Genomic DNA, 66,259 nt, shown 5'->3' with positions numbered 1-66,259 from the left:
TGGTGTTGGGGCCCCGAGGGGTTTGGCTCCTGGAGCTGGTGTTGGAGCAACCAGGGGTTAGGCCCCTGGAGCTATGGTTAGGGTGCTCAGGGGTTGGGCCCCTGGAGCTGGTGTAGAGTCTCCCAGGGATTCGGCCCCTGGAGCTATGTTTCGAGCGCTCTGGGGTTGGGCCCCTGAAGCTGGTGTTGGGGTCCCCATGGGTTGGTCCCCTGGAGCTGGTGTTGGGGACCCCACGGGTTGGGCCCCTGGAGCTGGGGTTGGAGCCCCCGGGGGTTAGGCCCCTGGAGCTATGGTTCGGGCGCTCAGGGTTTGGTCCCCTGGAGCTGGTGTTGGGTCCCCCAGGGGTTGGGCCCCTGGAGCTGAGGTTGGGGCCCCCAGGGGTTAGGCCCCTGCAGCTATGGTTTGCGCGCTCAGGGGTTGGGCCCCTGGAGCTGGTGTTGGGGCCCCAAGGGGTTGGGTCCCTGGAGTTGGTGAGGGCCCCCAGGGGTTAGGCCCCTGGAGCTATGGTTCGAGCGCTCAGGGGTTGGGACCCTGGATCTATGGTTCGGGTGCTCAGGGGTTGGGCCCCTGGAGCTGGGGTCGAGGGCCTCCGGGGTTGGGACCCTGGAGCTGGGGTTGGGGCCCCCGGGGGTTACGCCCCTGGAGCTGGGGTTGGGGCCCCCAGGGGTTAGGCCCCTGCAGCAATGGTTCGGGCGCTCAGGGGTTGGGCTCCTGGAGTTGGTTTCGGGGCCTCCATGGGTTAGGCCCCTCGAGGTGTTGTTCGGGCGCTCAGGGGTTGGGCCCTTGGAGCTGGTGTTGGGGCCCCCAGGGGTTAGGCCCCTGGAGCTATGGTTCGGACGCTCTGTGGTTGGGACCCTGGAGCTTGTATTGGGGCCCCCAGGGGTTGGGCCCCTAGAGCTATTTTTCGGGAGCTCTGGGGTTGGGCCCCTGGAGCTGGTGTTGGGGCCCCCAGGGGTTGGGCACCTGGAACTGGGGTTCGCTCCCCGAGGGGTTAGGACCCTGGAGCTATGGTTCGGGTGCTCAGGGGTTGGGCCCCTGGAGGTGGTGTTGGGGCCCCGAGGGGTTGGGGCTCTGCAGCTGGTGTTGGGGCCCGAGGAGTTAGGCCCCTGGCGCTATGGTTCGGGCGCTCAGGGGTTGGGCCCCTGGAGCTGGTGTTGGGACCCCAGGGGTCGGGCCGCTGCAGCTGGTGTTCGGGCCCGAGGGTTTAGGCCCTTGGCGCTATGGTTCTGGCGCTCAGGATTTGGGCCCCAGGAGCTGGTGTTGGGGACCCCATGGGTTGGGCACCTGGAGCTGGGGTTGGGACCCCCGGCGGTTAGGCCCCTGGAGCTATAGTTCAGGCGTTCAGGGGTTCGGCCCCTGGAGCTGGGGTTGGGGCCCCCAGGGGATTGGCCCCTGGAGCTATGGTTCGGGCGCTCAGGGGTTGGGCCCCTGGAGTTGGTGTTGGGGCTCGAAGGGGTTGGGTTCCTGCAGTTTGTTAGGACCCCAGGGTTTAGGCCCCTGGAGCTATGGTTCGGGTGCTCAGGGGTTGGGCAACTGGAGCTGGGGTCGAGGGCCCCCGGGGTTAGGCCCCTGGAGCTGGGGTTGGGGCCCCTGGGGGTTACGCCCCTGGAGCTGGGTTTGGGGCCCCCAGGGGTTAGGCCGCTGCAGCTATGTTTCGGGCGCTTAGGGATTGGGCCCCTGGAGCTTGTGTTAGGGCCCCCAGGGGTTAGGCCCCTGGAGGTATTGTTCGGGCGCTCAGGGGTTGGGCCCCTGGAGCTGGTGTTGGGGCCCCCAGGAGTTGGGCCCCTGCAGCTATGGTTCGGGCGCTCTGGGGTTGGACCCCTGGAGCTGGTGCTGGGGCCCTCAGGGGTTGGGCTCCTGGAGCTGGTGTTGGGGCCCCCAGGGGTTGGGCCTCTGTAGCTGGAGTTGGGACCCCCGGGGGTTAGGCCCCTGGAGCTATGGTTCGGGCGCTCAGGGGTTGGGCCATTGGAGCTGGTGTTGGGTCCCCCAGGGTTTGGGCCCCTGGAGCTGGGGTTCGGGCCCCCGGGGGTTAGGCCCCTGTAGCTATGGTTCGGGCACTCAGGGGTTGCGCCCCTGGAGCTGGTGTTGGGGCCCCTAGGGGTTGGGCCCCTGGAGCTGAGGTTCGCTCCCCCAGGGGTTAGCCCCCTGGAGCTATGGTTCGGGCGCTCAGGGTTTGGGCCCCTGGAGCTGGTGTTCGGGCCCCGAGGGGTTGGGGCCCTGGAGCTGATGTTGGGGCGCGAGGGGTTAGGACCCTGGCGCTATGGTTCTAACGCTCAGCGGTTGGGCCCCTGCAGCTATGGTTCGGGCGCACAGGGGATGGGCCCCTGGAGCTGGGGTCAAGGGCCCCAGGGGTTGGGCCCCTGGAGCTGGGGTTGGGGCCCCCGAGGGTTAGGCCCCTGGAGCTATGGTTCGGGCGCTCAGGGGTTGGGCCCCTGAAGCTGGGGTTCGCTCCCCAGGGTTAAGGCCCCTGGAGCTATGTTTCGGGCGCTCAGGGGTTCGGCCCCTGGAGCTGGTGTTCTGGCTACCAAGGGTTGGGCCCCTGGAGCTGGGGTTTGGGCCCCTAGGGGTTAGGCCCCTGGAGCTATGTTTCGGGCGCTCAGGGTTTGGCCCCTAGAGCTGGTGTTGGGGCCCCTAATGGTTGGGCCCCTGGAGCTGGTGTTGGGGCCCCAGGGATTAGTCCCCTGGAGCTATGGTTCGGGCGTTCAGGGTTTGGGCCCCTGGAGCTATGGTTCGGGCGCTCAGGGGTTGGGCCCCTGGAACTGGGGTTGAGGGCCCCAGGGTTTGGGCCCCTGGAGCTGTGGTTTGTGCCTCCGGGGGTTAGGCCCCTGGAGCTAGTGTTGGGGCACCCAGGGGTTGGGCCCCTGGAGCTGGGTTTTGGACCCCTAGGGGTTAGGCCCCTGGAGCTATGGTTCGGACGCTCAGGGGTTGGGCCCCTGGAGCTGGTGTTGGGGCCCCCAGGGATTGGGCCCCTGGAGCTGGTGTTGGGGCCCCCAGGGGTTAGGCCCCTGGAGCTATGGTTCGGGCGCTCAGGGGTTGGGCCCCTGGAGCTATGGTTCGGGCGCTCAGGGGTTGGGCCCCTGGAGCTGTTGGTGGGGCCCCCAGGGTTTGGGCCCCTGGAGCTGGGCTTGGGGCCCCCAGGGGTTAGGCCCCTGGAGCTATGGTTCGGGCGCTCAGGGTTTGGGCCACTGGAGCTGGTGTTGGGACCCCCAGGGGCTGGACCCCTGGAGCTGGTGTTGGGGTCCAAGGGGTTAGGCCCCTGGAGCTATGGTTCGGGCGCTCAGGGGGTGGGCCCCTAGAGCTATAGTTCGGGCGCTCAGGGGTTGGGCCCCTGGAACTGGGGTTGAGGGCCCCAGGGGTTGGGCCCCTAGACCTGGGGTTGGGCCCCCAGGGGTTAGGCCCCTGGAGCTATGGTTCGGGCGCCCAGGGGTTGGGCCCTTGGAGCTGGTGTGGGGCCCCCAGGGGATAGGCCCCTGAAGCTATGGTTCGAGTGCTCTGGGATTGGGCCCCTGGAGCTGTTGTTGGGGCCCCCAGGGGTTGGGCTCCTGGAGCTGGTGTTGGGGCCCCCAGGGGTTGGGCCCCTGGACCTGGTGTTGGGGGCCCAGGGGTTAGGCCCCTGGAGCTATGGTTCGGGCGCTCAGGGGTTGGGCCCCTGGAGCTATGGATAGGGTGCTCAGGGGTTGGGCCCCTGGAGCTATGGTTCGGGCGCTCAAGGGTTCGGCCCCTGTAGCTCGGGTCGAGGGCCCCAGGGGTTGGGCCCCTAGAGCTGGGGTAGGGGCCCCCGGGGGTTAGGAACCTGGAGCTCTGGTTCGGGCGCTCAGGGGTTGGACCCCTGGAGCTGCTGTTGGGGCCCCCAGGGGTTGGGGCCCTGGAGCTGGGGTTGGGGCCCCCGGGGTTAGGCCACTGGAGCTATGGTACGGGAGCTCAGGGGTTGGGCCCCTGGATCTGGTGTTGGGGCCCGAGGGGTTGGTCCCCTGGAGCTATGGTTCGGGCGCTCAGGGGTTTGGCCCCTGGAGCTGGTTTTCTGGCCCCGAGGGGTTGGGGCCCTGGAGCCGGTGTTGGGGCCCGAAGGGTTAGGCCCCTGGCGCTATGTTTCTGGCGCTCAGGGGTTGGCCCCCTGGAGCTGGGGTTGGGGCCCCCAGGGGTTAGGCCCCTTGAGCTATGGTTCGGGCGCTCAGGGGTTGGGCCCCTGGAGTTGGTGTCGGGGCCCGAAGTGGTTGGGTCCCTGGAGTTTGTGAGGGCCCCCAGGGTTTAGGCCCCTAGAGCTATGGTTCGGGTGCTCAGGGGTTGGGCAACTGGAGCTGGGGTCGAGGGCCCCCGGGGTTAGGCCCCTGGAGCTGGGTTTGTGGCCCCTGGGGGTTACTCCCCTGGAGCTGGGTTTGCGGCCCCCAGGGGTTAGGCCGCTGCAGCTATGGTTCGGGAGCTCAGGGATTGGACCCCTGGACCTGGAGTTAGGGCCCCCAGGGGTTAGGCCCCTGGAGGTATTGTTCGGGCGCTCAGGGGTTGGGCCCCTGGAGCTCGTGTTGGGGCCCCCAGGAGTTGGGCCCCTACAGCTATGGTTCGGGCGCTCTGGGGTTGGGCCCCTGGAGCTGGTCCTGGGGCCCTCAGGGATTGGGCTCCTGGATCTGGTGTTGGGGCCCCCAGGGGTTGGGCCTCTGTAGCTGGAGTTGGGACCCCCGGGGGTTAGGCCCCTGGAGCTATGGATCGGGCGCTCAGGGGTTGGGCCCCTGGAGGTGGTTTTGTGTCCCCCAGGGTTTGGGCCCCTGGAGCTGGGGTTCGGGTCCCCGGGGGTTAGGCCCCTGGAGCTATGGTTCGGGCACTCAGGGGTTGCGCCCCTGGAGCTGGTGTTGGGGCCCCCAGGGGTTATGCCCCTGGAGCTGAGGTTCGCTCCCCCAGAGGTTATTCCCCTGGAGCTATGGTTCGGGCGCTCAGGGGTTGGGCCCCTGGAGCTGGTGTTGGGGCCCCGAGGGGTTGGGGCCCTGGAGCTGATGTTGGGGCGCGAGGGGTTAGGCCCCTGGCGCTATGGTTCTAACGCTCAGGGGTTGGGCCCCTGCAGCTATGGTTCGGGCGCACAGGGGTTGGGCCCCTGGAGCTGGGGTCAAGGGCCCCAGGGGTTGGGCCCCTGGAGCTGGGGTTGGGGCCCCCGAGGGTTAGGCCCCTGGAGCTAAGGTTCGGGCGCTCAGGGGTTGGGCCCCTGGAGCTGGTGTTGTGGCCCCCAGGGGTTGGGCCCCTGGAGCTCGGGTTGGGGCTCCTAGGCGTTAGGCCCGTGGAGCTATGTTTCGGGCACTCAGGGGTTGGGCCCCTGGAGCTGGTGTTGGGGCCCCAGGGGTTGGGCCCCTGGAGCTATGGTTCGCGCGATCAGGGGTTGGGCCACTGGAGCTGGTGTTGGGGCCCCCAGGGGCTGGGCCCCTGGAGCTGGTGTGGGGGTCCAAGGGGTTAGGCCCCTGGAGCTATGGTTCGGGCGCTCAGGGGGTGGGCCCGTAGAGCTATGGTTCGGGCGCTCAGGGGTTGGGCCCCTGGAGCTGGGGTCGAGGGCCCCAGGGGTTGGGCCTCTAGAGCTGGGGTTGGGCCCCCAGGGGTTAGGCCCCTGGAGCTATGGTTCGGGCGCCCAGGGGTTGGGCCCTTGGAGCTGGGGTGCGGGCCCCCAGGGGTTAGGCCCCTGAAGCTATGGTTCGAGTGCTCTGGGGTTGGGCCCCTGGAGCTGGTGTTGGGGCCCCCAGGGGTTGGGCTCCTGGAGCTGGTGTTGGGGCCCCCAGGGGTTGGGTCCCTGGAGCTGGGGTTGGGGTCCCTAGGGGTTAGGCCCCTGGAGCTATGTTTCGAGCGCTCAGGGGTTGGACGCCTGGAGCTGGTGCTGGGGCCCCCAGGGGTTGGGCACCTGGACCTGGTGTTGGGGGCCCAGGGGTTAGGCCCCTGGAGCTATGGTTCAATCGCTCAGGGGTTGGGCCCCTGGAGCTATGGATCGGGTGCTCAGGGGTTGAGCCCCTGGAACTGGTGTTGGGGCCTCCAGGGGTTGGGCCCCTGGATCTGGGGTTGGGGCCCCCAGGGGTTAGACCCCTGGAGCTATGGTTTGGGCGCTTAGGGGTTGGGCCCCTGGAGCTGGGGTTGGGGCCCCCAGGGGCTGGGCCCCTGCAGCTGGTGTTGGGGCCATAGGGATTAGGCCTCTAGAGCTATGGTTCGGGCGCTCAGGGGTTGGGCCCCTGGAGCTATGGTTCGGGCGCTCAAGGGTTGGGCCCCTGTAGCTGGGGTCGAGGGCCCCAGGGGTTGGGCCCCTGGAGCTATGGTTCGGGCTCTCAGGGGTTGGGCCCCTGGAGCTATGGTTCGGGCGCTCAGGGGTTGGGCCACTGGAGCTGGGGTTGGGGCCCCCAGGGGCTAGGCCCCTGGAGCTATTGTTCGGGCGCTCAGGGTTTGGGCCACTGGAGCTGGTGTTGGGGCCCCAGGGGTTAGGCCCCTAGAGCTATGGTTCGGGCGCTCAGGGTTTTGGCCAATGTAGCTATGGTTCGGGCGCTCAAGGGTTGGACCCCTGTAGCTGGGCTCGAGGGCCCCAGGGGTTGGCCCCTAGAGCTGGGGTTGGGGCCCCCGGGGGTTAGGCCCCTGGAACTCTGGTTCGGGCGCTCAGGAGTTGGACCCCTGGAGCTGGTGTTGGGGACCCCAGGGGTTGGGCCCTTGGATCTGGGGTTGGGGCACCGGGGGTTAGGCCACTGGAGCTATGGTTCGGGCGCTCAGGGGTTGGGCCCCTGGAGCTGGTGTTCGGGCTCCCAGGGGTTGGGCCCCTGAAGCTGGGGTTCTGGCCTCCGGGGGTTAGGCCCCTGGAGATATGGTTCGGGCGATCAGGGGTTTGGCCCCTGGAGCTGGTGTTCGGGCCCAGAGGGGTTGGGTCCCTGGAGCTGGTGTTGGGGCCCGAGGGATTAGGCCCCTGGCGCTATGATTCAGGCGCTCTGGGGTTGGGCCCCTGGAGCTATGATTCGGGCGCTCAGGGGTTGAGCCCCTGGAGCTAGGGTCAAGGGCCTCAGGGGTTCGGCCCCTGGAGTTGGGGTTGGGGCCCCCGGGGGTTAGGCCCCTGGAGCTATGGTTCGGGCGCTCAGGGGTTGGACCCCTGGAGCTAGTGTTGGGGCCCCCAGGGGTTGGGCCTCTGGAGCTGGGGTTGGGGCCCCTAGGGGTTAGACCTCTGGAGCTATGGTTCGGGCGCTCAGGGGTTGGGCCCCTGGAGCTGGTTTTAGGGCCCCCAGGGGTTGGGCCCCTGGAGCTGGTGTTGGAGCCCCAGGGGTTGGGCCCCTGGAGCTATGGTTCGCGCGATCAGGGGTTGGGCCACTGGAGCTGGTGTTGGGGCCCCCATGGGCTGGGCCCCTGGAGCTGGTGTGGGGGTCCAAGGGGTTAGGCCCCTGGAGCTATGGTTCGGGCGCTCAGGGGGTGGGCCCGTAGAGCTATGGTTCGGGCGCTCAGGGGTTGGGCCCCTGGAGCTGGGGTCGAGGGCCCCAGGGGTTGGGCCTCTAGAGCTGGGGTTGGGCCCCCAGGGGTTAGGCCCCTGGAGCTATGGTTCGGGCGCCCAGGGGTTGGGCCCTTGGAGCTGGGGTGCGGGCCCCTAGGGGTTAGGCCCCTGAAGCTATGGTTCGAGTGCTCTGGGGTTGGGCCCCTGGAGCTGGTGTTGGGGCCCCCAGGGGTTGGGCTCCTGGAGCTGGTGTTGGGGCCCCCAGGGGTTGGGTCCCTGGAGCTGGGGTTGGGGTCCCTAGGGGTTAGGCCCCTGGAGCTATGTTTCGAGCGCTCAGGGGTTGGACGCCTGGAGCTGGTGTTGGGGCCCCCAGGGGTTGGGCCCCTGGACCTGGTGTTGGGGGCCCAGGGGTTAGGCCCCTGGAGCTATGGTTCAATCGCTCAGGGGTTGGGCCCCTGGAGCTATGGATCGGGTGCTCAGGGGTTGGGCCCCTGGAACTGGTGTTGGGGCCTCCAGGGGTTGGGCCCCTGGATCTGGGGTTGGGGCCCCCAGGGGTTAGGCCCCTGGAGCTATGGTTTGGGCGCTTAGGGGTTGGGCCCCTGGAGCTGGGGTTGGGGCCCCCAGGGGCTGGGCCCCTGGAGCTGGTGTTGGGGCCCTAGGGATTAGGCCTCTAGAGCTATGGTTCGGGCGCTCAGGGGTTGGGCCCCTGGAGCTATGGTTCGGGCGCTCAGGGGTTGGGCCCCTGTAGCTGGGGTCGAGGGCCCCAGGGGTTGGGCGCCTGGAGCTATGGTTCGGGCTCTCAGGGGTTGGGCCCCTGGAGCTATGGTTCGGGCGCTCAGGGGTTGGGCCCCTGGAGCTGGTGGTGGGGCCCCAGGGTTTGGGCCCCTGGAGCTGGGGTTGGGGCCCCCAGGGGCTAGGCCCCTGGAGCTATGGTTCGGGCGCTCAGGGTTTGGGCCACTGGAGCTGGTGTTGGGGCCCCCAGGCCCTGGGCCCCTGGAGCTGGTGTTGGGGTCCAAGGGGTTAGGCCCCTGGAGCTATGGTTCGGGTGCTCAGGGGTTGGGCCCCTGGAGCTATGGTTCGGGCGCTCAAGGGTTGGGCCCCTGTAGCTGGGGTCGAGGGCCCCAGGGGTTGGGCCCCTAGAGATGGGGTAGGGGCCCCGGGGGTTAGGCCCCTGGAGCTCTGGTTCGGGCGCTCAGGGGTTGGGCCCCTGGAGCTGGTGTTCGGGCCCCGAGGGGTTGGGTCCCTGGAGCTGGTGTTGGGGCCCGAGGGATTAGGCCCCTGGCGCTATGATTCAGGCGCTCTGGGGTTGGGCCCCTGGAGCTATGATTCGGGCGCTCAGGGGTTGAGCCCCTGGAGCTAGGGTCAAGGGCCTCAGGGGTTCGGCCCCTGGAGTTGGGGTTGGGGCCCCCGGGGGTTAGGCCCCTGGAGCTATGGTTCGGGCGCTCAGGGGTTGGACCCCTGGAGCTAGTGTTGGGGCCCCCAGGGGTTGGGCCTCTGGAGCTGGGGTTGGGGCCCCTAGGGGTTAGACCTCTGGAGCTATGGTTCGGGCGCTCAGGGGTTGGGCCCCTGGAGCTGGTTTTAGGGCCCCCAGGGGTTGGGCCCCTGGAGCTGGTGTTGGAGCCCCAGGGGTTGGGCCCCTGGAGCTATGGTTCGCGCGATCAGGGGTTGGGCCACTGGAGCTGGTGTTGGGGCCCCCATGGGCTGGGCCCCTGGAGCTGGTGTGGGGGTCCAAGGGGTTAGGCCCCTGGAGCTATGGTTCGGGCGCTCAGGGGGTGGGCCCGTAGAGCTATGGTTCGGGCGCTCAGGGGTTGGGCCCCTGGAGCTGGGGTCGAGGGCCCCAGGGGTTGGGCCTCTAGAGCTGGGGTTGGGCCCCCAGGGGTTAGGCCCCTGGAGCTATGGTTCGGGCGCCCAGGTGTTGGGCCCTTGGAGCTGGGGTGCGGGCCCCTAGGGGTTAGGCCCCTGAAGCTATGGTTCGAGTGCTCTGGGGTTGGGCCCCTGGAGCTGGTGTTGGGGCCCCCAGGGGTTGGGCTCCTGGAGCTGGTGTTGGGGCCCCCAGGGGTTGGGTCCCTGGAGCTGGGGTTGGGGTCCCTAGGGGTTAGGCCCCTGGAGCTATGTTTCGAGCGCTCAGGGGTTGGACGCCTGGAGCTGGTGTTGGGGCCCCCAGGGGTTGGGCCCCTGGACCTGGTGTTGGGGGCCCAGGGGTTAGGCCCCTGGAGCTATGGTTCAATCGCTCAGGGGTTGGGCCCCTGGAGCTATGGATCGGGTGCTCAGGGGTTGGGCCCCTGGAACTGGTGTTGGGGCCTCCAGGGGTTGGGCCCCTGGATCTGGGGTTGGGGCCCCCAGGGGTTAGGCCCCTGGAGCTATGGTTTGGGCGCTTAGGGGTTGGGCCCCTGGAGCTGGGGTTGGGGCCCCCAGGGGCTGGGCCCCTGGAGCTGGTGTTGGGGCCCTAGGGATTAGGCCTCTAGAGCTATGGTTCGGGCGCTCAGGGGTTGGGCCCCTGGAGCTATGGTTCGGGCGCTCAAGGGTTGGGCCCCTGTAGCTGGGGTCGAGGGCCCCAGGGGTTGGGCGCCTGGAGCTATGGTTCGGGCTCTCAGGGGTTGGGCCCCTGGAGCTATGGTTCGGGCGCTCAGGGGTTGGGCCCCTGGAGCTGGTGGTGGGGCCCCCAGGGTTTGGGCCCCTGGAGCTGGGGTTGGGGCCCCCAGGGGCTAGGCCCCTGGAGCTATGGTTCGGGCGCTCAGGGTTTGGGCCACTGGAGCTGGTGTTGGGGCCCCCAGGCCCTGGGCCCCTGGAGCTGGTGTTGGGGTCCAAGGGGTTAGGCCCCTGGAGCTATGGTTCGGGTGCTCAGGGGTTGGGCCCCTGGAGCTATGGTTCGGGCGCTCAAGGGTTGGGCCCCTGTAGCTGGGGTCGAGGGCCCCAGGGGTTGGGCCCCTAGAGATGGGGTAGGGGCCCCGGGGGTTAGGCCCCTGGAGCTCTGGTTCGGGCGCTCAGGGGTTGGGCCCCTGGAGCTGGTGTTCGGGCCCCGAGGGGTTGGGGCCCTGGAGCTGGTGTTGGGGCCCGAAGGGTTAGGCCCCTGGCGCTATGTTTCTGGCGCTCAGGGGTTGGACCCCTGGAGCTATGATTCGGGCGCTCAGGGGTTGGGCACCTGGAGCTGGGGTCAAGGGCCTCAGGGGTTCGGCCCCTGGAGCTGGGGTTGGGGCCCCCGGGGGTTAGGTCCCTGGAGCTATGGTTCGGGCGCTCAGGGGTTGGACTCCTGGAGCTGGTGTTGGGGCCCCCAGGGGTTGAGCCCCTGGAGCTGGTGTTGGAGCCCCAGGGGTTGGGACCCTGGAGCTATGGTTCGCGCGATCAGGGGTTGGGCCCCTGGAACTCTGGTTCGGGCGCTCAGGGTTTGGGCCCCTGGAGCTGGTGTTGGGGCCCCGAGGGGTTGGGCCCCTGGAGCTGATGTTGGGGCCCGAGGGGTTAGGCCCCTGGAGCTATGGTTCGGGCGCTCAGGGGTTGGGCCCGTGGAGCTGGTGTTGGGGCCCCCAGGGGTTGGGCCCCTGGATCTGGGGTTGGGGCCCCCAGGGGTTAGGCCCCTGGAGCTATGGTTCGGGCGCTTAGGGGTTGGGCCCCTGGAGCTGGTGTTGGGGCCCCCAGGGGCTGGACCCCTGGAGCTGGTGTTGGGGCCCCAGGGGTTAGGCCCCTAGAGCTATGGTTCGGGCGCTCAGGGTTTTGGCCCCTGTAGCTAAGGTTCGGGCGCTCAAGGGTTGGACCCCTGTAGCTGGGCTCGAGGGCCCCAGGGGTTGGCCCCTAGAGCTGGGGTTCGGGCCCCCGGGTGTTAGGCCCCTGGAACTCTGGTTCGGGCGCTCAGGAGTTGGACCCCTGGAGCTGGTGTTGGGGCCCCCAGGGGTTGGGCCCCTGGATCTGGGGTTGGGGCACCGGGGGTTAGGCCACTGGAGCTATGGTTCGGGCGCTCAGGGGTTGGGCCCCTGGAGCTGGTGTTCGGGCTCCCAGGGGTTGGGCCCCTGAAGCTGGGGTTCTGGCCTCCGGGGGTTAGGCCCCTGGAGATATGGTTCGGGCGCTCAGGGGTTTGGCCCCTGGAGCTGGTGTTGGGGCCCGAGGGATTAGGCCCCTGGCGCTATGATTCTGGCGCTCTGGGGTTGGGCCCCTGGAGCTATGATTCGGGCGCTCAGGGGTTGAGCCCCTGGAGCTAGGGTCAAGGGCCTCAGGGTTTCGGCCCCTGGAGCTGGGGTTGGGGCCCCCGGGGGTTAGGCCCCTGGAGCTATGGTTCGGGCGCTCAGGGGTTGGACCCCTGGAGCTGGTGTTGGGGCCCCCAGGGGTTGGGCCTCTGGAGCTGGGGTTGGGGCCCCTAGGGGTTAGACCCCTGGAGCTATGGTTCGGGCGCTCAGGGGTTGGGCCCCTGGAGCTGGTTTTAGGGCCCCCAAGGGTTGGGCCCCTGGAGCTGGGGTCGAGGGCCCCAGGGGTTGGGCCTCTAGAGCTGGGGTTGGGCCCCCAGGGGTTAGGCCCCTGCAGCTATGGTTCGGGCGCCCAGGGGTTGGGCCCTTGGAGCTGGGGTGCGGGCCCCCAGGGGTTAGGCCCCTGAAGCTATGGTTCGAGTGCTCTGGGGTTGGGCCCCTGGAGCTGGTGTTGGGGCCCCCAGGGGTTGGGCTCCTGGAGCTGGTGTTGGGGCCCCCAGGGATTGGGTCCCTGGAGCTGGGGTTGGGGTCCCTAGGGGTTAGGCCCCTGGAGCTATGTTTCGAGCGCTCAGGGGTTGGACGCCTGGAGCTGGTGTTGGGGCCCCCAGGGGTTGGGCCCCTGGACCTGGTGTTGGGGGCCCAGGGGTTAGGCCCCTGGAGCTATGGTTCAATCGCTCAGGGGTTGGGCCCCTGGAGCTATGGATCGGGTGCTCAGGGGTTGGGCCCCTGGAACTGGTGTTGGGGCCTCCAGGGGTTGGGCCCCTGGATCTGGGGTTGGGGCCCCCAGGGGTTAGGCCCCTGGAGCTATGGTTTGGGCGCTTAGGGGTTGGGCCCCTGGAGCTGGGGTTGGGGCCCCCAGGGGCTGGGCCCCTGGAGCTGGTGTTGGGGCCCTAGGGATTAGGCCTCTAGAGCTATGGTTCGGGCGCTCAGGGGTTGGGCCCCTGGAGCTATGGTTCGGGCGCTCAAGGGTTGGGCCCCTGTAGCTGGGGTCGAGGGCCCCAGGGGTTGGGCCCCTGGAGCTATGGTTCGGGCTCTCAGGGGTTGGGCCCCTGGAGCTATGGTTCGGGCGCTCAGGGGTTGGGCCCCTGGAGCTGGTTTTTAGGCCCCCAGGGGTTGGGTCCCTGGAGCTGGGGTTGGGGTCCCTAGGGGTTAGGCCCCTGGAGCTATGTTTTGAGCGCTCAGGGGTTGGACGCCTGGAGCTGGTGTTGGGGCCCCCAGGGGTTGGGCCCCTGGACCTGGTGTTGGGGGCCCAGGGGTTAGGCCCCTGGAGCTATGGTTCAATCGCTCAGGGGTTGGGCCCCTGGAGCTATGGATCGGGTGCTCAGGGGTTGGGCCCCTGGAACTGGTGTTGGGGCCTCCAGGGGTTGGGCCCCTGGATCTGGGGTTGGGGCCCCCAGGGGTTAGGCCCCTGGAGCTATGGTTTGGGCGCTTAGGGGTTGGGCCCCTGGAGCTGGGGTTGGGGCCCCCAGGGGCTGGGCCCCTGGAGCTGGTGTTGGGGCCCTAGGGATTAGGCCTCTAGAGCTATGGTTCGGGCGCTCAGGGGTTGGGCCCCTGGAGCTATGGTTCGGGCGCTCAAGGGTTGGGCCCCTGTAGCTGGGGTCGAGGGCCCCAGGGGTTGGCCCCTGGAGCTATGGTTCGGGCTCTCAGGGGTTGGGCCCCTGGAGCTATGGTTCGGGCGCTCAGGGGTTGGGCCCCTGGAGCTGGTTTTTAGGCCCCCAGGGTTTGGGCCCCTGGAGCTGGGGTTGGGGCCCCCAGGATCTAGGCCCCTGGAGCTATGGTTCGGGCTCTCAGGGTTTGGGCCACTGGAGCTGGTGTTGTGGCCCCCAGGCCCTGGGCCCCTGGAGCTGGTGTTGGGGTCCAAGGGGTTAGGCCCCTGGAGCTATGGTTCGGGGGCTCAGGGGTTGGGCCCCTGGAGCTATGGTTCGGGCGCTCAAGGGTTGGGCCCCTGTAGCTGGGGTCGAGGGCCCCAGGGGTTGGGCCCCTAGAGCTGGGGTAGGGGCCCCGGGGGTTAGGCCCCTGGAGCTCTGGTTCGGGCGCTCAGGGGTTGGGCCCCTGGAGCTGGTGTTGGGGCCCCCAGGGTTTGGGCCCCTGGAGCTGGGCTTGGGGCCCCGGGGGTTAGGCCACTGGAGCTATGGTTCGGGCGCTCAGGGGTTGGGCCCCTGGAGCTGGTGTTCGAGCTCCCAGGGGTTGGGCCTCTGGAGCTGGGGTTGGGGCCCCTAGGGGTGAGACCCCTGGAGCTATGGTTCGGGCCCCGAGGGGTTGGGGCCCTGGAGCTGGTGTTGGGGCCCGAAAGGTTAGGCCCCTGGCGCTATGTTTCTGGCGCTCAGGGGTTGGAACCCTGGAGCTATGATTCGGGCGCTCAGGGGTTGGGCCCCTGGAGCTGGGGTCAAGGGCCTCAGGGGTTCGGCCCCTGGAGCTGGGGTTGGGGCCCCCGGGGGTTAGGCCCCTGGAGCTATGGTTCGGGCGCTCAGGGGTTGGACCCCTGGAGCTGGTGTTGCGGCCCCCAGGGGTTGGGCCTCTGGAGCTGGGGTTGGGGCCCCTAGGGGTGAGACCCCTGGAGCTATGGTTCGGGCGCTCAGGGGTTGGACCCCTGGAGCTGGTGTTGGGGCCCCCAGGGGTTGGGCCCCTGGATCTGGTGTTGGAGCCCCAGGGGTTGGGACCCTGGAGCTATGGTTCGCGCGATCAGGGGTTGGGCTCCTGGAACTATGGTTCGGGCGCTCAGGGGTTGGGCCCGTGGAGCTGGTGTTGGGGCCCCCAGGGGTTGGGCCCCTGGATCTGTGGTTGGGGCCCCCAGGGGTTAGGCCCCTGGAGCTATGGTTCGGGCGCTTAGGGGTTGGGCCCCTGGAGCTGGTGTTGGGGCCCCCAGGTTCTGGACCCCTGGAGCTGGTGTTGGGGCCCCAGGGGTTAGGCCCCTAGAGCTATGGTTCGGGCGCTCAGGGTTTTGGCCCCTGTAGCTATGGTTCGGGCGCTCAAGGGTTCGACCCCTGTAGCTGGGCTCGAGGGCCCCAGGGGTTGGCCCCTAGAGCTGGGGTTGGGGCCCCCGGGGGTTAGGGCCCTGGAACTCTGGTTCGGGCGCTCAGGAGTTGGACCCCTGAAGCTGGTGTTGGGGCCCCCAGGGGTTGGGCTCCTGGATCTGGGGTTGGGGCACCGGGGGTTAGGCCACTGGAGCTATGGTTCGGGCGCTCAGGGGTTGGGCCCCTGGAGCTGGTGTTCGGGCTCCCAGGGGTTGGGCCCCTGAAGCTGGGGTTCTGGCCTCCGGGGGTTAGGCCCCTGGAGATATGGTTCGGGCGCTCAGGGGTTTGGCCCCTGGAGCTGGTGTTCGGGCCCCGAGGGGTTGGGTCCCTGGAGCTGGTGTTGGGGCCCGAGGGATTAGGCCCCTGGCGCTATGATTCTGGCGCTCTGGGGTTGGGCCCCTGGAGCTATGATTCGGGCGCTCAGGGGTTGAGCCCCTGGAGCTAGGGTCAAGGGCCTCAGGGGTTCGGCCCCTGGAGCTGGGGTTGGGGCCCCCGGGGGTTAGGCCCCTGGAGCTATGGTTCGGGCGCTCAGGGGTTGGACCCCTGGAGCTGGTGTTGGGGCCCCCAGGGGTTGGGCCTCTGGAGCTGGGGTTGGGGCCCCTAGGGGTTAGACGCCTGGAGCTATGGTTCGCGCGATCAGGGGTTGGGCCCCTGGAGCTATGGTTCGGGTGCTCAGGGTTTGGGCCCCTGGAGCTAGTGTTGGGGCCCGAGGGGTTAGGCCCCTGGAGCTATGGTTCAGGCGCTCAGTGGTTTGGCCCGTGGAGCTGGTGTTTGGGCCCCCAGGGGTTGGCCCCTGGAGCTGGGGTTGGGGCCCCTAGGGGTTAGGCCCCTGGAGCTATGGTTCGGGCGTTCAGGGGTTGGGCCCCTGGAGCTGGTGTTGGGGCCCCCAGGGGTTGGGCCCCTGGAGCTGGTGTTCGGGTGTTGGCCAAATAGGGCCCGTTCCCCCTGGAGCTTACCTAATTACACCAAGGAGGCACTGAGGACAAGAAGACGGATACCATACCTTTATTTTCGTTCAGCTGAGCGGGTGTTTCTTCTCGACTAATGCCAGAGAAGAACACACCTTACATGGGCGACATGAGCCCCTTTTATAATCAGTAACAAACAACTTTAGTTTACGTCATTATACTGACCTATAGATAACAGGTTACACAGAATACATGGATTGTTTTTGGGGAGGGGGATACAGGAGACATCTGTTGCGGATACATTTATCATTTTGAAGGGAGTGCAAGGTACATACCTTGACCCCTGGTATTAAATATCTTTGAGGATACATGAGAAAACAGCTGCATATACTTTTGTGCCAAGCGGACTAATTAGTAAATAGCTGTCATGGTTAAATGTGAGACTAGATACATGTCCTGTCCTTGATTCCCAGGTTCCGTTTGTTATTCAAATCCCTAGGCCGATTTTTGAGCTAATCTTTGAGCTAAAGGCAGAAAGAGAGAGAAGAAATTACAGGCCTGTTTAGGCCTTTTCTATCAAGTTTCCCCCCCTTAAAAACATTTTAAGAGCTTACGGGCTTTGCGCCTCAGTTCCTTCAGGCTTGTACAATATCATCATTTGCTGATATGTAACTTGACCAGCCAGCTTGCGAACCGTTGCAATTAAGCATGGGGCAAAGCAAGCAATTGTTAATAGAACGGTAATAAAGAGTATAAAAAGGAGGAAACCTTTCCGTAACCATCCCCATTGTGGTAGCCAGGAGGTAAACCAATCCGTGTCCCAACCGCTCCAGGTTTGTACTGGGACATGGGTTATTTTTCTCATTTCCTTGGTTAACTGTTTAACTGCCTGGCCATTGTCGTCTATTTGTAAGCAGCAGTTAGATTCATTTAGTTTTGCACAGAGTCCCCCTTCCTCTGCTAACAAATAGTCAAGAGCTATATGGTGTTGGAGAATTGCGTGCCTCATTTGAGTTGATTGATCGGCCAAGAGATCTAGTGCTGCAGCTGTTTGATTAGTTATTATTTCCAAGATAGCCTGTAGCCTAATAATCCGATTTAGATTGTAAATTGGTTCCCTGGCCCCGGTTACCAGTTCACTGGGATTCCAGGTGGCTGGTCCATAATGTTTGATAATTCTTTCAGGGGGCCATTCTTGAGCTCCCCAATTTTGGGAACTTCCGGCAGTTAAAGTGGAGTCTAGAGATCGTTTTTCCCTAACTAAATCATCATAAACTTTAACTCCCAATTTATTTCCTTGGGCTTGAGGTAAAAGAAAGAATAAAGGTCTAATATATCCTATGTAACATATTCCCGACCAGTTTGGAGGCAATCTACGATAAGCATAAGATCCACAGATCCAATAGTGGCCTTTTAGTGCCCAGATTCCATTAGCAAAGGGGCCATGCCAGGTCTCAGGAGAATCGGCGGGGCCCGGCTCCTTATAATATAAAGCGTTACCTGATTCTATTGGTCCCCCCAAGAAATTGTCTACATTTGGGTTACAGTAGTCGCATTTCCATGCTCCAGCCCCTGCCTTCCATACACAGTTACAACCAAATTTTGGATTATTGGTACTAGCCCAAAATTGTCGAAAATGGGTAACTCCGGTTCCATTAAGGTGTTGCCATGCCCATTGATACCACCGTACCACATGGTGTTTGTCAGTGGTATTGTCTCGCTGGCAGCTTAGGAAGAGGGCATCAAAGTACCCATCCAATCCTACTGCTTTACAACCATCGCCCCTGTGATTCCAGTAGGAACATCTTACCCAGCTATTGTTAGTTAGCTTTACATGGGTCAAGTTCCATCGTCCTTGGTACTTAAAACAGTCATACGGGCGACAATGGGGATCCCAGCAGTCAAAGCCCAGAGATAAGGTCCACTCACACTTGCTTTCCCCCATATATCTTCCCTCATGTCTTGTTCGATTAAGGCAAAAGACGCCTACTCCAGCAGAATAGAGTCGCCAAGGGCCCTGGTTTTCAGTCCACCTTCCCGTTCCCTTATGTACTATGCTCAAGCTACTTAGCCACCACTTAGGCTGTACTGGCTGAGCTACCCAGGGCCACTCATTTAATTCTCCTGGACCGCCACATACCCAGCAATTAGTAAGGTTAAAAGAATCTGCTATTATTTCCCCTAGTTGCAGAAACTTATTTTCCCAACCATATGAATAATTGAACATACAGACCAGAAATACAAAGGATAGTTTCATTGTTTTTGTCTTTTAAACAGTCCTTTTAGTCCTTTCAATCCTTGGTACTTCCAGGTAGAGTCTTCGCCTGTGTTACTCCGGGCTTCCGGAGCTGGAGAGGACAGAGGGCTGATGTCCTCTTCAGCTAGGCTGTCCTCCGAGTCAGGGCTCAGGAACCGCTTTACTCGGGAATGATGCGTCCATTTGTCGCTCCCAAGGACCTTAACAGCGGCCTGGCTGATGAGCGATACAGTATGCGGACCGTCCCACCGTGGTGTGAGTGGATCACGCTTCCACTTTTTAACAAGGACCCGATCACCGATCTGGAAGGAATGCACCGGTTGTTCCAAGGGAAGGGTCTGGAAAGGTGCTGCATATCGATGTAACTAACAAAACAGATTGCAGCGCAGAAACCTGTTTCCATAAAGAGTCATTCCCCACTTCCCAGTTTATGTCCTCTCGGTACCCCGGGATGAGTACTCGGGGAGGGAACCCAAAGACCAGTTCGAAGGGTGAAAGTTTCAGACCCTTACGTGGGGCCCTCCGAATGCGAGTAAGGTCAAGTGGTAGGGCGTCAGGCCACTTTAACCCAGATTCTATACACAGTTTTGTGAGAGTGTCTTTAAGAGTCCTATTCATTCTTTCCACTTGGCCCGAGCTTTGTGGTCTTCAGGGCGTGTGCAATTTCCATTGGATCCCAAGGGCTTGTGACACCTGCTGAACCACTTGGGAGATAAAATGACTTCCCCGGTCCGACTCAATCACCTCCGGGAGGTGGAAGCGGGGAAGTATTTCATGTAACAGAGCTTTGGTAACGGCTCGTGCCTGACAATGTCGTGTAGGGTAGCACTCCACCCATCCAGTCAATTGATCAACAAAGACAAGCAAGTATTTATAACCCCTACAAAGGGGGACTTCAGCAAAGTCCACCTGCCATTTTTGAAAAGGGTAGGCAGCCCAGGGCCGACCTCCCATTGGGGCAGGCGGACCGCACCCCTTTTGGTTTGTTCGCTGACAAACGGAACAGTTATTTACAATTCTTTGGGCTTTCATATGTGCACCTAATCCCCGAATGGATCGGGTGATTAAATCGACCATAGCTCCGGATCCCAAATGTCCCTCCTTATGTAGGGATCGGAGAATCTCCTGAAGTACTGGTCTAGGCACAAAAATCTCCCCTCCTGGCAACTTCCACCACCCAGTGGGAGTTGGTTGGGCCCCTGCAGCCTGGGCATAGGACATTTCCTCTGCTGTATAGTGGGGAGCAGGGGTTTTGGCTTTCGTGTCTTGGACCCAGAGGAGCCATATGGCCCCTTCTTGTGCGGCTTCTTTCGCGGCTTGATCAGCCAATCGATTATATTTTCGCTGCTCAGTCTCAGGGGCCCTCCCATGTGCACGCACGTGCATCACTGCGACCCGGAGGGGAAGCATCAGGGCCTCAAGTAATGACTTAATAAGGGCCCCATGGGCTATTTTTTGGCCTGAGGCTGTAATGAAACCCCTTTCTTTCCATAGAGTTCCGTGGGCATGCACCACCATGTACGCATAACTACTGTCAGTATATACATTAATAGTCTTTCCAGTTCCCATTCGGAGAGCCTCAATAAGAGCCACCAGTTCCGCCGCCTGGGCAGATAGGTTGGGGCTAAGCTTAAACTTGTACACTTTTCCCTCTTTAACTATGACGGCTGCTCCTGTAAATCGCTTCCCTTCTTCTACATAACTGGATCCATCTACGTACATTTCGATATCGGGGTTGGGCCAGGGTAAATCTGAAAGATCAGGGCGGGGTTTAGTTTCTTGTTGTAAAGTTTCAATACAATCATGGGTGGGACTAGTCCCATAAGGGACTTGGGGATCTGGCAGTAAGGTAGCTGGATTGAGGGAACTAACTGTCTTAAAAGTTAGGTTAGGAGCCAACAAAAGTCCCACCTCATATCTAGTATGCCTACTGGGGTTTAAATGCTTCTCCCCGGCTCCTGTTCCCAGTACCTGGGGTATTCCATGGGGTACCACAACCTCAGTATCCCCACCCAGGGTTAGTTTCTCAGCCTCCTGTACAAGGAGAGCGGTTGCAGCCACGGCTCGTAAACAAGCCGGCCAGCCTTTGGCGACCGGGTCCAGCACCTTGGAGTAATAACCTACAGGTCGCCAGGCTGGTCCCGATCTCTGGCACAGAACCCCGGATGCCACCCCTCTCCTCTCATGAACGTATAGAGTGAACGGCTTCCGGGGATCCGGGAGAGCCAGCGCGGGAGGCTGAACCAAGGCTTCTTTAAGCTCTTGAAATGCTTTTTCTTTCTCCTTAGTCCATTCCCAGTTAAGCAGACCCTCTTTAGTGAGGGACTCGTATAGTGGTTTAGCCTTTCCTCCATAGTCGGGGATCCAAAGCCGGCAAAAACCGGTCAGTCCCAAGAAAGCCCTCAGCTCTCTGGGATTTCGGGGCTGAGGGCTCTCGAGTATCGCCTGGATCCTATCTTTACCTAAGCTACGACGTCCCTGACAAAGATGATATCCGAGAAAAGTAACCTGTTGTTTAACCAATTGGGCTTTTTCCCTGGAAACCTTGTATCCCTGGGCTCCAAGAAAGTTGAGGAGTTCTATCGTATGTTCCTTACAAGCTGTCTTTGTTTCAGTACTTAAGAGTAAATCATCACAGTACTGAACTATGTTACACGAGAGATGTTCAGCTAGGAACGGGGCAAGGTCTCTTTTTAGCTGGCTGCCAAAAATCTCGGGTGCACAAGTCAGTCCCTGGGGGACAACAGCCCAGAGGTACTGAGCCTTGTAATGGGTATCTGGATCTTCCCATTCAAAGGCAAACAGTTTCTGAGACTCCTGATCAAGGGGTATGGAAAAGAAAGCGTCTTTTAAATCTATCACGGAGAACCACCTGTGGCTCTTGGGGACTTGGCTCAAGATAGTATGGGGGTTTGGGACGACTGGATAGGGGGCTTCTATTATCTTATTAACCTGCCTCAGGTCCTGGACTAATCGATATTGTCCATTAGGCTTAGGCAATCCCATTATTGGAGTATTATATGGGGAGGTGCCTTCCCTTAACCACCCGCACTGCAAAAACTTTTGAATCAGAGGTTTCAGGCCGATCCGAGTGGTTAACTTAAGGGGGTATTGTCGAATTCTGACTGGGCGGCTTCCCTCCTTAAGGGAAATGTGTACTGGTAAAGCGTTTCGAGCCCGAGCAAAACCTCCCTCCTCAGCCCAGACCTCAAGGTTAACCCCCGGCAGTTGGTTCCTCTCACTCTCCGGCTGTGCCGGGGGAGGATTTTTAACATTTAAAAGGGCCATTTGATAGTTAGAAATTTGTTGTTTAGGGAGCCTAACTTCCATGGTCCCATTATTGTTGAACGAGATTTCCGCCTGCAGTTTAGTAAGCAGATCTCGTCCTAGCAGCGCAATGGGGCAGGAGGGGCTACAAACGAATTGGTGGGATATATGACAGTCTCCTACTTTTACTAGGAGGGGAAGAGATTTTTCCAATTTTATATTTTGTCCTTCTATCCCTTGGACTACAGCACACCCTTGAGCCCTTCCCCGGGGTGCCTCTGCGAGGGGAAGCAAGCTAAGGGCGGCTCCTGTATCAATTAGGGCTTCATTTGGGCGGCCCCCTACCTCAATTATTACCGTGGGATCCAGGCCAGCGGGCTGTGCAGCCAGGAGGGGCCGCTGGGTCCCTCGGCCTCCCTATACAGCCGATTCTTCGTGCGCCTCGTTATAAAAAACGGGCGCAGGTGGGATCCTATTCCTGCTTCCCTCCCTCCTGTTATGTCGCTGGGGACATTCATTTTTCCAGTTCCCCTCTTCCTTACAGATAGCACACTGATTTCGTCCCGAACGGGAGCCTCTTCCCTTCTCTTGTAATCCTGTTCGTCCCTTCGCGCTGCCCCCCCCCTTTCCCACTTTCCCCCTTCAGGGCCATTGCCAGTAGGCGGGCCCCCTTCTTCCGTTCCTCATCGTCTCTACGATCATAAACTTTTAGTGCAATCTCTAAGAGCTCCTCTATATTTTTACCCGATGCCCCATCTATTTTCTGCAGTTTTTTCCGAATGTCCTCATAGGACTGCCCGATGAAAAGGGGAATGAGCACTCGCTTTCCATTAACATCCTCTGGGTCGAGGTCTGTGTATCTTTTACAAGTATTACACAGGAGCTCGTAGAAAGCGGCCGGGTTTTCATTCTTTTCCTGTCGAATACTATACAGCTTGGCCCAATTTGGGGTCTTTCTAATACAGCGTTTCATCCCTTGTACTATAGCTAAGGCATATTTGCAATGGAGATCTCGACCCGCTGCCCTTGTATGTGACCAATCGGGCGCAGCCTCAGGGAGCAGTTCGGGGATATTAGCTGCGTCTTCTCCCCCTGCTACTAGTCCTTCCTTGGCTTTTGAAAGGACTAAGCGCCTTTCCTCTGCAGTTAGTAGGGTGTTGAGAGCGATTTTCATGTCGCCCCAAGTAGGGTTATGGGCCGAGACCAGGGTCTCAAAAACTGCTGTTAATGGGGCGGGGTCATCCGAGAACGAGGGGTTCTGGTGCTTCCAATTATACAGGTCACTCGTGGTGAAAGGTACATATATCATAGTGAGTTCACCATCATGACCCACAGTTTCCCTTAGGGGCAGCTCACGCACCGGGACTGTCTCGGCTACGGTCTTATTTACCACGGGGCTCTTGGTAAGAGCAAATTTTGTGTCTCCCGGAGTGCCTACTATTTGCCATTCCCCAGCCAGCTTAGTAAGCTTAGTACAACTCCTTAGGCGGTTAGCTATCGGGGAGTCCCCGGAGTCTGTAGATGGGGTACCGATTTCCCCGCTACTGTCTCCCGCGTTATTTCCTGGGGTCGTTGATTCACGGGGAGGGGGACTGCTTTCTGGGGTAGCCAATACAGGGGGAAGGGGTTGTGCCGGGGAGACCGGGACGCCAGGATACACTGGAGGAGGGGGCATAGGATCAGGGGCGGTAGGAATCACAGCTGGTGGACAGGGCTTTTTCACGGGGGGACGACCCCGACGCTGACCCGGGGTCTGAGCCATTAAGGCCCTAATGGCTTGGGCTCTACACTCTCGCAACCAGGGGGGGGGGATTAGCTGTAAGATCCTGCCAGATATCTATATAGGGGTACTGGTCCCAATGTCCATCCCTAGTTACAACGTTATGCACAGCTTCCACAGTTTTTAACTTCAGTGTTCCCCCAGCGGGCCACTCCACCCCGAATGTTGGCCATTCCACAGTACAGAATTTTATCAAATCATCCTTACATAATGGCATTCCATAATCAGCCTGACGTCTAAACGCCTTCCAATTATTTAACATACATTCTAAGGGCGTCCCAGCATAAATGCTTTGTCCGGACCCCATTATGCTTGTGTGTAATTAAACCTGGTCACGGGTTCGACCGACCCCCCTTGCGATTAAGATATCCTGGTCACGGGGTTTCCCCTCGCAGGAGTCTCAGGGCGGCTAGAGTCGGTTTAAGTCCTAGACCTGGTTATCACAATTTTGGCTTCCAATACAACATCAATATGAAGAAAAGCAATACTCCCCCCAAAAACAGAAACAAGCCCTGGGGCTGTTCTATGTCCCAGTAATTATCCAATACAGCCCACGGGCTCGTGAAATTAGTGGTATTATTCATTAACTATGGCCTGGCTTACTTAGCATAACCTTCAAGCAACCACAATATCTTCCCACACCGGGGTTACCTATGAGGTCCAATCACACTGCGGGGGCGTTATATCCTTTAAACCCAAGAGGTAAAACGAACTTACCACCCGGAGTGGCCGCGTCCAGCTGTTGGACCTTCCCCTTCTTCTGGCACCGTCTCGCCTCCGTGTCGTTAGGAGTTCTCTTTAGAGAGGACGCGGCCGCCCCGACCGATCACAACGATCCAAGGCCCGAGCAAACCAGTGGCTCAAGGTGGCCACTCCTCGGAGTCGCCCTCAGTCGCCGGTCAGCGCCCTCTACAGGGAGAGAAGTCCCGGCGGAGTCGCCAATTGTTGGCCAAATAGGGCCCGTTCCCCCTGGAGCTTACCTAATTACACCAAGGAGGCACAGAGGACAAGAAGACGGATACCATACCTTTATTTTCGTTCAGCTGAGCGGGTGTTTCTTCTCGACTAATGCCAGAGAAGAACACACCTTACATGGGCGACATGAGCCCCTTTTATAATCAGTAACAAACAACTTTAGTTTACGTCATTATACTGACCTATAGATAACAGGTTACACAGAATACATGGATTGTTTTTGGGGAGGGGGATACAGGAGACATCTGTTGCGGATACATTTATCATTTTGAAGGGAGTGCAAGGTACATACTTTGACCCCTGGTATTAAATATCTTTGAGGATACATGAGAAAAACAGCTGCATATACTTTTGTGCCAAGCGGACTAATTAGTAAATAGCTGACATGGTTAAATGTGAGACTAGATACATGTCCTGCCCTTGATTCCCAGGTTCCGTTTGTTATTCAAATCCCTAGGCCCATTTTTGAGCTAATCTTTGAGCTAAAGGCAGAAAGAGGGAAGAAATTACAGGCCTGTTTAGGCCTTTTCTATGAAGGGCCCCAGGGGTTAGGCCCCTGGAGCTATAGTTCGGGCGCTCAGGGGTTGGGCCCCTGGAGCTATGGTTCGGGCGCTCAGGGGTTGGGCCCCTGGACCTGGGGTTGGGGCCCCCAGTTGATAGGCCCCTGGAGCTATGGTTCGGGCGCTCATGGGTTGGGCCCCTGGAGCTGGTGTTGGGGCCCCCAGGGGCTGGGCCCCTTGAGCTGGTGTTGGGGCCCCACGGGTTAGGCACGTGGAGCTATGGTTCGGGCTCTCAGGGGTTGAGCCCCTGGAGCTATGGTTCGGGCGCTCAGGGGTTGGTCCCCTTGAGCTGGTGTCGAGGGCCCCAGGGGTTGGGCCCCTAGAGCTGTGGTTGGGTCCCCCGGGGGTTACGCCCCTGGAGCTATGGTTCGGGCGCTCTGGGGTTGGGCCCCTGGAGCTAGTGTTGGGGCCCCCAGGGGTTGGGCTCCTGGAGCTGGTGTTGGGGCCCCCAGGGGTTCGGCCCCTGTAGCTGGGGGTGGGGACCCCAGGGGTTAGACCCCTGGAGCTATGGTTCGGGCGCTCAAGGGTTGGGCCCCTGGAGCTGGTGTTTGGGCCCCGAGGGGTTGGGGCCCTGGAGCTGGTGTTTGGGGCCCAAGGGGTTAGGCCCCTGGCGCTATGGTTCTGGCGCTCAGGGGTTGGGCCCCTGGAGCTATGGTTCGGGCGCTCAGGGGTTGGGCCCATGGAGCTGGGGTCAAGGGCCCCAGGGGTTGGGCCCCTGGACCTGGGGTTGGGGCCCCCGGGGGTAAGGCCCCCGGAGCTATGGTTCCGGCACTCAGGGGTTGGGCCCCTGGAGCTGGTGTTGGAGTCCCCAGGGGTTGGGCCCCTGGAGCTGGGGTTGGGGCCCCTAGGGGTTAGGCCCCTGGAGCTATGGTTTGGGCGCTCAGGGGTTCGGCTCCAAGAGCTGGTGTTGGGGACCCCAGGTTTTAGGCCCCTGGAGCTGGTGTTGGGGCCCCAGGGGTTAGGCCCCTGGAGCCATGGTTCGTGAACTCAGGGATTGGGCCCCTGGAGCTGGTGTTGGGGCCCCAGGGGTTAGGCCACTTGAGCTATGGTTCGGGCGCTCAGGGGTTGGGCCCCTGGAGCTATGGTTCGGACGCTCAGGGGTTGGGCCCCTGTAGCTGGTGTTGGGGCCCCCAGGGGTTGGGCCCCTGGAGCTGGGGTTGGGGCCCCCAGGGGTTAGGCCCCTGGAGCTATGGTACGGGCGCTCAGGGGTTGGGCCCCTGGAGCTGGTGTTGGGGCCCGAGGGGTTGGTCCCCTGGAGCTATGGTTCGGGCGCTCAGGGGTTGGGCCCCTGGAGCTGGGGTCGAGGGCCCCAGAGGTTGGGCCCCTGGACCTGGGGTTGGGGCCCCCAGGGGTTAGGCCCCTGGAACTATGGTTCCGGCACTCAGGGGTTGGGCCCCTGGAGCTGGTGTTGGGGCCCGCAGGGTTTGGCCCCTGGAGCTGGGGTTCGGGTCCCCAGGGGTTAAGCCCTTGGAGATATTGTTGGGGCGCTCAGGGGTTGGGTCTCTGGAGCTGGTGTTGAGGCCCCGAGTCGTTTGGCCCCTGTAGCTGGTGTTGGGGCCCGAGGGGTTAGGCCCCTGGAGCTATGGTTCGGGCGCTCAGTGGTTGGGCCCCTGGAGTTGGGGTCGAGGGCCCCAGGGGTTGGGCACCTGGAGCTGGGGTTGGGTCCCCCGAGGGTTAGGCCCCTGGAGCTATTGTTCGGGTGCTCAGGGGTTGGGGCTATGGAGCTGGTGTTGGGGCCCCCAGTGGTTGGGCCCCTGGAGCTGGAGTTGGGGCCCCTAGGGGTTAGGCCCCTGGAGAAATGGTTCGGACGCTCAGGGGTTGGGCCCCTGGAGCTGGTGTTTGGGCCCCCAGGGGTGGGGCCCCTGGAGCTGGTGTTGTGGCCGCAGGGGTTAGGCCCCTGGAGCTATGGTTCGGGCGCTCAGGGGTTGGGCCCCTGGAGCTATGGTTCAGGCACTCAGGGGTGGGGCCCCTGCAGCTGGTGGTGGGGCCCCCAGGGGTTGGGCCCCTGGAGCTGAGGTTGGGGCCCCCAGGGGTTAGGCCCCTGGAGCTATGGTTCTGGTGCTCAGGGGTGGGGCCCCTGGAGCTGGTGTTGGGGCCCCCAGAGGCTGGACCCCAGGAGCGGGTGTTGGGGCCCCAGGGGTTAGGCCCCTGGAGCTATGGTTCGGGCGCTCAGGGATTGGGACCCTGGAGCTACGGTTCGGGGGTTCAGGAGTTGAACCTCTGGAGCTCGGGTCGAGGGCCCCAGGGGTTGGGCCCCTGGAGGTGGGGTTGGGACCCCCGGCGGTTAGGCCCCTGGAGCTATGGTTCGGGCGCTCAGGGGTTGGGCCCCTGGAGCTGGTGTTGGGTCCCCCAGAGGTTAGGCCCCTGGAGGTATTGTTTGGGCGCTCAGGCGTTGGGCACTTGGAGCTGGTGTTGGGGCTCCCAGGGTTTAAGCCCCTGGAGCTATGGTTCGGGCGCTCAGGGGTTGGGCCCCTGGAGCTGGTGTTGGGGCCCCTGACCTAAAGTCACCCCCTGCTCTCCCATCCCCCACACAGACAGTCCCCACTCCATCACAGTAATGCCCAGAGCATTTCACGCATGGAGCAACAGTAGCACTGTGTGGCTATGCAGGGTAATGCCCAGAGCATTTCCTGCATTGAGCAAGAGTGGCACCGTGTGGCCACATAGGGTAATACACAGAGCATTTCCCCGCATGGAGCAACAGTGACACCATGTGGTCAGGAGGGGTAATGCACAGAGCATTTGCTGCATGGAGCTATGGTTCGGGCGCTCAGGGTTTTGGCCCCTGGAGTTGGGGTCGAGGGCCCCAGGGGTTAGGCCCCTGGAGGTATTGTTCGGGCGCTCAGGGGTTGCGCCCTTGGAGCTGGTGTTGGTGCCCCCAGGGGTTGGGCCCCTGGAGCTGGGGTTGGGGCCCCCGGGGGTTAGGCCCCTGGAGCTATGGTTCGGGCGCTCAGGGGTTGGGCCCCTGGAGCTGGTGTTGGGGCCCCCAGGGGTTAGGCCCCTGGAGCTTGGGTTGGGTCCCCCTGGGGTTAGGCCCCTGGAGCTATGGTTTGGGCGCTCAGGGGTTGGGCCCCTGGTGCGGTTGTTGGGGCCCCCAGGGGTTGGGCCCCTGGAGCTGGGGTTCGGTTCCCCAGGTGTTAGGCCCCTGGAGATATGGTTCGGGCGCTCAGGGGTTGGGCCCCTGGAGCTGGTGTTGGGGCCCAGAGGGGTTGGGGCCCTGGAGCTGGTGTTGGGGCCCGAGGGGTTAGGCCCCTGACGCTATGGTTCTGGCGCTCAGGGGTTGGGCCCCTGGAGCTATGGTTCGGGTGCTCATGAGTTGGGCCCCTGGAGCTGGGGTCAAGGGCCCCAGGGGTTGGGCCCCTGGAGCTGGGGTTGGGGCCCCGGGGGTTAGGCCCCTGGAGCTATGGTTCTGGCGCTCAGGGGTTCGGGCCCTGGAGCTGGTGTTGGGGCCCACAGGGGTTGGGCCCCTGGAGCTGGTGTTGGGGCCCCAGGGGTTAGGCCCCTGGAGCTATGGTTCAGGCGCTCAGGGGTTGGGCCCCTGGAGCTGGTGTTGGGGCCCACAGGGGTTGGGCCCCTGGAGCTGGGGTTGGGGCCCCCGGGGGTTAGGCCCCTGGAGATATGGTTCGGGCGCTCAAGGGTTGGACCCCTGGAGCTGGTGTTGGGACTCCGAGGGGTTGGGCCCCTGGAGCTGGTGTTCGGGCCCGAGGGGTTAGAGCCCTGACGCTATGGTTCTGGCGCTCAGGGGTTGGGCCCCTGGAGCTATGGCTCGGGCGCTCATGAGTTGGGCCCCTGGAGCTGGGGTCCAGGGCCCCAGGGGTTGGGCCCCTGGAGCTAGGGTTGGGGCCCCAGGGGGTTAGGCCCCTGGAGCTATGGATCTATCGCTCAGGGGTTGGGCCCCTGGAGCTGGTGTTGGGGCCCGTAGGGGTTGGGCCCCTGGAGGTGGTGTTGGGGCCCCAGGGGTTAGACCCCTGGGGCTATAGTTCAGGCGCTCAGGGGTTGGGCCCATGGAGCTGGTGTTGGGACACCCAGGGGTTGGGCCCCTGGAGCTATGGTTCGGGCGCTCTGGTGTTGGGCCCCTGGAGCTGGTGTTGGGGTCCCAGGTGTTAGGCGCCTGGCGCTATGGTTCGGGCGCTCAGGTTTTGGGCCCTTGGAGCTGGGGTGGGGGCCCCCAGGGGTTAGGCCCCTGTAGCTATGCTTCGACCGCTCAGGGGTTGGGCCCCTGGAGCTGGTGTTGGGGCCCCCAGGGGTTAGGCCCCTGGAGGTATTGTTTGGGCGCTCAGGGGTTGGGCGCTTGGAGCTGGTGTTGGTGCCCCCAGGGGTTGGGCCCCTGGAGCTGGGGTTGGGGCCCCCGGGGGTTAGGCCCCTGGAGCTATGGTTCGGGCGCTCAGGGGTTGGGCCCCTGGAGCTGGTGTTGGGGCCCCCAGGGGTTGGGCCCCTGGAGCTGGGGTTGGGTCCCCCGGTTGTTAGGCCCCTGGAGCTATGGTTCGGGCGCTCAGGGGTTGGGCCCCTGGTGCGGTTCTTGTTGCCCCCAGGGGTTGGGCCCCTGGAGCTGGGGTTCTGGTCCCCAGGTGTTAGGCCCCTGGAGATATGGTTCTGGCGCTCAGGGGTTGGGCCCCTGGAGCTGGTGTTGGGACTCCGAGGGGTTGGGCCCCTGGAGCTGGTGTTGGGGCCCGAGGGGTTAGACCCCTGACGCTATGGTTCTGGCGCTCAGGGGTTGGGCCCCTGGAGCTATGGCTCGGGCTCTCATGAGTTGGGCCCCTGGAGCTGGGGTCCAGGGCCCCAGGGGTTGGGTCCCTGGAGCTAGGGTTGGGGCCCCCGGGGGTTAGGCCCCTGGAGCTATGGATCTGGCGCTCAAGGGTTCGGCCCCTGGAGCTGGTGTTGGGGCCCGCAGGGGTTGGGCCCCTGGAGCTGGTGTTGGGGCCCCAGGGGTTAGACCCCTGGAGCTATAGTTCAGGCGCTCAGGGGTTGGGCCCATGGAGCTGGTGTTGGGGCCCCCAGGGGTTCGGCCCCTGGAGCTATGGTTCGGGCGCTCTGGTGTTGGGCCCCTGGAGCTGTTGTTGGGGCGCCCAGGGGTTGGGCTCCTGGAGCTGGTGTTGGGGCCCCCAGGGTTTGGGCCCCTGTAGCTGGGGTTGGGGCCCCCGGGGATTAGGCCCCTGGAGCTATGGTTCGGGCGATCAGAGGTTGGGCCCCTGGAGCTGGTGTTGGGGCCCCCAGGGGTTGGGGCCCTGGAGCTGGTGTTGGGGCCCGAGGGGTTAGGCCCCTGGCGCTATCGTTCTTGCGCTCAGGGGTTGGGCCCCTGGAGCTATGGTTCGGGCGCTCATGAGTTGGGCCCCTGGAGCTGGGGTCGAGGGCCCCAGGGGTTGGGCCCCTGGAGCTAGGATTGGGGCCCCCGGGGATTAGGCCCCTGGATCTATGGATCTGGCGCTCAGGGGTTGGGCCCCTGGAGCTGGTGTTGGGGCCCGCAGGGGTTGGGCCCCTGGAGGTGGTGTTGGGGCCTCAGGGGTTAGACCCCTGGAGCTGTGGTTGAGTCCCCTAGGGGTTAGGCCCCTGGAGCTATGGATCAGGCCCCCAGGGGTTAGGCCCCTGGAGATATGGTTTGGGCGCTCAAGGGTTGGACCCCTGGAGCTGGTGTTGGGACTCCGAGGGGTTGGGCCCCTGGAGCTGGTGTTCGGGCCCGAGGGGTTAGACCCCTGACGCTATGGTTCTGGCGCTCAGGGGTTGGGCCCCTGGAGCTATGGCTCGAGCGCTCATGAGTTGGGCCCCTGGAGCTGGGGTCCAGGGCCCCAGGGGTTGGGCCCCTGGAACTAGGGTTGGAGCCCCAGGGGGTTGGGCCCCTGGAACTGGTGTTGGGGCCCGTCGGGGTTGGGCCCCTGGAGGTGGTGTTGGGGCCCCAGGGGTTAGACCCCTGGAGCTATAGTTCAGGCGCTCAGGGGTTGGGCCCATGGAGCTGGTGTTGGGACACCCAGGGGTTGGGCCCCTGGAGCTATGGTTCGGGCGCTCTGGTGTTGGGCCCCTGGAGCTGGTGTTGGGGTCCCAGATGTTAGGCGCCTGGCGCTATGGTTCGGGAGCTCAGGTTTTGGGCCCTTGGAGCTGGGGTGGGGGCCCCCAGGGGTTAGGCCCCTGTAGCTATGCTTCGAGCGCTCAGGGGTTGGGCCCCTGGAGCTGGTGTTGGGGCCCCCAGGGGTTAGGCCCCTGGAGGTATTGTTCGGGCGCTCAGGGGTTGGGCCCTTGGAGCTGGTGTTGGTGCCCCCAGGGGTTGGGCCCCAGGAGCTGGGGTTGGGGCCCCCGAGGGTTAGGCCCCTGGAGCTATGGTTCGGGTGCTCAGGGGTTGGGCCCCTGGAGCTGTTGTTGGGGCCCCCAGGGGTTGGGCCCCTGGAGCTGGGGTTGGGTCCCCCGGGGGTTCGGCCCCTGGAGCTATGGTTCGGGCGCTCAAGGGTTGGGCCCTCGTGCGGTTGTTGTTGCCCCCAGGGCTTCATCCTTCATCGGCTACTGCATTTACTTCGACCGCAAGAGACGGAGCGACCCCAATTTCAAGAACCGGCTGCGGGAGCGAAGGAAGAAACAGAAGCTTGCCAAAGAGAGAGCAGGGCTTTCCAAGTTACCTGATTTAAAAGATGCTGAAGCTGTACAAAAGTTCTTCCTTGAAGAGATACAGCTTGGCGAGGAATTACTAGCACAAGGTGACTATGAGAAGGGTGTGGACCACTTGACAAATGCCATTGCTGTGTGTGGACAGCCACAGCAGTTATTACAAGTCCTACAGCAGACTCTTCCACCACCAGTGTTCCAGATGCTTCTGACTAAGCTCCCAACAATTAGCCAGAGAATTGTAAATGCACAATGCTTGGCTGAAGATGATGTGGAATGAGAAATCTCACCACAGTGGGGAAAATAAGTGGAGCTGGGGTTCGGGTCCCCAGGTGTTAGGCCCCTGGAGATATGGTTCTGGCGCTCAGGGGTTGGGCCCCTGGAGCTGGTGTTGGGGCCCCGAGGGGTTGGGGCCCTGGAGCTGGTGTTGGGGCCTGAGGGGTTAGGCCCCTGATGCTATGGTTCTGGCGCTCAGGGGCTGGGCCCCTGGAGCTATGGTTCAGGCGCTCATGAGTTGGGCCCCTGGAGCGGGGGTCAAGGGCCCCAGGGGTTGGGCCCCTGGAGCTGGGGTTGGAGCCCCCGGGGGTTTGGCCCCTGGAGCTATGGTTCTGGCGCTCAGGGGTTGGGGCCCTGGAGCTGGTGTTGGGGCCCACAGGGGTTGGGCCCCTGGAGCAGGTGTTGGGGCCCCAGGGGTTAGGCCCCTGGAGCTATGGTTCAGGCGCTCAGGGGTTGGGCCCCTGGAGCTGGTGTTGGGGCTCCCAGGGGTTGGGCCCCTGGAGCTCGGGTTGGGGCCCCCGGGGGTTAGGCCCCTGGAGCTATGGTTCGGGCGCTCAGGGGTTGGGCCCCTGGAGCTGCTGTTAGGGCACCCAGGGGTTGGGCACCTAGAACTGTGGTTCGGGCCCACAGGTGTTAGGCCCCTGGAGATACGGAACGAGTGCTCAGGGGTTGGGCCCCTGGAGCTGGTGTTTGGGCCCCGAGGGGTTGGGGCCCTGGAGCTGGTGTTGGGGCCCAAGGGGTTAGGCCCCAGGCGCTATGGTTCTGGCGCTAAGGGGTTGGGCCCCTGGAGCTATGGTTCGGGCGCTCATGAGTTGGGCCTCTGGTGCTGGGGTCAAGGGCCGCAGGGGTTGGGCCCCTGGACCTAGGGTTGGGGCCCCTGGGGGTTAGGCCCCTGGAGCTATGGTTCGGGCGCTCAGGAGTTGGGACCCTGGAGCTGGTGTTGTTGCCCCCAGGGGTTGGGCCCCTGCAGATGGGTTTGGGGCCCCAGGGGTTAGGCCCCTGGAGATATGGTTCGGGCGCTCAAGGGTTGGGCCCCTGGAGCTGGTGTTGGGACTCCGAGGGGTTGGGCCCCTGGAGCTGGTGTTGGGGCCCGAGTGGTTAGACCCCTGACGCTATGGTTCTGGCGCTCAGGGGTTGGGTCCCTGGAGCTATGGCTCGGGCTCTCATGAGTTGGGCCCCTGGAGCTGGGGTCCAGGGCCCCAGGGGTTGGGCCCCTGGAGCTAGGGTTGGGGCCCCCGGGGGTTAGGCCCCTGGAGCTATGGATCTGGCGCTCAGGGGTTCGGCCCCTGGAGCTGGTGTTGGGGCCCGCAGGGGTTGGGCCCCTGGAGCTGGTGTTGGGGCCCCAGGGGTTAGACCCCTGGAGCTATAGTTCAGGCGCTCAGGGGTTGGGCCCATGGAGCTGGTGTTGGAGCCCCCAGGGGTGGGGCCCCTGGGGCTATGGTTCGGGCGCTCTGGTGCTGGGCCTCTGGAGCTGGTGTTGGGGTCCCAGGGGTTAGGCGCCTGGCGCTATGGTTCGGGCGCTCAGGTTTTGGGCCCTTGGAGCTGGGGTGGGGGCCCCCAGGGGTTAGGCCCCTGTAGCTATGCTTCGAGCGCTCAGGGGTTGGGCCCCTGGAGCTGGTGTTGGGGCCCCCAGGGGTTAGGTCCATGGAGGTATAGTTCGGGCGCTCAGGGGTTGGGCCCCTGGAGCTGGTGTTGGGGCCCCCAGGGGTTAGGCCCATGGAGGTATTGTTCGGGCGCTCAGGGGTTGGGCCCTTGGAGCTGGTGTTGGTGCCCCCAGGGGTTGGGCCCCTGGAGCTGGGGTTGGGGCCCCCGGGGGTTAGGCCCCTGGAGCTATGGTTCGGGCGCTCAGGGGTTGGACCCCTGGAGCTGGTGTTGGGGCCCCCAGGGGTTGGGCCCCTGCAGCTGGGGTTCGGGTCCCCAGGTGTTAGGCCCCTGGAGATATTGTTCGGGCGCTCAGGGGTTGGGCCCCTGGAGCTGGTGTTGGGGCCCCGAGGGGTTGGGGCCCTGGAGCTGGTGTTGGGGCCCAAGGGGTTAGGCCCCTGGCGCTATGGTTCTGGCGCTCAGGGGTTGGGCCCCTGGAGCTATGGTTCGGGCGCTCATGAGTTGGGCCTCTGGTGCTGGGGTCAAGGGCCGCAGGGGTTGGGCCCCTGGAGCTAGGGTTGGGGCCCCTGGGGGTTAGGCCCCTGGAGCTGTGGTTCGGGCACTCAGGGGTTGGGCCCCTGGAGCTGGTATTGGGGCCCCCAGGGGTTGGGCCCCTGGAGCTAGGGTTGGGGCCCCAGGGGGTTAGGCCCCTGGAGCTATGGATCTGGCGCTCAGGGGTTGCGCCCCTGGAGCTGGTGTTGGGGCCCGTAGGGGTTGGGCCCCTGGAGGTGGTGTTGGGGTCCCAGGGGTTAGACCCCTGGAGCTATAGTTCAGGCGCTCAGGGGTTGGGCCCATGGAGCTGGTGTTGGGACACCCAGGGGTTGGGCCCCTGGAGCTATAGTTCGGGCGCTCCGGTGTTGGGCCCCTGGAGCTGGTGTTGGGGTCCCAGGGGTTAGGCCCCTGTAGCTATGCTTTGAGCGCTCAGGGGTTGGGCCCCTGGAGCTGGTGTTGGGGCCCCCAGGGGTTAGGCCCCTGGAGGTATTGTTCGGGCGCTCAGGGGCTGGGCCCTTGGAGCTGGTGTTGGTGCCCCCAGGGGTTGGGCCCCTGGAGCTGGGGTTGGGGCCCCCGGGGGTTAGGCCCCTGGAGCTATGGTTCGGGCGGTGAGGGGTTGGGCCCCTGGAGCTGGTGTTGGGGCCCCCAGGGGTTGGGCCCCTGGAGCTGGGGTTGGGTCCCCCGGCGGTTAGGCCCCTGGAGCTATGGTTCGGGCGCTCAGGGGTTGTGCCCCTGGTGCGGTTGTTGTTGCCCCCAGGGGTTGGGCCCCTGGAGCTGGGGTTCGGGTCCCCAGGTGTTAGGCCCCTGGAGATATGGTTCTGGCGCTCAGGGGTTGGGCTCCTGGAGCTGGTGTTGGGGCCCCGAAGGGTTGGGGCCCTGGAGCTGGTGTTGGGGCCTGAGTGGTTAGGCCCCTGATGCTATGGGTCTGGCGCTCAGGGGTTGGGCCCCTGGAGCTATGGTTCGGGCGCTTATGAGTTGGGCCCCTGGAGCGGGGGTCAAGGGCCCCAGGGGTTGGGCCTCTGGAGCTGGGGTTGGGGCCCCCGGGGGTTTGGCCCCTGGAGCTATGGTTCTGGCGCTCAGGGGTTGGGGCCCTGGAGCTGGTGTTGGGGCCCACAGGGGTTGGGCCCCTGGAGCTGGTGTTGGGGCCCCAGGGGTTAGGCCCCTGGAGCTATGGTTCAGGCGCTCAGGGGTTGGGCCCCTGGAGCTGGTGTTGGGGCTCCCAGGGGTTGGGCCCCTGGAGCTCGGGTTGGGGCCCCCGGGGGTTAGGCCCCTGGAGCTATGGTTCGGGCGCTCAGGGGTTGGGCCCCTGGAGCTGGTGTTGGGGCACCCAGGGGTTGGGCACCTAGAACTGTGGTTCGGGCACCCAGGTGTTAGGCCCCTGGAGATACGGAACGAGCGCTCAGGGGTTGGGCCCCTGGAGCTGGTGTTGGGGCCCCGAGGGGTTGGGGCCCTGGAGCTGGTGTTGGGGCCCAAGGGGTTAGGCCCCTGGCGCTATGGTTCTGGCGCTAAGGGGTTGGGCCCCTGGAGCTATGGTTTGGGCGCTCATGACTTGGGCCTCTGGTGCTGGGGTCAAGGGCCGCAGGTTTTGGGCCCGTGGAGCTAGGGTTGGGGCCCCTGGGGGTTAGGCCCCTGGAGCTGTGGTTCGGGCGCTCAGGGGTTGGGCCCCTGCAGCTGGTATTGGGGCCCCAGGGGTTGGGCCCCTGGAGCTGGGGTTTAGTCCCCTAGGGGTTAGGCCCCTGGAGCTATAGTTCAGGCGCTCAGGGGTTGGGCCCATGGAGCTGGTGTTGGGGCCCCCAGGGGTTGGGCCCCTGGAGTTATGGTTCGGACGCTCTGGTGTTGGGCCCCTGGAGCTGTTGTTGGGGCGCCCAGGGGTTTGGCTCCTGGAGCTGGTGTTGGGGCCCCCAGGGGTTGGGCCCCTAGAACTGGGGTTCGGGCCCCCAGGTGTTAGGCCCCTGGAGATATGGTTCGGGCGCTCAGGGATTGGGCCCCTTGAGCTGGTGTTGGGGCCCCGAGGGGTTGGGGCCCTGGAGCTCGTGTTGGGGCCCGAGGGGTTAGGCCCCTGGCGCTATCGTTCTTGCGCTCAGGGGTTTGGCCCCTGGAGCTGGGGTCGAGGGCCCCAGGGGTTGGGCCCCTGGAGCTAGGGTTGGGGCCCCCGGGGGTTAGGCCCCTGGAGCTATGGATCTGGCGCTCAGGGGTTGGGCCCCTGGAGCTGGTGTTGGGGCCCGCAGGGGTTGGGCTCCTGGAGGTGGTGTTGGGGCCCCAGGGGTTAGACCCCTGGAGCTATAGTTCAGGCGATCAGGGGTTAGGCCCATGGAGCTGGTGTTGGGGCCCCCAGGGGTTGGGCCCCTGGAGCTATGGTTCGGGCGCTCTGGTGTTGGGCCCCTGGAGCTGGTGTTGGGGTCCCAGGGGATAGGCGCCTGGCGCTATGGTTCGGTCGCTCAGGTTTTGGGCCCTTGGAGCTGGGGTGGGTGCCCCCAGGGGTTAGGCCCCTGTAGCTATGCTTCGAGCGCTCAGGGGTTGTTCCCCTGGAGCTGGTGTTGGGGCCCCCAGGGGTTAGGCCTCTGCAGGTATTGTTCGGGCGCTCGGGGGCTGGGCCCTTGGAGCTGGTGTTGGTGCCCCCAGGGGTTGGGCCCCTGGAGCTGGGGTTGGGGCCCCCGGGGGTTAGACCCCTGGAGCTATAGTTCGGGCGCTCAGGGATTGGGCCCCTGGAGCTGTTGTTGGGGCCCCCAGGGGCTGGGCCCCTGGAGCTGGGGTTGGGTCCCCCGGGGTTTAGGCCCCTGGAGCTATGGTTCGGGCGCTCAGGGTTTGGGCCCCTGGAGCTGGTGTTGGGGCCCCGAGGTGTTGGGGCCCTGAAGCTGGTGTTGGGGCCCAAGGGGTTAGGCCCCTGGCGCTATGGTTCTGGCGCTAAGGGGTTGGGCCCCTGGAGCTATGGTTCGGGCGCTCATGAGTTGGGCCTCTGGTGCTGGGGTCAAGGGCCGCAGGGGTTGGGCCCCTGGACCTAGGGTTGGGGCCCCTGGGGGTTAGGCCCCTGGAGCTGTGGTTCGGGCGCTCAGGGGTTGGGCCCATGGAGCTGGTGTTGGGGCCCCCAGGGGTTGGGCCCCTGAAGCTGTGGTTCGGGCGCTCAGGGGTTCGGCCCCTGGAGCTGGTGTTTGGGCCCGCAGGGGTTGGGCCCCTGGAGCTGGTGTTGGGGGCCCAGGGGTTAGACCCCTGCAGCTATAGTTCAGGCACTCAGGGGTTGGGCCCATGGAGCTGGTGTTGGGGCCCCCAGGGGTTGGGCCCCTGAAGCTATGGTTCGGGCTCTCTGGTTTTCGGCCCCTGGAGCTGGTGTTGGGGCCCCCAGGGGTTGGGCTCCTGGAGCTGGTGTTGGGGCCCCCAGGGGTTGGGCCCCTGTAGCTGGGGTTGGGGCCCCCGGGGATTAGGCCCCTGGAGCTATGGATCTGGCGCTCAGGGGTTGGGCCCCTGGAGCTGGTGTTGGGGCCCGCAGGGGTTGGGCCCCTGGAGGTGGTGTTTTGGCCTCAGGGGTTAGACCCCTGGAGCTGTGGTTGAGTCCCCTAGGGGTTAGGCCCCTGGAGCTATGGATCAGGCCCCCAGGGGTTAGGCCCCTGGAGATATGGTTCGGGCGCTCAAGGGTTGGACCCCTGGAGCTGGTGTTGGGACTCCGAGGGGTTGGGCCCCTGGAGCTGGTGTTCGGGCCCGAGGGGTTAGACCCCTGACGCTATGGTTCTGGCGCTCAGGGGTTGGGCCCCTGGAGCTATGGCTCGAGCGCTCATGAGTTGGGCCCCTGGAGCTGGGGTCCAGGGCCCCAGGGGTTGGGCCCCTGGAGCTAGGGTTGGAGCCCCAGGGGGTTGGGCCCCTGGAGCTGGTGTTGGGGCCCGTAGGGGTTGGGCCCCTGGAGGTGGTGTTGGGGCCCCAGGGGTTAGACCCCTGGAGCTATAGTTCAGGCGCTCAGGGGTTGGGCCCATGGAGCTGGTGTTGGGACACCCAGGGGTTGGGCCCCTGGAGCTATGGTTCGGGCGCTCTGGTGTTGGGCCCCTGGAGCTGGTGTTGGGGTCCCAGATGTTAGGCGCCTGGCGCTATGGTTCGGGCGCTCAGGTTTTGGGCCCTTGGAGCTGGGGTGGGGGCCCCCAGGGGTTAGGCCCCTGTAGCTATGCTTCGAGCGCTCATGGGTTGGGCCCCTGGAGCTGGTGTTGGGGCCCCCAGGGGTTAAGCCCCTGGAGGTATTGTTCGGGCGCTCAGGGGTTGGGCCCTTATAGCTGGTGTTGGTGCCCCCAGGGTTTGGGCCCCAGGAGCTGGGGTTGGGGCCCCCGAGGGTTAGGCCCCTGGAGCTATGGTTCGGGTGCTCAGGGGTTGGGCCCCTGGAGCTGGTGTTGGGGCCCCCAGGGGTTGGGCCCCTGGAGCTGGGGTTGGGTCCCCCGGGGGTTCGGCCCCTGGAGCTATGGTTCGGGCGCTCAGGGGTTGGGCCCCTGGTGCGGTTGTTGTTGCCCCCAGGGGTTGGGCCCCTGGAGCTGGGGTTCGGGTCCCCAGGTGTTAGGCCCCTGGAGATATGGTTCTGGCGCTCAGGGGTTGGGCCCCTGGAGCTGGTGTTGGGGCCCCGAGGGGTTGGGGCCCTGGAGCTGGTGTTGGGGCCTGAGGGGTTAGGCCCCTGATGCTATGGTTCTGGCGCTCAGGGGTTGGGCCCCTGGAGCTATGGTTCGGGCGCTCATGAGTTGGGCCCCTGGAGCGGGGGTCAAGGGCCCCAGGGGTTGGGCCCCTGGAGCTGGGGTTGGAGCCCCCGGGGGTTTGGCCCCTGGAGCTATGATTCTGGCGCTCAGGGGTTGGGGCCCTGGAGCTGGTGTTGGGGCCCACAGGGGTTGGGCCCCTGGAGCTGGTGTTGGGGCCCCAGGGGTTAGGCCCCTGGAGCTATGGTTCAGGCGCTCAGGGGTTGGGCCCCTGGAGCTGGTGTTGGGGCTCCCAGGGGTTGGGCCCCTGGAGCTCGGGTTGGGGCCCCCGGGGGTTAGGCCCCTGGAGCTATGGTTCGGGCGCTCAGGGGTTGGGCCCCTGGAGCTGGTGTCCAGGGCCCCAGGGGTTGGGCCCCTGGAGCTAGGGTTGGGGCCCCAGGGGGTTAGGCCCCTGGAGCTATGGATCTGGCGCTCAGGGGTTGCGCCCCTGAAGCTGGTGTTGGGGCCCGTAGGGGTTGGTCCCCTGGAGGTGGTGTTGGGGTCCCAGGGGTTAGACCCCTGGAGCTATAGTTCAGGCGCTCAGGGGTTGGGCCCATGGAGCTGGTGTTGGGACACCCAGGGGTTGGGCCCCTGGAGCTATGGTTCGGGCGCTCCGGTGTTGGGCCCCTGGAGCTGGTGTTGGGGTCCCAGGGGTTAGGCCCCTGTAGCTATGCTTCGAGCGCTCAGGGGTTGGGCCCCTGGAGCTGGTGTTGGGGCCCCCAGGGGTTAGGCCCCTGGAGGTATTGTTCGGGCGCTCAGGGGCTGGGCCCTTGGAGCTGGTGTTGGTGCCCCCAGGGGTTGGGCCCCTGGAGCTGGGGTTGGGGCCCCCGGGGGTTAGGCCCCTGGAGCTATAGTTCGGGCGGTCAGGGGTTGGGCCCCTGGAGCTGGTGTTGGGGCCCCCAGGGGTTGGGCCCCTGGAGCTGGGGTTCGGGTCCCAAGGTGTTAGGCCCCTGGAGATATGGTTCTGGCGCTCAGGGGTTGGGCCCCTGGAGCTGGTGTTGGGGCCCCGAAGGGTTGGGGCCCTGGAGCTGGTGTTGGGGCCTGAGTGGTTACGCCCCTGATGCTATGGTTCTGGCGCTCAGGGGTTGGGCCCCTGGAGCTGGTGTTGGGGCCCGCAGGGGTTGGGCCCCTGGAGGTGGTGTTGGGGCCTCAGGGGTTAGACCCCTGGAGCTGTGGTTGAGTCCCCTAGGGGTTAGGCCCCTGGAGCTATGGATCAGGCCCCCAGGGGTTAGGCCCCTGGAGATATGGTTCGGGCGCTCAAGGGTTGGACCCCTGGAGCTGGTGTTGGGACTCCGAGGGGTTGGGCCCCTGGAGCTGGTGTTCGGGCCCGAGGGGTTAGACCCCTGACGCTATGGTTCTGGCGCTCAGGGGTTGGGCCCCTGGAGCTATGGCTCAAGCGCTCATGAGTTGGGCCCCTGGAGCTGGGGTCCAGGGCCCCAGGGGTTGGGCCCCTGGAGCTAGGGTTGGAGCCCCAGGGGGTTGGGCCCCTGGAGCTGGTGTTGGGGCCCGTAGGGGTTGGGCCCCTGGAGGTGGTGTTGGGGCCCCAGGGGTTAGACCCCTGGAGCTATAGTTCAGGCGCTCAGGGGTTGGGCCCATGGAGCTGGTGTTGGGACACCCAGGGGTTAGGCCCTTGCAGCTATGGTTCAGGCGCTCAGGGGTTGGGCCCCTGGAGCTGGTGTTGGGGTCCCAGGGGTTAGGCCCCTGTAGCTATGCTTCGAGCGCTCAGGGGTTGGGCCCCTGGAGCTGGTGTTGGGGCCCCCAGGGGTTAGGCCCCTGGAGGTATTGTTGGGGCGCTCAGGGGCTGGGCCCTTGGAGCTGGTGTTGGTGCCCCCAGGGGTTGGGCCCCTGGAGCTGGGGTTGGGGCCCCCGGGGGTTAGGCCCCTGGAGCTATAGTTCGGGCGGTCAGGGGTTGGGCCCCTGGAGCTGGTGTTGGGGCCCCCAGGGGTTGGGCCCCTGGAGCTGGGGTTCGGGTCCCAAGGTGTTAGGCCCCTGGAGATATGGTTCTGGCGCTCAGGGGTTGGGCCCCTGGAGCTGGTGTTGGGGCCCCGAAGGGTTGGGGCCCTGGAGCTGGTGTTGGGGCCTGAGTGGTTACGCCCCTGATGCTATGGTTCTGGCGCTCAGGGGTTGGGCCCCTGGAGCTGGTGTTGGGGCCCGCAGGGGTTGGGCCCCTGGAGGTGGTGTTGGGGTCTCAGGGGTTAGACCCCTGGAGCTGTGGTTGAGTCCCCTAGGGGTTAGGCCCCTGGAGCTATGGATCAGGCCCCCAGGGGTTAGGCCCCTGGAGATATGGTTCGGGCGCTCAAGGGTTGGACCCCTGGAGCTGGTGTTGGGACTCCGAGGGGTTGGGCCCCTGGAGCTGGTGTTCGGGCCCGAGGGGTTAGACCCCTGACGCTATGGTTCTGGCGCTCAGGGGTTGGGCCCCTGGAGCTATGGCTCAAGCGCTCATGAGTTGGGCCCCTGGAGCTGGGGTCCAGGGCCCCAGGGGTTGGGCCCCTGGAGCTAGGGTTGGAGCCCCAGGGGGTTGGGCCCCTGGAGCTGGTGTTGGGGCCCGTAGGGGTTGGGCCCCTGGAGGTGGTGTTGGGGCCCCAGGGGTTAGACCCCTGGAGCTATAGTTCAGGCGCTCAGGGGTTGGGCCCATGGAGCTGGTGTTGGGACACCCAGGGGTTAGGCCCTTGGAGCTATGGTTCAGGCGCTCAGGGGTTGGGCCCCTGGAGCTGGTGTTGGGGCTCCCAGGGGTTGGGCCCCTGGAGCTCGGGTTGGGGCCCCCGGGGGTTAGGCCCCTGGAGCTATGGTTCGGACGCTCAGGGGTTGGGCCCCTGGAGCTGGTGTTAGGGCACCCAGGGGTTGGGCACCTAGAACTGTGGTTCGGGCCCACAGGTGTTAGGCCCCTGGAGATACGGAACGAGTGCTCAGGGGTTGGGCCCCTGGAGCTGGTGTTTGGGCCCCGAGGGGTTGGGGCCCTGGAGCTGGTGTTGGGGCCCAAGGGGTTAGGCCCCAGGCGCTATGGTTCTGGCGCTAAGGGGTTGGGCCCCTGGAGCTATGGTTCGGGCGCTCATGAGTTGGGCCTCTGGTGCTGGGGTCAAGGGCCGCAGGGGTTGGGCCCCTGGACCTAGGGTTGGGGCCCCTGGGGGTTAGGCCCCTGGAACTATGGTTCGGGCGCTCAGGGGTTGGGACCCTGGAGCTGGTGTTGTTGCCCCCAGGGGTTGGGCCCCTGCAGCTGGGTTTGGGGCCCCCAGGGGTTAGGCCCCTGGAGATATGATTCGGGCGCTCAAGGGTTGGGCCCCTGGAGCTGGTGTTGGGACTCCGAGGGGTTGGGCCCCTGGAGCTGGTGTTGGGGATCGAGTGGTTAGACCCCTGACGCTATGGTTCTGGCGCTCAGGGGTTGGGTCCCTGGAGCTATGGCTCGGGCTCTCATGAGTTGGGCCCCTGGAGCTGGGGTCCAGGGCCCCAGGGGTTGGGCCCCTGGAGCTAGGGTTGGGGCCCCCGGGGGTTAGGCCCCTGGAGCTATGGATCTGGCGCTCAGGGGTTCGGCCCCTGGAGCTGGTGTTGGGGCCCGCAGGGGTTGGGCCCCTGGAGCTGGTGTTGGGGCCCCAGGGGTTAGACCCCTGGAGCTATAGTTCAGGCGCTCAGGGGTTGGGCCCATGGAGCTGGTGTTGGGGCCCCCAGGGGTGGGGCCCCTGGGGCTATGGTTCGGGCGCTCCGGTGTTGGGCCCCTGGAGCTGGTGTTGGGGTCCCAGGGGTTAGGCCCCTGTAGCTATGCTTTGAGCGCTCAGGGTTTGGGCCCCTGGAGCTGGTGTTGGGGCCCCCAGGGGTTAGGCCCCTGGAGGTATTGTTCGGGCGCTCAGGGGCTGGGCCCTTGGAGCTGGTGTTGGTGCCCCCAGGGGTTGGGCCCCTGGAGCTGGGGTTGGGGCCCCCGGGGGTTAGGCCCCTGGAGCTATGGTTCGGGCGGTCAGGGGTTGGGCCCCTGGAGCTGGTGTTGGGGCCCCCAGGGGTTGGGCCCCTGGAGCTGGGGTTGGGTCCCCCGGCGGTTAGGCCCCTGGAGCTATGGTTCGGGCGCTCAGGGGTTGTGCCCCTGGTGCGGTTGTTGTTGCCCCCAGGGGTTGGGCCCCTGGAGCTGGGGATCGGGTCCCCAGGTGTTAGGCCCCTGGAGATATGGTTCTGGCGCTCAGGGGTTGGGCCCCTGGAGCTATGGTTCAGGCGCTCAGGAGTTTGGCCCCTGGAGCTGGTGTTGGGGCTCCCAGGGGTTGGGCCCCTGGAGCTCGGGTTGGGGCCCCCGGGGGTTAGGCCCCTGGAGCTATGGTTCGGGCGCTCAGGGGTTGGGCCCCTGGAGCTGGTGTTGGGGCACCCAGGGGTTGGGCACCTAGAACTGTGGTTCGGGCACCCAGGTGTTAGACCCCTGGAGATACGGAACGAGCGCTCAGGGGTTGGGCCCCTGGAGCTGGTGTTGGGGCCCCGAGGGGTTGGGGCCCTGGAGCTGGTGTTGGGGCCCAAGGGGTTAGGCCCCTGGCGCTATGGTTCTGGCGCTAAGGGGTTGGGCCCCTGGAGCTATGGTTTGGGCGCTCATGACTTGGGCCTCTGGTGCTGGGGTCAAGGGCCGCAGGTTTTGGGCCCGTGGAGCTAGGGTTGGGGCCCCTGGGGGTTAGGCCCCTGGAGCTGTGGTTCGGGCGCTCAGGGGTTTGGCCCCTGCAGCTGGTATTGGGGCCCCAGGGGTTGGGCCCCTGGAGCTGGGGTTTAGTCCCCTAGGGGTTAGGCCCCTGGAGCTATAGTTCAGGCGCTCAGGGGTTGGGCCCATGGAGCTGGTGTTGGGGCCCCCAGGGGTTGGGCCCCTGGAGCTATGGTTCGGACGCTCTGGTGTTGGGCCCCTGGAGCTGTTGTTGGGGCGCCCAGGGGTTTGGCTCCTGGAACTGGTGCTCGGGCCCCCAGGGTTTGGGCCCCTGTAGCTGGGGTTCGGGCCCCCGGGGATTAGGCCCCTGGAGCTATGGTTCGGGCGATCAGGGGTTGGGCCCCTGGAGCTGGTGTTGGGGCCCCCAGGGGTTGGGCCCCTAGAACTGGGGTTCGGGCCCCCAGGTGTTAGGCCCCTGGAGATATGGTTCGGGCGCTCAGGGATTGGGCCCCTTGAGCTGGTGTTGGGGCCCCGAGGGGTTGGGGCCCTGGAGCTCGTGTTGGGGCCCGAGGGGTTAGGCCCCTGGCGCTATCGTTCTTGCGCTCAGGGGTTTGGCCCCTGGAGCTGGGGTCGAGGGCCCCAGGGGTTGGGCCCCTGGAGCTAGGGTTGGGGCCCCCGGGGGTTAGGCCCCTGGAGCTATGGATCTGGCGCTCAGGGGTTGGGCCCCTGGAGCTGGTGTTGGGGCCCGCAGGGGTTGGGCTCCTGGAGGTGGTGTTGGGGCCCCAGGGGTTAGACCCCTGGAGCTATAGTTCAGGAGATCAGGGGTTAGGCACATGGAGCTGGTGTTGGGGCCCCCAGGGGTTGGGCCCCTGGAGCTATGGTTCGGGCGCTCAGGTTTTGGGCCCTTGGAGCTGGGGTGGGTGCCCCCAGGGGTTAGGCCCCTGTAGCTATGCTTCGAGCGCTCAGGGGTTGTTCCCCTGGAGCTGGTGTTGGGGCCCCCAGGGGTTAGGCCTCTGGAGGTATTGTTCGGGCGCTCGGGGGCTGGGCCCTTGGAGCTGGTGTTGGTGCCCCCAGGGGTTGGGCCCCTGGAGCTGGGGTTGGGGCCCCCGGGGGTTAGACCCCTGGAGCTATAGTTCGGGCGCTCAGGGGTTGGGCCCCTGGAGCTGGTGTTGGGGCCCCCAGGGGCTGGGCCCCTGGAGCTTGGGTTGGGTCCCCCGGGGGTTAGGCCCCTGGAGCTATGGTTCGGGCGCTCAGGGGTTGGGCCCCTGGAGCTGGTGTTGGGGCCCCGAGGTGTTGGGGCCCTGAAGCTGGTGTTGGGGCCCAAGGGGTTAGGCCCCTGGCGCTATGGTTCTGGCGCTAAGGGGTTGGGCCCCTGGAGCTATGGTTCGGGCGCTCATGAGTTGGGCCTCTGGTGCTGGGGTCAAGGGCCGCAGGGGTTGGGCCCCTGGACCTAGGGTTGGGGCCCCTGGGGGTTAGGCCCCTGGAGCTGTGGTTCGGGCGCTCAGGGGTTGGGCCCATGGAGCTGGTGTTGGGGCCCCCAGGGGTTGGGCCCCTGAAGCTGTGGTTCAGGCGCTCAGGGGTTCGGCCCCTGAAGCTGGTGTTGGGGCCCGCAGGGGTTGGGCCCCTGGAGCTGGTGTTGGGGGCCCAGGGGTTAGACCCCTGCAGCTATAGTTCAGGCGCTCAGGGGTTGGGCCCATGGAGCTGGTGTTGGGGCCCCCAGGGGTTGGGCCCCTGAAGCTATGGTTCGTGCGCTCTGGTTTTCGGCCCCTGGAGCTGGTGTTGGGGCCCCCAGGGGTTGGGCTCCTGGAGCTGGTGTTGGGGCCCCCAGGGGTTGGGCCCCTGTAGCTGGGGTTGGGGCCCCCGGGGATTAGGCCCCTGGAGCTATGGTTCGGGCGCTCAGGGTTTGGGCCCCTGGAGCTGGTGTTGGGGCCCCCAGGTGTTGGGCCCCTAGAACTGGGGTTCGGGCCCCCATGTGTTAGGACCCTGGAGATATGGTTCGGGCGCTCTGGTGTTGGGCCCCTGGAGCTGGTGTTGGGGTCCCAGGGGTTAGGCGCCTGGCGCTATGGTTCGGGCGCTCAGGTTTTGGTCCCTTGGAGCTGGGGTGGGGGCCCCCAGTGGTTAGGCCCCTGTAGCTATGCTTCGAGCGCTCAGGGGTTGGGCCCCTGGAGCTGGGGTTGGGGCCCCTGGGGGTTAGACCCCTGGAGCTATGGTTCGGGCGCTCAGGGGTTGGGCCCCTGGAGCTGGTGTTGGGGCCCCCAGGGGTTGGGCCCCTGGAGCTGGGGTTGGGTCCCCCGGGGGTTAGGCCCCTGGAGCTATGGTTCGGGCGCTCAGGGGTTGGGCCCCTGGAGCTGGTGTTGGGGCCCCCAGGGGTTGGGCCCTTGGAGCTGGGGTTCGGGTCCACAGGTGTTAGGCCCCTGGAGATATGGTACGGGCGCTCAGAGGTTGGGCCCCTGGAGCTGGTGTTGGGGCCCCGAGAGGTTGGGGCCCTGGAGCTGGTGTTGGGGCCCGAGGGGTTAGGCCCCTGATGCAATGGTTCCGGCGCTCAGGGGTTGGGCCCCTGGAGCTATGGTTCGGGCGCTCATGAGTTGGGCCCCTGGAGCTGGGGTCAAGGGCCCCAGGGGTTGGGCCCCTGGAGCTGGGGTTGGGGCCCCCGGGGGTTTGGCCCCTGGAGCTATGGTTCTGACCCTCAGGGGTTGGGGCCCTGGAGCTGGTGTTGGGGCCCAAAGGGGTTGGGCCCCTGGTGCTGGTGTTGGGGCCCCAGGGGTTAGGCCCCTGGAGCTATGGTTCAGGCGCTCAGGTGTTGGGCCCCTGGAGCTGGTGTTGTTGCCCCCAGGGGTTGGGTGCCTGCAGCTGGGTTTGGGGCCCCCAGGGGTTGGGCCCCTGGAGCTGGGGTTGAGTCCCCTAGGGGTTAGGCCCCTGGAGCTATGGATCGGGCGCTCAGGGGTTGGGGCCCTGGAGCTGGTGTTGGGGCCCACAGGGGTTGGGCCCCTGGAGCTGGTGTTGGGGCCCCAGGGGTTAGGCCCCTGGAGCTATGGTTCAGGCGCTCAGGAGTTGGGCCCCTGGAGCTGGTGTTGGGGCTCCCAGGGGTTGGGCCCCTGGAGCTCGGGTTGGGGCCCCCGGGGGTTAGGCCCCTGGAGCTATGGTTCGGGCGCTCAGGGGTTGGGCCCCTGGAGCTGGTGTTGGGGCACCCAGGGGTTGGGCACCTAGAACTGTGGTTCGGGCACCCAGGTGTTAGACCCCTGGAGATACGGAACGAGCGCTCAGGGGTTGGGTCCCTGGAGCTGGTGTTGGGGCCCCGAGGGGTTGGGGCCCTGGAGCTGGTGTTGGGGCCCAAGGGGTTAGGCCCCTGGCGCTATGGTTCTGGCGCTAAGGGGTTGGGCCCCTGGAGCTATGGTTTGGGCGCTCATGACTTGGGCCTCTGGTGCTGGGGTCAAGGGCCGCAGGTTTTGGGCCCGTGGAGCTAGGGTTGGGGCCCCTGGGGGTTAGGCCCATGGAGCTGTGGTTCGGGCGCTCAGGGGTTTGGCCCCTGCAGCTGGTATTGGGGCCCCAGGGGTTGGGCCCCTGGAGCTGGGGTTTAGTCCCCTAGGGGTTAGGCCCCTGGAGCTATAGTTCAGGCGCTCAGGGGTTGGGCCCATGGAGCTGGTGTTGGGGCCCCCAGGGGTTGGGCCCCTGGAGCTATGGTTCGGACGCTCTGGTGTTGGGCCCCTGGAGCTGTTGTTGGGGCGCCCAGGGGTTTGGCTCCTGGAGCTGGTGCTCGGGCCCCCAGGGTTTGGGCCCCTGTAGCTGGGGTTCGGGCCCCCGGGGATTAGGCCCCTGGAGCTATGGTTCGGGCGATCAGGGGTTGGGCCCCTGGAGCTGGTGTTGGGGCCCCCAGGGGTTGGGCCCCTAGAACTGGGGTTCGGGCCCCCAGGTGTTAGGCCCCTGGAGATATGGTTCGGGCGCTCAGGGATTGGGCCCCTTGAGCTGGTGTTGGGGCCCCGAGGGGTTGGGGCCCTGGAGCTCGTGTTGGGGCCCGAGGGGTTAGGCCCCTGGCGCTATCGTTCTTGCGCTCAGGGGTTTGGCCCCTGGAGCTGGGGTCGAGGGCCCCAGGGGTTGGGCCCCTGGAGCTAGGGTTGGGGCCCCCGGGGGTTAGGCCCCTGGAGCTATGGATCTGGCGCTCAGGGGTTGGGCCCCTGGAGCTGGTGTTGGGGCCCGCAGGGGTTGGGCTCCTGGAGGTGGTGTTGGGGCCCCAGGGGTTAGACCCCTGGAGCTATAGTTCAGGAGATCAGGGGTTAGGCACATGGAGCTGGTGTTGGGGCCCCCAGGGGTTGGGCCCCTGGAGCTATGGTTCGGGCGCTCAGGTTTTGGGCCCTTGGAGCTGGGGTGGGTGCCCCCAGGGGTTAGGCCCCTGTAGCTATGCTTCGAGCGCTCAGGGGTTGTTCCCCTGGAGCTGGTGTTGGGGCCCCCAGGGGTTAGGCCTCTGGAGGTATTGTTCGGGCGCTCGGGCGCTGGGCCCTTGGAGCTGGTGTTGGTGCCCCCAGGGGTTGGGCCCCTGGAGCTGGGGTTGGGGCCCCCGGGGGTTAGACCCCTGGAGCTATAGTTCGGGCGCTCAGGGGTTGGGCCCCTGGAGCTGGTGTTGGGGCCCCCAGGGGCTGGGCCCCTGGAGCTGGGGTTGGGTCCCCCGGGGGTTAGGCCCCTGGAGCTATGGTTCGGGCGCTCAGGGGTTGGGCCCCTGGAGCTGGTGTTGGGGCCCCGAGGTGTTGGGGCCCTGAAGCTGGTGTTGGGGCCCAAGGGGTTAGGCCCCTGGCGCTATGGTTCTGGCGCTAAGGGGTTGGGCCCCTGGAGCTATGGTTCGGGCGCTAATGAGTTGGGCCTCTGGTGCTGGGGTCAAGGGCCGCAGGGGTTGGGCCCCTGGACCTAGGGTTGGGGCCCCTGGGGGTTAGGCCCCTGGAGCTGTGGTTCGGGCGCTCAGGGGTTGGGCCCATGGAGCTGGTGTTGGGGCCCCCAGGGGTTGGGCCCCTGAAGCTGTGGTTCAGGCGCTCAGGGGTTCGGCCCCTGGAGCTGGTGTTGGGGCCCGCAGGGGTTGGGCCCCTGGAGCTGGTGTTGGGGGCCCAGGGGTTAGACCCCTGCAGCTATAGTTCAGGCGCTCAGGGGTTGGGCGCATGGAGCTGGTGTTGGGGCCCCCAGGGGTTGGGCCCCTGAAGCTATGGTTCGGGCGCTCTGGTTTTCGGCCCCTGGAGCTGGTGTTGGGGCCCCCAGGGGTTGGGCTCCTGGAGCTGGTATTGGGGCCCCCAGGGGTTGGGCCCCTGTAGCTGGGGTTGGGGCCCCCGGGGATTAGGCCCCTGGAGCTATGGTTCGGGCGCTCAGGGTTTGGGCCCCTGGAGCTGGTGTTGGGGCCCCCAGGTGTTGGGCCCCTAGAACTGGGGTTCGGGCCCCCAGGTGTTAGGCCCCTGGAGATATGGTTCGGGCGCTCTGGTGTTGGGCCCCTGGAGCTGGTGTTGGGGTCCCAGGGGTTAGGCGCCTGGCGCTATGGTTCGGGCGCTCAGGTTTTGGTCCCTTGGAGCTGGGGTGGGGGCCCCCTGTGGTTAGGCCCCTGTAGCTATGCTTCGAGCGCTCAGGGGTTGGGCCCCTGGAGCTGGGGTTGGGGCCCCCGGGGGTTAGACCCCTGGAGCTATGGTTCGGGCGCTCAGGGGTTGGGCCCCTGGAGCTGGTGTTGGGGCCCCGAGGGGTTGGGCCCCTGGAGCTGGGGTTGGGTCCCCCGGGGGTTAGGCCCCTGGAGCTATGGTTCGGGCGCTCAGGGGTTGGGCCCCTGGAGCTGGTGTTGGGGCCCCCAGGGGTTGGGCCCTTGGAGCTGGGGTTCGGGTCCACAGGTGTTAGGCCCCTGGAGATATGGTACGGGCGCTCAGAGGTTGGGCCCCTGGAGCTGGTGTTGGGGCCCCGAGAGGTTGGGGCCCTGGAGCTGGTGTTGGGGCCCGAGGGGTTAGGCCCCTGATGCAATGGTTCCGGCGCTCAGGGGTTGGGCCCCTGGAGCTATGGTTCGGGCGCTCATGAGTTGGGCCCCTGGAGCTGGGGTCAAGGGCCCCAGGGGTTGGGCCCCTGGAGCTGGGGTTGGGGCCCCCGGGGGTTTGGCCCCTGGAGCTATGGTTCTGACCCTCAGGGGTTGGGGCCCTGGAGCTGGTGTTGGGGCCCAAAGGGGTTGGGCCCCTGGTGCTGGTGTTGGGGCCCCAGGGGTTAGGCCCCTGGAGCTATGGTTCAGGCGCTCAGGTGTTGGGCCCCTGGAGCTGGTGTTGGGGCCCCAGGGGTTAGGCCCCTGGAGATACGGTTCGGGCGCTCAGGGGTTGGGTCCCCTGGAGCTGGTTTTTTGGCCCCGAGGGGTTGGGGCCCTGGAGCTGGTGTTGGGACCCAAGGGGTTCGGCCCCTGTTGCTATGCTTCTGGCGCTAAGGGGTTGGGCCCCTGGAGCTATGGTTCGGGCGCTCATGAGTTGGGCCTCTGGTGCTGGGGTCAAGGGCCGCAGGGGTTAGGCCCCTGGACCTAGGTTTGGGGCCCCTGGGGGTTAGGCCCCTGGAGCTGTGGTTCGGGCGCTCAGGGGTTGGGACCCTGGAGCTGGTGTTGTTGCCCCCAGAGGTTGGTTGCCTGCAGCTGGGTTTGGGGCCCCCAGGGGTTGGGCCCCTGGAGCTGGGGTTGAGTCCCCTAGGGGTTAGGCCCCTGGAGCTATGGATCGGGCGCTCAGGGGTTGGGACCCTGGAGCTGGTGTTGTTGCCCCCAGGGGTTGGGCCCCTGCAGCTGGGTTTGGGGCCCCCAGGGGTTAGGACCCTAGAGATATGGTTCGGGCGCTGAAGGGTTGGGCCCCTGGAGCTGGTGTTGGGACTCCGAGGGGTTGGGCCCCTGGAGCTGGTGTTGGGGCCCGAGGGGTTAGACCCCTGACGCTATGGTTCTGGCGCTCAGGGGTTGGTCCCCTGGAGCTGGTGTTGGGGCCCGCAGGGGTTGGGCCCCTGGAGCTGGTGTTGGGGCCCCAGGGGTTAGACCCCTGGAGCTATAGTTCAGGCGCTCAGGGGTTGGGCCCATGGAGCTGGTGTTGGGGCCCCTAGGGGTTGGGCCCCTGAAGCTATGGTTCGGGCGCTCTGGTGTTGGGCCCCTGGAGCTGGTGTTGGGGCCCCCACGGGTTGGGCTCCTGGAGCTGGTGTTGGGGCCCCCAGGGCTTGGGCCCCTGTAGCTGGGGTTGGGGCCCCCGCGGATTAGGCCCCTGGAGCTATGGTTCGGGCGCTCAGTGGTTGGGCCCCTGGAGCTGGTGTTGGGGCCCCCAGGTGTTGGGCCCCTAGAAGTGGGGTTTAGGAGCCCAGGTGTTAGGCCCCTGGAGATATGGTTCGGGCGCTCAGGGATTCGGCCCCTTGAGCTGGTGTTGGGGCCCCGAGGGGTTGGGGCCCTGGAGCTGGTGTTGGGGCCCGAGGGGTTAGGCCCCTGGCGCTATCGTTCTGGCGCTCAGGGGTTGGGCCCCTGGAGCTATGGTTCGGGCGCTCATGAGTTGGGCCCCTGGAGCTGGGGTCAAGGGCCCCAAGGGTTGGGCCCCTGGAGCTGGGTTTGGCGCCCCCGGGGGTTAGGCCCCTGGAGCTGTGGTTCGGGCGCTCAGGGGTTGGACCCCTGGAGCTGGTGTTGGGGCCCTCAGGGGTTGGGCCCTTGGAGCTGGAGTTCGGTCCCCTAGGGTTTAGGCCCCTGGAGCTCTGGATCGGGCGCTCAGGGTTTGGGCCCCTGGAGCTGGTGTTGGGGCCCCCAGGGTTTGGGCCCCTGGAGCTGGTGTTGGGTCCCGAGGGGTTAGGCCCCTGGAGTTATGGTTCGAGCGCTCAGGTGTTGGTCCCCTGGAGCTATGGTTCGTGCGCTCAAGGGTTTCGCCCCTGGAGCTGGGGTCGAGGGCCCCAGGTGTTGGGCCCCTAGAGCAGGGGTTCGGGTCCCCGGGGGTTAGGCCCCTGGAATTATAGTTCGGGCGCTCAGGGGTTGAGTCCTTGGAGCTGTGGTGGGGGCCCCCAGGGGATAGGCCCCTGGAGCTATGGTTCGGGCGCTCTGGGGTTGGGCCCCTGGAGCTGGTCTTGCGGCCCCCAGGGGTTGGGCTCCTGGAGCTGGTGCTGGGGCCCCCAGGGGTTGGGCTCCTGTAGCTGGGGTTGGGGCCTTCGGGGGTTAGGCCTCTGGAGCTATGGTTTGGACGCTCAGGGGTTGGGCCCCTGGAGCTGGTGTTGGGGCCCCCAGGGGTTGGGCCCCTGGAGCTGGGGTTGGGGCCCCCGGGGGTTAGGCCCCTGGAGCTATGGTTTGGGCGCTCAGGGGTTGTGCCCCTGGAGCTGGTGTTGGGGCCCCCAGGGGTTGGGCCCCTGGAGCTGGGGTTGGGGCCCCCAGGGGTTAGGCCCCTGGAGATATGGTTCGGGCACTCAGGGGTTGAGCCCCTGGAGCTGGTGTTGGGGCCCCGTGCGGTTGGGCCCCTGGAGCTGGTGTTGATGCCCGAGGGGTAGGGCCCCTGGAGCTATGGTTCGGGCGCTCAGGGGTTGGGCCCCTGGAGCTGGGGTCGAGGGCCCCAGGGGTTGGGACCCTGGAGCTGGGGTTGGGGACCCCGGAGGTTAGGCCCCTGGAGCTATGGTTCGTGCGCTCAGGGGTTGGTCCCGTGGAGCTGGTGTTGGGTTCCCCAGGCGTTTGACCCCTGGAACTGTGGTTGGGGCCCCTAGGGGTTAGGCTCCTGGAGCTATGGTTCGGGCACTCAGAGGTTGGGCCCCTGGAGCTGTTGCTGGGGCCCCCAGGGGTTGGGCCCCTGGAGATATGGTACGGGCGCTCAGAGGTTGGGCCCCTGGAGCTGGTGTTGGGGCCCCGAGAGGTTGGGGCCCTGGAGCTGGTGTTGGGGCCCGAGGGGTTAGGCCCCTGATGCAATGGTTCCGGCGCTCAGGGGTTGGGCCCCTGGAGCTATGGTTCGGGCGCTCATGAGTTGGGCCCCTGGAGCTGGGGTCAACGGCCCCAGGGGTTGGGCCCCTGGAGCTGGGGTTGGGGCCCCCGGGGTTTTGCCCCCTGGAGCTATGGTTCTGACCCTCAGGGGTTGGGGCCCTGGAGCTGGTGTTGGGGCCCAAAGGGGTTGGGCCCCTGGTGCTGGTGTTGGGGCCCCAGGGGTTAGGCCCCTGGAGCTATGGTTCAGGCGCTCAGGTGTTGGGCCCCTGGAGCTGGTGTTGGGGCCCCAGGGGTTAGGCCCCTGGAGATACGGTTCGGGCGCTCAGGGGTTGGGTCCCCTGGAGCTGGTTTTTTGGCCCCGAGGGGTTGGGGCCCTGGAGCTGGTGTTGGGACCCAAGGGGTTAGGCCCCTGGTGCTATGCTTCTGGCGCTAAGGGGTTGGGCCCCTGGAGCTATGGTTCGGGCGCTCATGAGTTGGGCCTCTGGTGCTGGGGTCAAGGGCCGCAGGGGTTAGGCCCCTGGACCTAGGTTTGGGGCCCCTGGGGGTTAGGCCCCTGGAGCTGTGGTTCGGGCGCTCAGGGGTTGGGACCCTGGAGCTGGTGTTGTTGCCCCCAGGGGTTGGGTCCCTGCAGCTGGGTTTGGGGCCCCCAGGGGTTGGGCCCCTGGAGCTGGGGTTGAGTCCCCTAGGGGTTAGGCCCCTGGAGCTATGGATCGGGCGCTCAGGGGTTGGGACCCTGGAGCTGGTGTTGTTGCCCCCAGGGGTTGGGCCCCTGCAGCTGGGTTTGGGGCCCCCAGGGGTTAGAACCCTAGAGATATGGTTCGGGCGCTGAAGGGTTGGGCCACTGGAGCTGGTGTTGGGACTCCGAGGGGTTGGGCCCCTGGAGCTGGTGTTGGGGCCCGAGGGGTTAGACCCCTGACGCTATGGTTCTGGCGCTCAGGGGTTGGTCCCCTGGAGCTGGTGTTGGGGCCCGCAGGGGTTGGGCCCCTGGAGCTGGTGTTGGGGCCCCAGGGGTTAGAACCCTGGAGCTATAGTTCAGGCGCTCAGGGGTTGGGCCCATGGAGCTGGTGTTGGGGCCCCTAGGGGTTGGGCCCCTGAAGCTATGGTTCGGGCGCTCTGGTGTTGGGCCCCTGGAGCTGGTGTTGGGGCCCCCACGGGTTGGGCTCCTGGAGCTGGTGTTGGGGCCCCCAGGGCTTGGGCCCCTGTAGCTGGGGTTGGGGCCCCCGCGGATTAGGCCCCTGGAGCTATGGTTCGGGCGCTCAGTGGTTGGGCCCCTGGAGCTGGTGTTGGGGCCCCCAGGTGTTGGGCCCCTAGAAGTGGGGTTTAGGAGCCCAGGTGTTAGGCCCCTGGAGATATGGTTCGGGCGCTCAGGGATTCGGCCCCTTGAGCTGGTGTTGGGGCCCCGAGGGGTTGGGGCCCTGGAGCTGGTGTTGGGGCCCGAGGGGTTAGGCCCCTGGCGCTATCGTTCTGGCGCTCAGGAGTTGGGCCCCTGGAGCTATGGTTCGGGCGCTCATGAGTTGGGCCCCTGGAGCTGGGGTCAAGGGCCCCAGGGGTTGGGCCCCTGGAGCTGGGTTTGGCGCCCCCGGGGGTTAGGCCCCTGGAGCTGTGGTTCGGGCGCTCAGGGGTTGGACCCCTGGAGCTGGTGTTGGGGCCCTCAGGGGTTGGGCCCTTGGAGCTGGAGTTCGGTCCCCTAGGGTTTAGGCCCCTGGAGCTCTGGATCGGGCGCTCAGGGTTTGGGCCCCTGGAGCTGGTGTTGGGGCCCCCAGGGTTTGGGCCCCTGGAGCTGGTGTTGGGTCCCGAGGGGTTAGGCCCCTGGAGTTATGGTTCGAGCGCTCAGGGGTTGGTCCCCTGGAGCTATGGTTCGTGCGCTCAAGGGTTTCGCCCCTGGAGCTGGGGTCGAGGGCCCCAGGGGTTGGGCCCCTAGAGCAGGGGTTCGGGTCCCCGGGGGTTAGGCCCCTGGAATTATAGTTCGGGCGCTCAGGGGTTGAGTCCTTGGAGCTGTGGTGGGGGCCCCCAGGGGATAGGCCCCTGGAGCTATGGTTCGGGCGCTCTGGGGTTGGGCCCCTGGAGCTGGTCTTGCGGCCCCCAGGGGTTGGGCTCCTGGAGCTGGTGCTGGGGCCCCCAGGGGTTGGGCTCCTGTAGCTGGGGTTGGGGCCTTCGGGGGTTAGGCCTCTGGAGCTATGGTTTGGACGCTCAGGGGTTGGGCCCCTGGAGCTGGTGTTGGGGCCCCCAGGGGTTGGGCCCCTGGAGCTGGGGTTGGGGCCCCCGGGGGTTAGGCCCCTGGAGCTATGGTTTGGGCGCTCAGGGGTTGTGCCCCTGGAGCTGGTGTTGGGGCCCCCAGGGGTTGGGCCCCTGGAGCTGGGGTTGGGGACCCCAGGGGTTAGGCCCCTGGAGATATGGTTCGGGCACTCAGGGGTTGAGCCCCTGGAGCTGGTGTTGGCGCCCCGTGCGGTTGGGCCCCTGGAGCTGGTGTTGATGCCCGAGGGGTAGGGCCCCTGGAGCTATGGTTCGGGCGCTCAGGGGTTGGGCCCCTGGAGCTGGGGTCGAGGGCCCCAGGGGTTGGGACCCTGGAGCTGGGGTTGGGGCCCCCGGAGGTTAGGCCCCTGGAGCTATGGTTCGTGCGCTCAGGGGTTGGGCCCGTGGAGCTGGTGTTGGGTTCCCCAGGCGTTTGACCCCTGGAACTGTGGTTGGGGCCCCTAGGGGTTAGGCTCCTGGAGCTATGGTTCGGGCACTCAGAGGTTGGGCCCCTGGAGCTGTTGCTGGGGCCCCCAGGGGTTGGGCCCCTGGAGCTGGTGTTGAGACCCCAGGGGTTAGGCCCCTGGAGCTATGATTCGGGCGCTCAGGGGTTGGGCCCCTGGAGCTATGGTTCGGGCGCTCAGGGGTTGGGCCCCTGGAGCTGGTGTTGGGGCCACTGACCGAAAGTCACCCCCTGCTCTGCCATCCCCCACACAGACAGTCCCCACTCCATCACAGTAATGCCAAGAGCATTTCACGCATGGAGCAACGTTAACACTGTGTGGCCATGTAGGGTAATGCCCAGAGCATTTCCTGCATGGAGCACGAGTGCCTCCGTGTGGTTACATATGGTAATGCACAGAGCTTTTCCCCGCATGGAGCAACATTGACACCATGTGGTCACGCAGGGTAATGCACAGAGCATTTGCTGCATGGAGCTATGGTTCGGGAGCTCTGGGGTTGGGCCCCTGGCTCTATGGTTCGGGCGCTCAGGTTTTGAGCCCTTGGAGCTGGGGTGGGAGCCCCCAGGGGTTAGGCCCCTATAGCTATGGTTCGAGCGCTCAGGGGTTAGGCCCCTGGAGCTGGTGTTGGGGCCCCCAGGGGTTAGGCCCCTGGAGGTATTGTTCGGGCGCTCAGGGGTTGGGCCCCTGGAGCTGGTGTTGGGGCCCCCAGGGGTTAGGCCCCTGGAGCAATGGTTCGGGCGCTCAGGGGTTGGACCCCTGGAGCTGGTGTTGGGGTCCCCAATGATTGGGCCCCTGGAGCTGGGGTTGCGTCCCCCGGGGGTTAGGCCCCTGGAGCTATGATTCGGGCGCTCAGGGGTTGGGCCCCTGGAGCTGGTGTTGGTTCCCACAGGGGTTGGGTCCCTGGAGCAGGGGTTGGGGCCCCCAGGGTTTAGGCCCCTGGAGCTATGGTTCGGGGGCTCAGGGGTTGGGCCCCTGGAGCTGGTGTTGGGGACCCCAGGGCTTGGGCCGTGGAGCTGGTGTTGGGGCCCCAGGGGTTAGGCACCTGGAGCTATGGTTCGGGCGCTCAGGGGTTTTCGCCCCTGGAGGTATGGTTCGGGTGCTCAGGGGTTGGGACCCTTGAGGTGGGGTTGGGGCCCCCGGGGGTTAGGCCCCTGGCGCTATGGTTCGGGCGCTCTAGGGTTGGGCCTTTGGAGCTGGGGTGGTTGCCCCCAGGTGTTAGGCTCCTGGAGCTATGTTTCGGGTACTCAGGGGTTGTGCCCGTGGAGCTGGTCTTGTATCCCCCAGGGGTTAGGCCCCTGGAGGTATTGTTCGGGCGCTCAGAGGTTGGGCCCTTGGTGCTGGTGTTGGGGCCCCCATGGATTAGTACCCTGGAGCTATGGTTCGGACGCTCAGGGGTTGGGCCGCTGGAGCTGATGTTGGGGCCCCCAGGGATTGGGCTCCTTGAGCTGGTGTTGGGGCCCGCAGGGGTTGGGCCACTGGAGCTGGGGTCGAGGGCCTCAGGGGTTGGGCCTCTAGAGCTGGGGTTGGGGCCCCCGGGGGTAAGGCCCCTGGATCTATGGATCGGTCGCTCTGGGGTTGGGCCCCTGGAGCTGTTCTTGGGGCTCCCAGGGATTGGGCCCCTGGAACTGGGGTTCGGTCCCCCAGGGGTTAGGCCCCTGGAGATATGGTTCGGGCGCTCAGGGGTTGGGCCCCTGGAGCTGGTGTTAGGACCCAGGGGTTAGGCCCCTGGAGCTAGGATTCGGGCGCTCAGCGATTGGGCCCCTGGAGCTATGGTTCGGGCGCTCAGGGGTTGGGGCCCTGGAGCTGGTTGTGGGGCCCCCAGGGGTTGGGCCCCTGGAGCTGTGGTTGGGGACCCCAGGGGTTAGGCCCCTGGAGCTATGGTTCGGGCGCTCATGAGTTGGGCCCCTGGAGCTGGGGTCCAGGGCCCTAGGGGTTGGCCCCTGGAGCTAGGGTTGGGGCCCCCGGGGGTTAGGCCCCTATAGCTATGGTTCGAGCGCTCAGGGGTTGGGCCCCTGGAGCTGGTGTTGGGGCCCCCAGGGGTTAGGCCCCTGGAGGTATTGTTCGGGCGCTCAGGGGTTGGGCCCCTGGAGCTGGTGTTGGGGCCCCCAGGGGTTAGGCCCCTGGAGCAATGGTTCGGGCGCTCAGGGGTTGGACCCCTGGAGCTGGTGTTGGGGTCCCCAATGATTGGGCCCCTGGAGCTGGGGTTGCGTCCCCCGGGGGTTAGGCCCCTGGAGCTATGATTCGGGCGCTCAGGGGTTGGGCCCCTGGAGCTGGTGTTGGTTCCCACAGGGGTTGGGTCCCTGGAGCAGGGGTTGGGGCCCCCAGGGTTTAGGCCCCTGGAGCTATGGTTCGGGGGCTCAGGGGTTGGGCCCCTGGAGCTGGTGTTGGGGACCCCAGGGCTTGGGCCGTGGAGCTGGTGTTGGGGCCCCAGGGGTTAGGCACCTGGAGCTATGGTTCGGGCGCTCAGGGGTTTTCGCCCCTGGAGGTATGGTTCGGGCGCTCAGGGGTTGGGACCCTTGAGGTGGGGTTGGGGCCCCCGGGGGTTAGGCCCCTGGCGCTATGGTTCGGGCGCTCTAGGGTTGGGCCTTTGGAGCTGGGGTGGTTGCCCCCAGGTGTTAGGCTCCTGGAGCTATGTTTCGGGTACTCAGGGGTTGTGCCCGTGGAGCTGGTCTTGTATCCCCCAGGGGTTAGGCCCCTGGAGGTATTGTTCGGGCGCTCAGAGGTTGGGCCCTTGGTGCTGGTGTTGGGGCCCCCATGGATTAGTACCCTGGAGCTATGGTTCGGACGCTCAGGGGTTGGGCCGCTGGAGCTGATGTTGGGGCCCCCAGGGATTGGGCTCCTTGAGCTGGTGTTGGGGCCCGCAGGGGTTGGGCCACTGGAGCTGGGGTCGAGGGCCTCAGGGGTTGGGCCTCTAGAGCTGGGGTTGGGGCCCCCGGGGGTAAGGCCCCTGGATCTATGGATCGGTCGCTCTGGGGTTGGGCCCCTGGAGCTGTTCTTGGGGCTCCCAGGGATTGGGCCCCTGGAACTGGGGTTCGGTCCCCCAGGGGTTAGGCCCCTGGAGATATGGTTCGGGCGCTCAGGGGTTGGGCCCCTGGAGCTGGTGTTAGGACCCAGGGGTTAGGCCCCTGGAGCTAGGATTCGGGCGCTCAGCGATTGGGCCCCTGGAGCTATGGTTCGGGCGCTCAGGGGTTGGGGCCCTGGAGCTGGTTGTGGGGCCCCCAGGGGTTGGGCCCCTGGAGCTGTGGTTGGGGACCCCAGGGGTTAGGCCCCTGGAGCTATGGATCTGGCGCTCAGGGGTTGGGCCCCTGGAGCTGGTGTTGCGGCCCGCAGGGGTTGGGCCCCTGGAGCTATGGTTCGGGCGCTCAGGGGTTGGGCCCCTGGAGCTATGGTTCGGGCGCTCATGAGTTGGGCCCCTGGAGCTGGGGTCCAGGGCCCTAGGGGTTGGCCCCTGGAGCTAGGGTTGGGGCCCCCGGGGGTTAGGCCCCAGGAGCTATGGATCTGGCGCTCAGGGGTTGGGCCCCTGGAGCTGGTGTTGCGGCCCGCAGGGGTTGGGCCCCTGGAGCTATGGTTCGGGCGCTCAGGGGTTGGGCCCCTGGAGCTATGGTTCGGGCGCTCATGAGTTGGGCCTCTGGTGCTGGGGTCAAGGGCCGCAGGGGTTGGGCCCCTGGAGCTAGGGTTGGGGCCCCTGGGGGTTAGGCCCCTGGAGCTGTGGTTCAGGCGCTCAGGGGTTGGGCCCCTGGAGCTGGTATTAGGGCCCCCAGGGGTTGGACCCCTGGAGCTGTGGTTGAGTCCCCTAGGGGTTAGGCCCCTGGAGCTATGGATCGGGCCCCCAGGGGTTAGGCCCCTGGAGATATGGTTACGGCGCTCAAGGGTTGGGCCCCTGGAGCTGGTGTTGGGACTCCGAGGGGTTGGGCCCCTGGAGCTGGTGTTCGGGCCCGAGGGGTTAGACCTCTGACGCTATGGTTCTGGCGCTCAGGGGTTGGGCCCCTGGAGCTGGTGTTGGGGCCCCAGGGGTTAGACCCCTGGAGCTATAGTTCAGGCGCTCAGGGGTTGGGCCCATGGAGCTGGTGTTTCGGCCCCCAGGGGTTGGACCCCTGGAGCTATGGTTCGGGCGCTCTGGTGTTGGGCCCCTGCAGCTGGTGTTGGGGTCCCAGGGGTTAGGCGCCTGGCGCTATGGTTCGGGAGCTCAGATTTTGGGCCCTTGGAGCTGGGGTGGGGGCTCCCAGGGGTTAGGCCCCTGTAGCTATGCTTCGAGCGCTCAGGGGTTGGGCCCCTGGTGCGGTTGTTGGGGCCCCCAGGATTTGGGCCCCTGGAGCTGGGGTTCGGGTCCCCAGGTGATAGGCCCCTGGAGATATGGTTCGGGCGCTCAGGGGTTGGGCCCCTGGAGCTGGTGTTGGGGCCCGAGGGGTTGGGGCCCTGGAGCTGGGGTCAAGGGCCCCAGGGGTTGGGCCCCTGGAGCTGGGGTTGGGGCCCCCGGGGGTTAGGCCCCTGGAGCTATGGTTCTGGCGCTCAGGGGTTGGGGCCCTGGAGCTGGTGTTGGGGCCCACAGGGGTTGGGCCCCTGGAGCTGGTGTTGGGGTCCCAGGGGTTAGGCCCCTGGAGCTATGGTTCAGGCGCTCAGGGGTTGGGCCCCTGGAGCTGGTGTTGGGGCTCCCAGGGGTTGGGCCCCTGGAGCTGGGGTTGGGACCCCCGGGGGTTAGGCCCCTGGAGCTATGGTTCGGGCGCTCAGGGGTTGGGCCCCTGGAGCTGGTGTTGGGGCCCCCAGGGGTTGGGCCCCTGGAGCTATGGTTCGGGCGCTCTGGTGTTGGGCCTCTGGAGCTGGTGTTGGGGTCCCAGGGGTTAGGCGCCTGGCGCTATGGTTCGGGCGCTCAGATTTTGGGCCCTTGGAGCTGGGGTGGGGGCCCCCAGGGGTTAGGCCCCTGTAGCTATGCTTCGAGCGCTCAGGGGTTGGGCCCCTGGAGCTGATGTTGGGGCCCCCAGGGGTTAGGCCCCTGGAGCTATGGTTCGGGCGCTCAGGGGTTGGGCCCCTGGAGCTGGTGTTTGAGCCCCCAGGGTTTGGGCCCCTGGAGCTGAGGTTGGGTCCCCAGGTGTTAGGCCCCTGGAGATATGGTTCGGGCGCTCAGGGGTTGGGCCCCTGGAGCTGGTGTTGGGGCCCGAGGGGTTGGGGCCCTGGAGCTGGGGTCAAGGGCCCCAGGGGTTGGGCCCCTGGAGATGGGGTTGGGGCCCCCGGGGGTTAGGGCCCTGGAGCTATGGTTCTGGCGCTCAGGGGTTGGGCCCCTGGAGCTGGTATTGGGGCCCCAGGGGTTAGACCCCTGGAGCTATAGTTCAGGCGCTCAGGGTTTGGGCCCATGGAGCTGGTGTTGGGGCTCCTAGGGGTTGGGCCCCTGAAGCTATGGTTCGGGCGCTCTGGTGTTGGGCCCCTGGAGCTGGTGTTGGGGCCCCCAGGGGTTGGGCTCCTGGAGCTGGTGTTGGGGCCCCCAGGGCTTGGGCCCCTGTAGCTGGGTTTGGGGCCCCCGCAGATTAGGCCCCTGGAGCTATGGTTCGGGCGCTCAGTGGTTGGGCCCCTTTAGCTGGTGTTGGGGCCCCCAGGTGTTGGGCCCCTAGAAGTGGGGTTTGGGCCCCCAGGTGTTAGGCCCCTGGAGATATGGTTCGGGCGCTCAGGGATTGGGCCCCTTGAGCTGGTGTTGGGGCCCCAAGGGGTTGGGGCCCTGGAGCTGGTGTTGGGGCCCGAGGGGTTAGGCACCTGGCGCTATCGTTCTGGCGCTCAGGGGTTGGGCCCCTGGAGCTATGGTTCGGGCGCTCATGAGTTGGGCCCCTGGAGCTGGGGTCAAGTGCCCCAGGGGTTGGGCCCCTGGAGCTGGGTTTGGCGCCCCCGGGGGTTAGGCCCCTGGAGCTGTGGTTCGGGCGCTCAGGGGTTGGGCCCCTGGAGCTGGTGTTGGGGCCCTCAGGGGTTGGGCCCTTGGAGCTGGAGTTCGGTCCCCTAGGGTTTAGGCCCCTGGAGCTCTGGATCGGGCTCTCAGGGTTTGGGCCCCTGGAGCTGGTGTTGGGGCCCCCAGGGTTTGGGCCCCTGGAGCTGGTGTTGGGTCCCGAGGGGTTAGGCCCCTGGAGCTATGGTTCGAGCGCTCAGGGGTTGGTCCCCTGGAGCTATGGTTCGTGCGCTCTAGGGTTTCGCCCCTGGAGCTGGGGTCGAGGGCCCCAGGGGTTGGGCCCCTAGAGCAGGGGTTCGGGTCCCCGGGGGTTAGGCCCCTGGAATTATAGTTCGGGCGCTCAGGGGTTGAGTCCTTGGAGCTGGGGTGGGGGCCCCCAGGGGATAGGCCCCTGGAGCTATGGTTCGGGCGCTCTGGGGTTGGGCCCCTGGAGCTGGTCTTGCGGCCCCCAGGGGTTGGGCTCCTGGAGCTGGTGCTGGGGCCCCCAGGGGTTGGGCCCCTGTAGCTGGGGTTGGGGCCTTCGGGGGTTAGGCCTCTGGAGCTATGGTTCGGACGCTCAGGGGTTGGGCCCCTGGAGCTGGTGTTGGGGCCCCCAGGGGTTGGGCCCCTGGAGCTGGGGTTGGGGCCCCCGGGGGTTAGGCCCCTGGAGCTATGGTTTGGGCGCTCAGGGGTTGTGCCCCTGGAGCTGGTGTTGGGGCCCCCAGGGGTTGGGCCCCTGGAGCTGGGGTTGGGGACCCCAGGGGTTAGGCCCCTGGAGATATGGTTCGGGCACTCAGGGGTTGAGCCCCTGGAGCTGGTGTTGGGGCCCCGTGCGGTTGGGCCCCTGGAGCTGGTGTTGATGCCCGAGGGGTTGGGCCCCTGGAGCTATGGTTCGGGCGCTCAGGGGTTGGGCCCCTGGAGCTGGGGTCGAGGGCCCCAGGGGTTGGGACCCTGGAGCTGGGGTTGGGGCCCCCGGAGGTTAGGCCCCTGGAGCTATGGTTCGTGCGCTCAGGGGTTGGGCCCGTGGAGCTGGTGTTGGGTTCCCCAGGCGTTTGACCCCTGGAGCTGTGGTTGGGGCCCCTAGGGGTTAGGCTCCTGGAGCTATGGTTCGGGCACTCAGAGGTTGGGCCCCTGGAGCTGTTGCTGGGGCCCCCAGGGGTTGGGCCCCTGGAGCTGGTGTTGAGACCCCAGGGGTTAGGCCCCTGGAGCTATGATTCGGGCGCTCAGGGGTTGGGCCCCTGGAGCTATGGTTCGGGCGCTCAGGGGTTGGGCCCCTGGAGCTGGTGTTGGGGCCACTGACCGAAAGTCACCCCCTGCTCTCCCATCCCCCACACAGACAGTCCCCACTCCATCACAGTAATGCCAAGAGCATTTCACGCATGGAGCAACGGTAACACTGTGTGGCCATGTAGGGTAATGCCCAGAGCATTTCCTGCATGGAGCACGAGTGCCTCCGTGTGGTTACATATGGTAATGCACAGAGCTTTTCCCCGCATGGAGCAACATTGACACCATGTGGTCACGCAGGGTAATGCACAGAGCATTTGCTGCATGGAGCTATGGTTCGGGAGCTCTGGGGTTGGGCCCCTGGCGCTATGGTTCGGTCGCTCAGGTTTTGAGCCCTTGGAGCTGGGGTGGGAGCCCCCAGGGGTTAGGCCCCTGGAGCAATGGTTCGGGCGCTCAGGGGTTGGACCCCTGGAGCTGGTGTTGGGGTCCCCAATGATTGGGCCCCTGGAGCTGGGGTTGGGTCCCCCGGGGGTTAGGCCCCTGGAGCTATGATTCGGGCGCTCAGGGGTTGGGCCCCTGGAGCTGGTGTTGGTTCCCACAGGGGTTGGGTCCCTGGAGCAGGGGTTAGGGCCCCCAGGGTTTAGGCCCCTGGAGCTATGGTTCGGGGGCTCAGGGGTTGGGCCCCTGGAGCTGGTGTTGGGGACCCCAGGGCTTGGGCCGTGGAGCTGGTGTTGGGGCCCCAGGGGTTAGGCACCTGGAGCTATGGTTCGGGCGCTCAGGGGTTTTCGCCCCTGGCGCTATGGTTCGGGCGCTCTAGGGTTGGGCCTTTGGAGCTGGGGTGGTTGCCCCCAGGTGTTAGGCTCCTGGAGCTATGTTTCGGGTACTCAGGGGTTGTGCCCGTGGAGCTGGTCTTGTATCCCCCAGGGGTTAGGCCCCTGGAGGTATTGTTCGGGCGCTCAGAGGTTGGGCCCTTGGTGCTGGTGTTGGGGCCCCAAGGGATTAGTACCCTGGAGCTATGGTTCGGACGCTCAGGGGTTGGGCCGCTGGAGCTGATGTTGGGGCCCCAAGGGATTGGGCTCCTTGAGCTGGTGTTGGGGCCCGCAGGGGTTGGGCCACTGGAGCTGGGGTCGAGGGCCTCAGGGGTTGGGCCTCTAGAGCTGGGGTTGGGGCCCCCGGGGGTAAGGCCCCTGGATCTATGGATCGGTCGCTCTGGGGTTGGGCCCCTGGAGCTGTTCTTGGGGCTCCCAGGGATTGGGCCCCTGGAACTGGGGTTCGGTCCCCCAGGGGTTAGGCCCCTGGAGATATGGTTCGGGCGCTCAGGGGTTGGGCCCCTGGAGCTGGTGTTAGGACCCAGGGGTTAGGCCCCTGGAGCTAGGATTCGGGCGCTCAGGGGTTGGGCCCCTGGAGCTATGGTTCGGGCGCTCAGGGGTTGGGGCCCTGTAGCTGGTTGTGGGGCCCCCAGGGGTTGGGCCCCTGGAGCTGTGGTTGGGGACCCCAGAGGTTAGGCCCCTGGAGCTATGGTTCGGGCGCTCATGAGTTGGGCCCCTGGAGCTGGGGTCCAGGGCCCTAGGGGTTCGGCCCCTGGAGCTAGGGTTGGGGCCCCCGGGGGTTAGGCCCCTGGAGCTATGGTTCGGACGCTCAGGGGTTGGGCCCCTTGAGCTGGTGTTGGGGCCCCTAGGGATTAGGCCCCTGGAGCTATGGTTCGGACGCTCAGGGGTTGGGCCGCTGGAGCTGATGTTGGGGCCCCCAGGGATTGGGCTCCTTGAGCTGGTGTTGGGGCCCGCAGGGGTTCGGCCACTGGAGCTGGTGTTGGGGCCCCCAGGGATTAGGCCCATGGCGCTATGGTTCTGGCGCTCAGGGGTTGGGCCCCTGGAGCTATGGTTCGGGCGCTCAGCGGTTGGGCCCCTGTTGCTGGTGTTGGGGCCCCCAGGGGTTCGGACCCTGGGGCTGGGTTTGGGGCCCCTAGGGGATAGGCCCCTGGAGCTATGGTTCGGGCGCTCAGAGTTTGGGCTCCTGGATCTGGTGTTGGGGCCCCCAGGGGTTGGGGCGCTGGAGCTGGGGTTGGGGCCCCAGGGTTTAAGCCCCTGGAGCTATCGTTCGGGCGCTCAGGGGTTGGGCCCCTGGAGCGATGGTTCGGGCGCTCAGCGGTTGGGCCCCTGTTGCTGGTGTTGGGGCCCCCAGGGGTTGGGCCCCTGGAGCTGGGGTTGGGGCCCCCGGGGGTTAGGCCCCTGGAGCTATGGTTCGGGCGCTCAGTGTTTGGGCCCCTGGAGCTGGTGTTGGGGCCCCGTGGTGTTGGGGCCCTGGAGCTGGTGTTGGGGCCCGAGGGGTTAGGCACCAGGCACTATAGTTCTGGCGCTCTGGGGTTATGCCCCTGGAGCTATGGTTCGGGCGCTCAGGATTTGGTCCCCTGGAGCTGGGGTCAAGGGCCCCAGGGGTTGGGCCCCTGTAGTTGGGGTTTGGGCCCCCGGGTGTTAGGCCCCTGGAGCTATGGTTCGGGCGCTCAGAGGTTGTGACCCTGGAGCTGGTGGTGGGGCCCCCAGGGGTTTGGACCCTGGAGCTAGGGTTGGGACCCCTAGGGGTTAGGCCCCTGGAGCTATGATTCGGGCGCTCAGGGGTTGGGCCCCTGGAGGTGGTGTTGGGGCCCCCAGGGGTTGGGCCCCTGGAGCTGGTGTTGGGGCCCCAGGGGTTAGGCCCCTGGAGCTATGGATCAGGCGCTCAGGGTTTGGGCCCCTGGAGCTATGGCTCGGGCGCTCAGGGGTTGGGCCCCTGGAGCTGGTGTTAGGACCCAGGGGTTAGGCCCCTGGAGCTAGGGTTCGGGCGCTCAGGGTTTGGGCCCCTGGAGCTATGGTTCGAGCGCTCAGGGGTTGGGGCCCTGGAGCTGGTTGTGGGGCCCCAGGGGTTGGGCCCCTGGAGCTGTGGTTGGGGACCCCAGGGGTTAGACCCCTGGAGCTATGGTTCGGGCGCTCATTGGTTCGGCCCCTGGAGCTGGTGTTGGGGCCCCAGGGGTTAGGCCCCTGGAGCTATGGTTCGGGCGTTCAGGGGTTGGGCCCCTGGAGCTATGGTTCAGACGGTCAGGGGTTGGGCCCCTCGAGCTGGGGTCAAGGGCCCCAGGGGTTGGGCCCCTGGAGCTGGGGTTGGGGCCTCCGGGGGTTAGGCTCCTGGAGCTATTTTTCGGGCGCTCAGGGGCTGGGGCCCTGGAGCTGGTGTTGGGTCCCCCAGGGGTTAGGCCTCTGAAGGTATTGTTCGGGCCCTGAGGCGTTGGGACCTTGGAGCTGGTGTTGGGGCCCCCAGGGTTTAGACGCCTGGAGCTATGGGTCGGTCGCTCAGGCGTTGGGCCCGTGGAGCTGGTGTTGGGGCCCCCAGGGTTTGGGACCCTGGAGCTGGGTTTGGGGCCCCCGGGGGTTAGGCCTCTGGAGCTATGGTTCGGGCGCACAGGGGTTGAGCCCTTGGAGCTGGGGTGGGGGCCCCCAGGGGATAGGCCCCTGGAGCTATGGTTCGGGCGCTCTGGGGTTGGGCCCCTGGAGCTGGTCTTGCGGCCCCCAGGGTTTGGGCTCCTGGAACTGGTGTTGGGGCCCCCAGGGGTTGGGCCCCTGTAGCTGGGATTGGGGCCCTACGGGGTTAGGCCTCTGGAGCTGTGGTTCGGACGCTCAGGGGTTGGGCCCCTGGAGCTGGTGTTGGGGCCCCCAGGGGTTGGGCCCCTTGAGCTGGGGTTGGGGCCCCCGGGGGGTTAGGCCCCTGGAGCTATGGTTTGGGCGCTCAGGGGTTGTACCCCTGGAGCTGGTGTTGGGGCCCCCAAGGGTTGGGCCCCTGGAGCTGGGGTTGGGGCCCCCAGGGGTTAGGCCCCTGGAGATATGGATCGGGCACTCAGGGGTTGAGCCCCTGGAGCTGGTGTTGGGGCCCCTTGGGGTTAGGCCCCTGGAGTTGGTATTGATGCCCGAGGGGTTAGGCCCCTGGAGCTATGGTTCGGGCGCTCAGGGGTTGGGCCCCTGGAGCTATGGTTCGCGCGCTCAGGGGTTGGGCCCCTGGAGCTGGGGTTGAGGGCCCCAGGGGTTGGGACCCTGGAGCTGGGGTTGGGGCCCCCTGAGGTTAGGCCCCTGGAGCTATGGTTCGTGCGCTCAGGGGTTGGGCCCGTGGAGCTGGTGTTGGGTTCCCCAGGTGTTTGACCCCTGGAGCTGTGGTTGGGACCCCTAGGGGTTAGGCTCCTGGAGCTATGGTTCGAGCACTCAGAGGTTGGGCCCCTGGAGCTGGTGCTGAGTCCCCCAGGGGTTGGGCCCCTGGAGCTGGTGTTGAGACCCCAGGGGTTAGGCCCCTGGAGCTATGGTTCGGGCGCTCAGCGGTTGGGCCCCTGTTGCTGGTGTTGGGGCCCCCAGGGGTTGAGCCCCTGGAGCTGGGGTTGGTGCCCCCGGGGGTTAGGCCCCTGGAGCTATGGTTCGGGCGCTCAGTGTTTGGGCCCCTGGAGCTGGTGTTGGGGCCCCCAGGGGTTGGGCCCCTGGAGCTGGGGTTCGGGCCCCCAGGGGTTAGGCCCCTGGAGATATGGTTCGGGCGCTCAGGGTTTGGGCCCCTGGAGCTGGTGTTGGGGCCCCGTGGTGTTGGGGCCCTGGAGCTGGTGTTGGGGCCCGAGGGGTTAGGCCACAGGCACTATAGTTCTGGCGCTCTGGGGTTGGGCCCCTGGAGCTATGGTTCGGGCGCTCAGGAGTTGGTCCCCTGGAGCTGGGGTCAAGGGCCCCAGGGGTTGTGACCCTGGAGCTGGTGTTGGGGCCCCCAGGGGTTTGGACCTTGGAGCTAGGGTTGGGACCCCTAGGGGTTAGGCCCCTGGAGCTATGATTCGGGCGCTCAGGGGTTGGGCCCCTGGAGGTGGTGTTGGGGCCCCCAGGGGTTGGGCCCC

The 66,259-nt window shown here is 65.8% G+C and overlaps 1 protein-coding gene across 1 annotated transcript; it reads left to right on the top strand.

The window, feature by feature from the left end:
- Positions 1 to 17,944: 17,944 nt before the first annotated feature.
- On the top strand, positions 17,945 to 31,249 carry LOC127042040 (mitochondrial import receptor subunit TOM20 homolog). The gene is made up of 2 exons (XM_050935708.1): positions 17,945 to 18,120; positions 30,825 to 31,249. Exons 1-2 carry the CDS (start codon positions 17,945 to 17,947, stop codon positions 31,222 to 31,224), a joined length of 576 nt encoding a protein of 191 aa, XP_050791665.1. The 3' UTR covers positions 31,225 to 31,249.
- Positions 31,250 to 66,259: the final 35,010 nt, after the last annotated feature.

This window comes from Gopherus flavomarginatus, unplaced genomic scaffold (assembly GCF_025201925.1).
Source record: "Gopherus flavomarginatus isolate rGopFla2 unplaced genomic scaffold, rGopFla2.mat.asm mat_scaffold_190_arrow_ctg1, whole genome shotgun sequence".
NCBI classification, from domain to species: Eukaryota; Metazoa; Chordata; order Testudines; family Testudinidae; genus Gopherus; species Gopherus flavomarginatus.
Note: the sequence above shows the minus strand (reverse complement) of the source record. Positions and strands in the feature narration are given on the sequence as shown.

Bases quoted from the DNA above. Each gene is read 5' to 3' on its own strand.
- LOC127042040 (XM_050935708.1), top strand. From the start codon at position 17,945: ATGATGCGTCCATTTGTCGCTCCCAAGGACCTTAACAGCGGCCTGGCT. The intron at 18,121-30,824 runs GTGCTGCATATC...TGTTGCCCCCAG, and splicing joins CAAGGGAAGGGTCTGGAAAG to GGCTTCATCCTTCATCGGCT.